The 69,490-nt window shown below is 51.0% G+C and overlaps 3 protein-coding genes across 4 annotated transcripts in view; 1 reads left to right on the top strand and 2 right to left on the bottom strand.

The window, feature by feature from the left end:
• GLUL (glutamate-ammonia ligase) overlaps positions 1-2,936 on the bottom strand; it is an 8,651-nt gene extending 5,715 nt beyond the window's left edge. The window contains exons 1-2 of the mRNA XM_075936796.1: positions 2,823-2,936; positions 985-1,175 (exon numbers count right to left, since the gene is read on the bottom strand). Of these exons, the coding sequence (XP_075792911.1) occupies positions 985-1,175; positions 2,823-2,926 (295 nt within the window). The 5' untranslated portion in view covers positions 2,927-2,936. The remainder of the gene's footprint in view (positions 1-984; positions 1,176-2,822) is intronic.
• A 14,175-nt stretch (positions 2,937-17,111) lies between these two features.
• On the top strand, positions 17,112-53,599 carry RGSL1 (regulator of G protein signaling like 1). 2 transcript variants are annotated; one of them, XM_075936793.1, is made up of 23 exons: positions 17,112-17,158; positions 19,415-19,497; positions 22,021-22,095; positions 23,289-23,418; positions 26,210-26,314; positions 27,281-27,442; positions 28,785-29,782; positions 31,669-31,731; positions 32,925-33,156; positions 35,059-35,166; positions 35,651-35,759; positions 36,762-36,955; positions 39,649-39,766; positions 39,966-40,062; positions 40,600-40,729; positions 41,421-41,601; positions 43,171-43,309; positions 43,834-43,958; positions 44,108-44,220; positions 50,525-50,620; positions 51,215-51,278; positions 52,317-52,434; positions 53,475-53,599. In XM_075936793.1, the coding sequence occupies exons 1-22, from the start codon at positions 17,143-17,145 to the stop codon at positions 52,351-52,353; spliced, it is 3,375 nt and encodes a 1,124-aa protein (XP_075792908.1). In that variant the 5' UTR covers positions 17,112-17,142; the 3' UTR covers positions 52,354-52,434; positions 53,475-53,599. The 2 variants fall into 2 exon arrangements, with proteins under 2 accessions (XP_075792908.1, XP_075792909.1); XM_075936794.1 differs by having other exon boundaries at positions 52,317-52,417; positions 53,475-53,595.
• Positions 40,583-67,185, bottom strand: LOC102452402 (2-5A-dependent ribonuclease-like). Its single transcript, XM_075936795.1, has 8 exons — positions 67,046-67,185; positions 62,644-64,272; positions 61,460-61,551; positions 59,038-59,249; positions 58,779-58,911; positions 55,490-55,611; positions 55,009-55,106; positions 40,583-48,437 (listed from the first exon to the last, which is right to left on the bottom strand). The coding sequence occupies exons 2-8, from the start codon at positions 64,121-64,123 to the stop codon at positions 48,385-48,387; spliced, it is 2,190 nt and encodes a 729-aa protein (XP_075792910.1). The 5' UTR covers positions 64,124-64,272; positions 67,046-67,185; the 3' UTR covers positions 40,583-48,384.
• Between the last annotated feature and the right edge of the window lie 2,305 nt (positions 67,186-69,490).

Below are 69,490 nucleotides of genomic sequence, written 5' to 3'. Positions count from 1 at the left end.
AAGGGAACCAGGGAGATGCTGTAAGTCAAAAAGAATAAGAGAAAGGGACTCTGGTGTCCTAAGCTATCTCCTGAGGGGCAGATGGCCCTGACACAGGCACCTCCATTTTGATGCAGCTGCCCAGAGCTGGTCAAGGGAACCTTGGGAGCATGCACAAGGCTCAGGGAACAGCCAATGGCCAGTCCAGTGTTTGTGGAGGAAGAGAACATCCCCTTCACCCTGCCTGTGCCCCTGCAGCTCAGCCTGGCTCACTTTTCCCTGGTGTGAGCATATTTGAAGCCACTTGAAGGAATTAATTCTGTCTCCATTGTTATTCCCTTCCAAGCGCTATGCGTCCCAAACAAGCTGGGCCAGCCTCTTCCTCAGTGAAAGGGGGAGGGGGGCAGGAGAGAAGAGAAATACTGTGCATGAGCAATGAGAACTGTTTTATAGCAGTCTCTAGACAGTGCCATGGCAACCAGTGAAGAAATCCAAATGCTGTTGTTGTCAGTCAGGGTCGTGTGTTCAGAGACATGCAAGCTCTTAATTACACTGGCTAGGTCTCATTTCCCCCATCACTTTCTTCCTGCCATCTCCCCAAGGCCAGAAGAGCCAGCAGGTAAAGAGCCAGCAGGCTGGGAACACAATCACCCACTCCCAGCTCTTTTTGCGCCTCTTCCTCCCACAGAGGTGGGGGTCTCCTGATCTTTCAGCATTCGGAGACTATGAATTGCCTCTGGCCCAGCCTGTCCCCTTTCAAGCACACAAATGCACCTGGAAGCGAGGCAGGAGCTATCCCGCATCATGTTCTCAAGACAAAGAACTTGAAAGACAGAGCACACCAACTGTCTCTGGTCTAGACTTCCCAGTGTAGGAAAGTCACCACCACTCCGCCCTCAACAGCGCAGCAACCTGCTACAGCTCAACCCAAGCCCTGCAACGAGCCATTCTGCTTTTAGTGCCAGTATTCACCCTGCACGTGCTGGGATGAAGTCTGACTCTTACCTTCGATGCTTTTGGGCTCCTGGTCCAGCGTGCGGGTCTTACAACGCAGCTGCTCCCCAGTCCCGTCGATCCAGATGTACATGGCTTGCACCTTCTCACCCTGAGGCAGCTTCATGTACATCTGCTTTATAGCTTTGCTCAGATGGGAACTCGCCGAGGTGGCCATGGCTGCAGGATGTGAGACACGGGTCCTGCCAGGAGGAGGAAAAAGCCAATGGTGAATACACCTGTACTCTGAACAGGCTCCCGCCCCAGTGCAAGAGAACGGCCACACGCAAGATCTTCACAGATCAGCAACAGGAGAAAAACGTGTGCATTAAGTGTCCCCTACACAGTTATGCTGGAAAATCCCAGACAGAGAGAATCTGGTCTTCTAGCTACATATAGTTATACTATAGGAAACGGTGTCTGTCACAGTAGTGCAATGGCATGGCTTGTGACCAGCTACAACAATCACTTGCTTCAAAGATTGACGGTGCTCTCAGGTTATACGAGATCTCATCTGAGTAGTTGGGTCCTGCCCTGGCAGCTGATGGACTTGGTTGGAATTGCTTGGAGAGGGAGAAGACCATCAACCAGCCAAAGAGCAGCACCTCCTCTCTGAGCTCATTTCACAACATACAGTAGAGCATTTCCCATCCCAGTATCTTCACCCTATTTGGCTGAGGCAGGGCTTTCTACGGTCCTTCCCACCCCAGAAAGGACCACTTGCCAGAGGCAGCGCCATCTCCAGACCATGTGATCTGAAGATACACAATCCTGTCATCTAAGGAAGATGAGGGGCCCCTAGCTACAGCCCAAGCAGAGTCAGTAACATTTGAACAGCTGAGATTTTGCCATAGCTCCTCAGCCAGGGAGCAACCTAAGGAGGAAGAGATGGGACTCAAGTCTCTTTACACCAGACAGGGGAGTCTGCCCAGGTACAGGCCACGCTGTAGCAGATTCAGAGGATGAAAGTGGAGGACCCCCTGGCTCTGCATACTTGGGCCAGGGCCCCACCTCTGTTGAGTTGCTAGTTTGGCTGCAGACCCCATGCTCCCTTGTCCCCCATGTGAGGAATGCAGCTGTGCCAGGGCTCATGGAGCCCTGCTAACCCCGGCCCAGCCATGACAGCAGGCCGAGCTGAGCCCCCTCTGGCGCAGAGCAGCCTCCTGCCCACAGGCACAGACAAGATTTCGTTCAGCTTCTCGCCTGCCTTGATGTTCTGCTTGGCAGTGAAAGCGGCGCTGCTGGGAATCCAGCCTGGCCACGGCTAAGGCTTCCGAGCCAGGATCCCCCCAGCCTGCCTCTCTCCTACCCCTGGCCTGCCCAAGCCCCCCGCTGGCACTGCAGCCGATGCCCACTGGGCTGCGTGCCGGCCCCTCTGATGCCCCACACGGCTTCCCTTGGGCGGCCGACCGCGGTCCCCTCCTGCCCGGGGCCTGCACGCCCGGACTCCCAAGGCAATTGCTAGCGAGCCTGGTGCGAGGCCACGTGCCCCCGAGGAGACCCAGGCTCGCCGGCGTCCCCAGCCGCTCCCCAGCGAGGGGAGGCGAAGCGCCCCAGGAGCGAGCGCGCCCGGGCGGAGCAGCCAGCCCCAGCTGGAGGCTGTGCCCAGGCTCCCCCGGGAAAGGTCCCCCGCCCTTGGGGGGCAAAGCCGGGCCCCCCCGCCGAGGAAGGGGAGAGGGGCTGGACGCCCCGCGAGCCATTTGCAGAGAACGAGCCGCAGAGTCGCCGGTTCGCGGGGCGGCCCCGAGCCGGGCGGGAGGGGCCGGTGCAGCCAGCCCAGGGAAAGCCCCCCCGCTCTGCACCCGTGCAGCCAGCGCCCCCCCCCCGGGCAGCGGGCCCCGAGCGCTCACCTGGCGGTCGAGCAGGGAGCGGCAGGGGCAGGCGAAGGCGTGTTCAGTGGGGCCGCGGCGCGACCATGCTGGGCTCTGCGAGCCGGCTCGCGCCGCCCGCCCATTTATAGGCTGCGCGCGGCCGGCCCCCGGCTCGCCCCATTGGCTGCCCGGAGCCGCGAGCGCCCCGCGGAGCTTCGCCATTGGTCCGCCGGCGAGACAGGCAGCGCGGGGCGCGGGGAAGAGCAAAACAAGCGCGAGCGCCCGCCGGGCCCGGCCGCGAGGCGCAAACAAGCTCGGAGCGGCAGGCGGCGGAGGCGGAGGCTGCTGCAGCCGCGCAGCGAGCTCCGGGGCCGAGCCCTGCGTTCAGCCCCGGGAGCGGGTCCCGCTCGGGCTGCGTGGGCCGGTCCCCGGACAAAGGGTGCGCGCCCAGGCAGAGCGGCACCGGCGGCTCTGGCTTGGCTTTGCAATGTCGTTACACTGCAAGGGTGCAGGGTGAAATGGATTCCCAGCGTTGCAAACCTCCGCTTGTCCGCGTCCCCCCACCCTGCGCTGGCATGCACGGACTTTCTCCCATCACACCCTTGCCACCCTGCCCCGGCATGCACGGACTTTCCCCCCTCGCACCCTTGCCACTCTGCGCTGACAGGCACACCCTCTCCCCCATCACTGGAGGAGGGGGGTGGCGCTGGAGAGGAACAGGCCCAGCAGAGCAAGCTGGGTTTAGAAAGCAGAGGGGGTTATTTCCCTCCTCCCCCCCCGTCCCGCCCAGCCCAAAGGTTCTTGGAAAGTGGGGACAGGATCAACTCTCCCTGCTTTCCAAAGTGTTTGCTTTAACAGCTGCCTTTTCTTTATATAACTCCATGCAGGCACGAAAACAAGCCACCCTCCTGAGCAGGCCAGAGGGGGACTGCTGCCTAACTAGGCCACCCTCCGGGGGCCAGGCTGGTTGGGGTGAGGGGTGCCAGCAGAGTGCCCAGCTTTCCCCCTGTGTGTCTACGAAAACAGCTGAGATTTGAGCACATTCAATTCAATTTCATAATCTGGCACCATGGGAAGGGAGGCAGCAGTGACCAGGAATTCAGGGAGGCTGACATCCAGGGGATGGCCAGTATTTTTCCATCCTGCGACCGGTCTGGTCCCTCAGCTCTGCTCTGGCCTCCTCACTTTCCAGCAGATGCATAAGAATCGGGATTCAGAGGCCACAGCAACTATCACACCGAGGCACCACTTGCAATCGATTTGCCTACCCTCCCCCATCACAAGAGGCACTGGGGCTGCTCCCTGAGTTGCCTTAAGGGTGGGGGGGCGGGAATGTCTTCGCCCCTTAGAAATCCAAACCCTGCAAAGTAGAAAGGCTGAGCCCTGAACTTTGCCACGATTCCCCCCGGCCCCCAAAAAATGAGCAAATACTCTCTCACTTCTTTCAACTTCTACCTCTGTCAAAAAGAGGAAATGGGGTTGCTGCTGCTCCCACCTCTCTGGGCATCCAGGGGGCACCGTCAGCACGGGGGGCAGGCAGGGTAGCACTGCACATCCCTAGTGCTGGCCCCAGTCCGAGGGGAGCAGATCCTCCGTGGGTATAAAGTGGGGCAGTGTCACCACAGCCGCTGGAGCTGTCTATTCATGGGTAGCGTGTGTCCTTTCACAGCCTGATTCCTTCTGGGAAAAGGAATTTACACGAGGAGCCAATTGGTTTGCCCATCAGCTCATACCGAGGGCAATAAGGAGATATTACTTCCCCAGCGGGAGTCCTAGGGCTGGCGTCTACATACCCTCCACATCAGCTGTGCGAGCAATAGATCCAGCATGTGTTTTAGGATTCCAAACCCCGGCAAGAGTCAAGGAACATGCTCGTTGTCAGGGCCATAACGATTATTTGCAGGGCCTAGGTGGGGCTGGGTGGTCCAAGCCTCAGCAGGGGCACCACCCAGTGCCCCGGCAGGTGGGAGTGCAGTTCAGTCCAGCTGTAGCCCAAAAGTGGCCAGGGCTTGGCCTTCCCTGGGGCTACTTGGGCACCCCAGCTCATTTCCAGTGTGTGATGGCCGGGCGATCTGGGCCTGCTCCCCCTTGAAAACCCGCTCAGGATGCCGGGTGCTGTGCGTTAGGGGACAGGGAGCCCCACAGATTGGGAAGCTCACCATGCCCTGCCTATTCCACTGGTCCTGATGGGCTTAGCTTGGCATGGGCTGGATTCATAGAGGGGGCTCCGTGGAGCACAGGTGGGGGGACAGCCTCGTGGGCATGTCGGCCGGGAGGGCGGGGGTCACTAGAGCCAGGCTCCTCAAACCTGGAACAGGACCAATAATAAAGCATGGGAACCCATTGCACATGCCTCACACCGACCCTACCAGCAAACCTGACCTCCCCTCCTGTTCACCAAGATACAATTTCCTGCAGCCTAGAAAGCCCAGGTGTAAATGTGGATGCCAAAGAGGGATGCATTAAATCCAGCATACTTGTAACCGATCGGCTTGATGAAAGGATTTGACCCTAACGATTTCACCACCAACAGCACAAGCCTGTGCCACATAAGCTGGAGCACCACAATAGCCAGCTGCCATCAAAAAAAAATCCAGCTGCCATAAAAAAAACCCTGCTGCCAATCAAAGCTCTCCTGCAGTGCAGTCAGGAGAGAAGATCCCCACCCTTCTGTTATGGGTTAAACTGGTACAAATACTTGCTACCAGACATGGTGGCGGGGAGGGATAGCCTGGCTATAACTACATTGCCTAATTCCCCCTTGATGCTTGTTTGCTCCTCCTTTCTAACAACTCCATGTCGCTTCTCAGCCTGCACATGCACTTTTGCCCTTCACAGCCACTTTTCAGACATTGATGCCGAGTGGCCTGTTTTACTCCAGCCCCAAACCAGGCTTGGATAAACTGGCACGTTATACTGGAACAGAGGCCAGCTTCAGATTCGGTCATCTGAAAAAAATAGACTCAGTATCTGTTGTTGGGAAGAGATCAGGTCAGTTCACGCCCAAGCCAGCATTCCTGTTGCACAACTGGACTCAGGAGACTGCACCAGAAAGATCAACCCAGGAAATTGGGATGGGGGGGGAGGTGTTTGTAATTTAAGGTGCATTGGGCCAGGGTTATAGTCAAGTCTGTTTTTTGAGGGCTGCAGTGGCAGCGCATCAGGAAAATGCTAGCTTGGATGGCTAAAGTGTGTCTGAAATAGACCAAGTAGTAAGTTACGAATGAGCTCGGTTTATTGATGCCAATAACCCCACCCGCACACTTCAGTCTATTTTAAATCTCATTGTTTTCTAGATTTCAGTTCCAAAGTGCTAGTGCAGAGGTGCGGAGCCTAAGGCCTGGGGGCCGGATGTGGCCCCTGGGTGGCCTGGATCTGGCCTCTGAGGCTTAGGGCCTCCCCCAGCATTGGGGAGTCCGTGCTGGCACTCCAGCTCCCCTCCACCACCACTTCCCTGCAGCCCCTGACTGATTTTTCTGTGGGTCAGTGGCCCCCACCCCAAAAAGGTTCCCCAGCCCTGTCCTAGTGTTTGATTAGAATGATCAGAAGATTCCAGGGTTAAAAATCGCTTCACGCATCACCTGGTGTTTGTAGTTGATTTCCCCGCCTCCCCCGGATGAGGGGAAAATTCCAGAAGAGATTCTCCCTCACCCCTTCTTCTAAGACTCTCACTGTTCTTCAATGCCTGTTTCGTGTTGGAACAGAGACATTTTCAGTGAGACTAGCCTTGTGCTGTGCTGTATTGCGCACCCTGTTCAGTATTCATTCCACCTCCCAGCCCCTCTTTATTCAGGAGTTGTTTACAAAGACTGGAGAGAAAGTCCCAGCCTGGCCAGCGTAAGGACAGTGCCCTCTAGTGAGACCTCAGAGGGAATTACATTTCCTTCGCCAGCTCCATTTCGCCTGTTTACCTGCTTGCCTTCTCCTCCTGTTACAGTTTATTTCAGTGGGTGTGCAAATCAGTCATTCCTCATTCCCCCTTGCGTGCCTCACTGACCCTCATTCTTGCCAGCGTTTAATTTTAGAGAGAAAGCCGGTCCAAGAACTGACAGAAGACAAGGACAACCAGCATGTCCCACTTTGCCGGGATATATGTCGTCATAGCTACCCACGCTATGTTTAGGTAAAGCTTGCGAAAGATAATATAGCACTTAGGTGGTGGATAACTGGCAAATATTTATTCTGTCTTCCTACCCATTTATAATCTTTGGAGGGAACGTTTGTCTGTCTCCTGCCTTTAACCCCTCGCCTTTCCCCCAGGTGTTACTTTGAGCATTTGAAAAGCATTTTAGGAACAGAGGCACAGCCATGGCAGAGATGAGATCGGATAGTAGGAATGTAAAAAAGGTATATAAATATTAACCATCTAACTGATGAAAATTCTATTGGTTACATGGTTAGCCACCCAGCTGCCAGCTCCTGGCTCCCCATCCAGGCAGAGTTGAACCATTAACAGTAACCAAATGAGCATCCACTTATTGACTAACCGGTTAAACTCTTGCATCCCTATTGGATAGCTGAAAGGGCTGGCAAAAGCTGGAGCCTTTAATTTCCAGGACAGAAGTTCCAGTACTGCCGATCCCACATGTTCCAAAAATTGCAAGTCAGGCCCCAAAGCAACATGAGATTGGCAAAAAAAAACAAAAAAAACCATGAGAGTTTGAAAATAACAAGTGACAGCTTGTTTGTGTGTGTCTTCAGGAGTTGGCGACTTCAGCATTCCCGTTTCCAGGCTCATCTTTGCAGCCCTGAAAGCTAGAAACGTACACATTTTTTCAATGAAACCGGAGTTTTGTTGGCAATAACATGACTCTGGAAGTTGGGGGCTTTATTCAAATCCAGCCCTGAGTAGGAGAGTACAAAGCTAGGCCTTGATCCTAACGCCGGTTCCATCTGTGCCTGTAGCAGGACCTAGGCAGGATTAAGCGTCTGCAAGTAGGATGGGGGCTTTTGTTACCATCTCAGGCTGGTTTGTTTCCCTATGAAATGGGGGCTTTTTCAACACACAAATGGCCGTATCTAGGACCTCTTCACTAGTGGTAAATTAAGGCTCATAGAGAGGGCAGCTTACACTGCTGCTGCCCATGCTGTAACTATTCACTGGCAAAACAGAGAACTTCACCTCCCCCGCCTCCGCCCCCAAACTCTATCTAGACTATAAACTCTGCATGGCTGGGGTGGGCTTATCCATTTTGTACAGCACCTAGCACCACGCAGACCCAATCCTGGCTGGAGCCTCTAGGCATTAATACAATACAAAGCAATAAGGACCACCTCTGGTATCTTTCACAAGCACTAACTGCAGATGCTGCACTGCGGGGAGGAAGGGGGAATAGTCCACCTAGCTCAGTATCATGTTTCAAGTCAGGGACCAATCCCAGATGCTTCAGAAGAAGGCAGGCCACACTCTTAATGCCGTCCTCAATGTAACTGCAGAGGCAATTCTTACCACACAAAACTCTTAGCCAGGAAGCGTCGAGGGCTGCTATAGATAACACACAAGCCCACAAACACCAGAAAATGAAGAGTGCAGCCACATAACGTAGCATACCCTCTACCTACCGGCACACACCCCTCCCCAGTTCCACAGCTGCCATGCATCTGAGACTATACTCCAATTGCACCCTAATCTCTGCCCCCTTTCACGCTGCTCCATACACCCCTTTTGCCATGTTATCCCACCACCATTGTGCCGTCTGGAATGAGAAGAGGGTCGTTTAGTGCAGTGTTGTGACAGAGGAGAGCTTTTCAAGGGGGCGATGGAAGGTGGGCATCCCTAGATGGGCACAGCTTAGGGGGCAGGAACAGGGAACCTGAAAATCAAGCCTAATATAATGGTAGCAAGTGGACTTTGGAAAATTAAACTAATTAGCCTTTAGACTGTTCAGCTAGGTAAGACAGAGATTCCCTGCCCGCCGGGATGCTGCAGCTGCGGGGGAGCTGCCTGATGCATTTGATTACCTCACCCAGAAAGGTGGAAGGTCACTCGTTGCTCTCGGTGACTTAAACAGGTGCAGCAGGCACTGACCTTGCAGATCTCGCAGCAGATTTTTATCCCTTTGATTTCCGTATCAGGCTGATGACATTCCCCGAAGCTGGTTTTTGATTCCGATGCACCCAATTTACTTTATAGTGAATAAATATTGACAGAGGTGCCGGCCTTGCTTTGAAAAAGCTGCCAGGTCAAGGACAGGCGATCGCTGGTTTTGAAGTGGTTTTCCAAAGCAGCAAAGGTCAGCAATTATCTCTTGACTGCCCCACGAGGCAGGTCTGGGGCACTTGTTTTGTTTTGTTTTTTTAAATCTGACACCAAAAGGCTTAATCAGCCGTTTTTCAAGTTTCACTGCTCTCCCCCGTCCCCCGCTAGGGTTGCCAGGTGTCCGGTTTTGAACCAGACAGTCCAGTATTTGAGCTTTCTGTTTGGGACACAAATTGGGAAAATATAAATGTCTGGTATTTTCTAAATAAGATATAATGTAGATTGTGATGTAATGTCAAGAGTGTCCAGTTTTTTGTAGAAACCATCTGGCAACCTTACCCCTCGCCCCTTCTGACTCTGGGGTGGGGCAGGGGTCAGAGCTAGGGGCCCTCAGGTTTTGGCTGTGGCCCCCAGCAACCCAATGGGGTTGTGATAGTTTGAGAACCACTAGCTTAGCTGCTCTGAATGTCAATGGTGCATTTAGGATAATGGGGAACTGGTGATCTCTGAAAGCAAAGAGGGGGTGGGGTAGGGTTGCCAGGTGTCCGGTATTGTACCGGACAGTCTGGTATTTGCATGCTCTGTCCGGTAAAAAAATCAGAAAATACCGGACATGTGCAGTGTCCGGTATTTTCTGAATTTCCGGCTTCGCACCGGATGGAAGCTTGGCGGGGGTGGAGGGAGTGGCTGGGAGTCCCAGCTGGGAGGCGGGGCCACAATTGCCGCTGGTAGCCCTCTGTTGGTTGAGTGTGAAGAGGAGGGGAAGCCTCCTCCTCACTCGTGCGTTGTGGGGAGACTGCGGGCAGCAAGTGGCCAGGTCTGTCCCACTCCCCGTCGGCCAATGAGCTCACCCTCCCCTTCCCGGCCAGCCGGTTCTCCCTCACTTCCCCGGCCAGCCCCCTGCACTGCCCCCCTCCAGCTCTGCTTCCCGCCAGCCCGTTCCTCTTCCTGATCTCCCCCGGTCAGCGCCACTACACCTCTCCCCGCCCACGCCAGCTCTGCTTCCCGCCCACCCTTCCTCCCGGCCACCCTCGCGGCCCCCCAGCTGTGCTTCCCGAAACCCCTTTACTCCTGGCCAGCCCCGCCCCCTCCTGGCTGGTCTCCCCCTCCCCCGATATCCCACAGCCAGCCCCGTTCCGCCCGACCCTCCCTCCCCATGACCAGCCCTGATTCCCATTGGCCCTCCCCCCTCTCCCCCGGCCAGTCCTGTTGCCCCCTCCCTCCGTTAGCTGTTTCCAGGCTCCCCCGGCCACAGCACTGCTCCCTTCCTGGCCAGTCCTCCCCGCCCCCCATAAAGCGTGTCAGTTTTTTTTTTTTATCAACAAGTTTGGTTCCCTCCCCCCCCCCCTTTTTCCCCTTTAACAAAATTTTTTCCTGGTGTTTTTTTTGGGGGGTGGGGTGGGGGGGCGGGGTGTTTGGTATTTTTGTTTCAGACATCTGGCAACCCTGGGGGGGGGCAGATGGGCCAAGAACAACGTCCTTTTCTGCACATCCTCTCTCTCTGAATGCCTCAGCTTCCAACGGGTGGCAATCCCAGCTATCCTACCTCCCCCTGTTCAGTTGGCCAACCAACCCTAAGCACAAAGTCTTCCCAGTTGGCACCTCATCCCAGGCTTCAGAGTTTGAAACTCCCCCCTGCGTAAGAAAGAAAATTATAAGAAACTTTCCTTACCCCTGTGGCACTCCTGCTCCTGGGAGAGCCAGGTTTTAAGGCTCATGCGGGCCTGCCTGCAGGCCTTTTAAAGAGGCAGAATGCCAGCAGCCTCCCCCCCCCCCCCCCCCAACCCTACTCTGTTCTAAAATCTGATTTGTCTATTTTATGTGTGTTCACTTTTTTTTATTGTATCCCTTTGGTATATATGATCATGCCAATTTTCTTCCACTATTTGATCTGAGGAAGTGGGTCTGGCCCACAATAGCTTATCACCTAATAAACCATCTTGTTAGTCTTTAAAGTGCTGCATAGTCCTGTCTTTTGTTTCAGCAAGACCAGACTAACACGGCTACATTTCTATCACTATTCAGCAGTGGGCTAGTCACTAACAACAGGGAGCACATGGCTTCTTGGGAAGCTGGGGGATGAGGACTGGTAGGGAGATAAAGAGCTTGAGGGTGTGTTTGCCAGTGCAAAACAAATGTGAGTGTAGCAGAAAGGCTGAGAAGTTGAACGGACAACAGTTTGTAAATGCTGGTGTTAAAGGTTTGTCTTGCAGCACTAACTTGGCCACACTGGGCCAGGGTTGACAGCTTTCTAGATGCACAAAACCAAACACTCAGGCCTCGTATCCTGCCCCTTCCCTTCTCTAAGGCCTTGTTCTTGCTCACTCAATCCCCTCTCCCTTCATCGCTCACTCCCTGCCCCCCCACCTCACACACACTTACACTGGGCTGGGGCACAGGAGAGATGAGGACAATGGATGAGGGTGCAGGCCACAGGAGAGGGCTGGGGTAGGGGTTGAGGTGCAGGCTCTGTGAGGGAATTAGGATGTGGGAGGGGTTCTAACCTGGGTCAGGGGGTTGGGACACAAGAGGGGTTTCAGGGTGCAGCTGTCATTGGCCACAGATGAGCCCGATGGACGGATGGTAAGTGTGCAATTGTATTTCCCATTCCAGCGATGTACTGGTGGCCCCCAAGCTTAATGGGACCCAGCCAGCAGTAACTTCAGCAGGCACCAGTGCTGTGCATATTAGCCGTATATTGGCCTGGGAGGCTTCAGGACGCAGGTAGCAGCTGTGCTCACTGTCTTTCGCTGAGCTGGCAGCTAAATTACCGCTTCCTGTGGAAAATGGTGCCAGTATTCCGTGCCGACGCCTCACGCTCAGAATTTCAGGCAACCGAGCCATTCCCTCTTCATTTCCCTTCCCCCGTGGGCCACACTCACCCCGGCAGGTGCTGCGTACACAAGCCCCCCGATGCAGAAATGTCCAGGCACACACCTTGTTGAAAACCTTAGGGAGCAAGAGAAGGGAGTTCCTAATCTTAACGTTCCCTCTCCGGCATGACTGTTGTGACAACGGTACCTCTGGGTGTTTTAGTGGCAGCTGCCACTGTGACCTTGAGGGGTTTCCCTTTCCACCCCAGTGGAATGCCTGAGCCAGGGAAAGAGGAGAAAGAAGATGACTCAGATGCCATGTTCAATGAGGTCCTGCAAGCCAGCTCTGCGTCAGACCTCGAGCAAAGGGCCTGAAGGGGGCACGCTGAAGACAGCCTGGAGAAGGAAGGAGCTGACGGGAGAAAGGCCCAGGCTTCCCAGCAGGAAAAGGAGAGGGCACCTGGGCGTAGTGGGACTTCTCTGGCAGCAAACACGGATGCTGCAGACTTTTGTGGAGCCATAAGCTCAAAGTCCCAGGCTTCCCTCCCCTTGTAGTGCAAAGAGAATTCCATAAGACACCTCTTTACATCCCATCCCCCCAAATTCCACGTGGCATCAGCCGCCACATCCCTATCCCTACAACTCCATCCCTGGGACATTAAGGACAACCACAGGCTCACATACATTGACCTGTGCAAGCTAGGGCTGCTGGCTATACAGGGGAAATATACATGAAATTTCTTGCCAGTTGAGCTCTGTTCCACTAATGGAGTTGGTTTTTAACTGCACAGATTTCTCTTTGCAGGGTTTTCTTACTTAATACAATTTGCGTTTGGAAAACAAGTCATCTCAATTTGTTCCCAGCATATGCTGCAGTTTGCCTGGCAGTTCTGAAAGCACCCACTCATCACTGTACAATACGACACAGCATAGGATCAATCAAAAACACAATGGAATCGTGATAAAAGGACAGCGCGCACCACAAAATGAATGAGTGTATTGGCCACGCTGCAGTCACAGATGAACGTCGAGCACCGCAAGACTGCTGCTGGGCCCTAGAACAGCAGGGCGAGGCAGGGAGCACAATGCATTATCGGGGCTCAGCATTAACGGGCTCTTTCCACACCTCTCGGAGCTGGGTAGCTCCACCCTGAGCTCTTCTAATAGCTCTGAGGTCAGGCTGGTCAAACTCAGCAGGTAGCTCTTTCACCTCCCTCCCAGCAGCGACTTCCCCACTTTGCCTTATAGATGATATGTAGGGCACAGCCGGCAGCTATAAGCACCGGGATGTTGGTTTTTTTTACTGAGCTCCAGTCTTGTGAGTAACACCACCAATGTCCCTCCAGTCTATCAAGAAGCACCTTCAGCTGCCATTCTACACCTGCTGTGCCAATAGTTTAGTCTTTCATGCAGCCGTACAGTGGCCACCCTCCACCAAGGAGCCAGGGACTGGCTAAGTCACCCAGGATCACTGCTGCCATTTCAACAGGGCGAAGGGTAATCCGCCAGTCAGGAAAGAACACCCTAGCTTGTGGCTTTCTGAGCAGTCCTGTGTTCTGAAAGATGCTCACGTCATGAACCTTCCCTGACCAGCATTCACCAATGCTTGCATAACCACAGGAAAATAGCCCTTTCTGGCAAGGTTGTCTGGGGCTAAAATAAGGCTACGGGCGGCAGGTATAATTGGCCAGGGAAGGCTAATTCTTGCCTGGCGCATTGACCTGCCGCTGGACACCTGGGCCATGGTGGCCCCACCCTCCCTGAACCACCTGCCTGCATTCCCCCTTCCTCTGCCCCAGGTACCCGCAGCTCACCACGTTGCTCCTCCTCAGTGAGAGAGGTGGCTCAGCTGAGCAGTGGAGTCGGCAGCTCAGCTCAGGGTGGATATAAAAGGCAGGGAGCCAGGGGCTCTGTCCCACGCTGGGGCTGGCTGGGTGCTCTGGGGGAGGAGGTGCGATTTGGGAGGGCAGTTGGCGTGACCCAGTGTGGCTTGAGCTGGCCTGCTGCTTGGGGGGGCGGTATTTGGGTGGCTAGGGTGGGCAAGCCAGGGCTCCTCCAGTTATGGGGAGTGGAACATCAGGAGGGGGGGGGCCTCAGGCAGAAGGGGCAGGGCCCGCAGGCTAGCCTCCCTCAAGTGGGGGTTCATGCCACCCATGCACATGCCTGCTACCTACTGCCGCAGTTTGAGAATCCCAATGCAACTGAGCCATCCCGTGTCCGGCATAGTGCCGAGAGCCACAGGCCTGTGTTGCGAGAGCCCATTAGAGTGGCTTTGCCCACCTGCACGGTGATAGCTCCTGCAGCAGATTCTCCAGCTCCCACTGACCGGTACTGCAGGTTTCTGCTGTGCCATTGGCACTCGCTTTGCCTGTGTCAGTGCAGCGCTCCTCTGGGTGTCCCCACACTGGAGGGGTGGGGGAGCTCAGAGCCCGGATCCAAGACTGTGCCTTTGCACATCTGAAAGTTCTGCAGCCACTGCCTATCATCTACTGCCTGCAGTGCAAGGCCATCCCACGGTCAGTGATCAATTCTCGGGCCTAGAAGCACTGTTCCACCATCGGCAGCCGCCCCAACAGCGCTACCCACAACCTGGAGCTGGTTCTCATTAAGTCCCCCAGCAGTCTGTCCCCCAGAGAACAGTCACTTTCCCTGCGGATTCCGTTTTCCTTGCCGCTCTGCAAACATCAGAGGATTGTGCATCCTGGGCTTGCAGCGTGGACAGCGAGGAGGACCAGAGAGGGTTGTAGGGACTTTTAAAAAAGGCACAAAAATGATGGACTATATGTGACACTGTGGGATGGAGACAGATGCACCCCTTGCTCCTAGTCATCTTGCGTTGACTCATTTTAGCCCCATCGTGCATTGCCAAACTATCCCAAAGACAGTGTGCTGGAAAGTGGCGGGTTGCACACTGGGAAACGTACACATGGCGCACTGCACTGCACATCAACACAAGCCTTCCTGGTGAGTATGCACAACACCAGTGCAAGAAGTCAAGTGTGCACAGGCACAAACTGCTGTGACTTAATGACAACCGAACTTGCATTGATCAACATTTAGAAGATACAAAGAGATAAAAATCACTCGCCAGAGGCCACAGAACAAGTCAGTATCATTGGGCTCAGGCATAAGACTCCGGTGTTCCTGACTCCCAGCCCCTTGCTCAATCCACAAGGTGCTGTCTCCAGAGGCACTGACCTTCTGTGTGTGTAAACCTGGAGGCTACGTCTAGACTGGCATGATTTTCCGCAAATGCTTTTAACGGAAAAGTTTTCCGTTAAAAGCATTTGCAGAAAAGAGCGTCTAGATTGGCACGGATGCTTTTCCGCAAAAGCACTTTTTGCGGAAAAGCGTTCATGCCAATCTAGATGAGCTTTTCCGCAAAAAAGGCCCGGTCGCCATTTTCGCGATCGGGACTTTTTTGCGCAAAACAAATCTGAGCTGTCTACACTGGCTGTCTACACAAAGCTTTGCGCAAAAGGGACTTTTGCCCGAACGGGAGCAGCATAGTATTTCTGCAAGAAGAACTGATTTCTTACACGAGATCGTCAGTGCTCTTGCGGAAATTCAAGCAGCCAGTGTAGATAGCTGGCAAGTTTTTCCGTAAAAGCAGCTGCTTTTGCGGAAAAACTTGCCAGTCTAGACACAGCCAGAGGCTTTTGCTACATCTAACTCCGAGAGGGAAGAATAGGAAGCCAGACTCAAATGGAGTAACCTTACATTAATGATTCCCATCTTTCTGCTGGTGGATCCAATGTAATGGGATACCAAGAATCAAAACACAATTCCAAAAAGTGCTGAGTTTAGTATTTCTAATCTAACAGTGCCACCTGCTGTCATGAAACACAAATTGCTCTTAGCCATTTCACAGGAACATTCAAAAGCTTCAAAGGGGTACCCACGGAAGCTCATGATACCATCTCCATGTTTTGTTAGTCTTTAAGGGTGTGTCTAGACTACATGCCTCCTTCGACGGAGGCATGTAGATTAGCCAGATCGGAAGAGGGAAATGAAGCCGCGATTAAAATAATCGCGGCTTCATTTAAATTTAAATGGCTGCCCCGATCTGCCGATCAGCTGTTTGTCGGCAGATCGGGGGAGTCTGGACGCGATGCCCCGACAAAGAAGCCTTTCTTCATCGACACAGGTAAGCCTCGTGAAACCAGGTTTACCTGTGTCGATGAAGAAAGGCTTCTTTGTCGGGGCATCGCGTCCAGACTCCCCCGATCTGCCGACAAACAGCTGATCGGCAGATCGGGGCAGCCATTTAAATTTAAATGAAGCCGCGATTATTTTAATCGCGGCTTCATTTCCCTCTTCCGATCTGGCTAATCTACATGCCTCCGTCGAAGGAGGCATGTAGTCTAGACACACCCTAAGGTGCTACTAGACTATTTGTTGTTTTTCAAGTTTTTCACACGAACATTCTCAGGGTATCCTGGCCTGCATTTTAACATGATGTATAGATTGTCAGCCGGTAAGCATTCTGTTTCACAGCATAGTCCAATTCATTTACCCAAATCCTTGCTGTGCTTCAAAGCTCAGACAAGACACTCTGTAAGTTATAAATAAATTGTATAGGTTTGGTATGCAGGGGAGAGAGAGCCTGCTGCTTTTATGTATGTACTGTATTCACGAGAGGAGAACCTCAGAAAGTTTGGAGGTCCAGGTTGATAAGAAACTACGTTTGGTGGCTTATCTGAGCTTTTGCCAAACTACCAGAAAGGGCCCATAAAACTGGGGCATTTCTGGTAGTTCTTGTTTCCAGCCAAGGGCAGAAATAGCAATAGACCAGATTCATCCTCACTCTAATGCCATAATAGGGTTATGCTCAAGATGAGTGTAGCCCGATGTATTTCTGCACAGGAGTCAGCATTTCTGCAGTGGAATTCACCGTTCTGCAGCTGCCTGGCATTTCCTTTTTCATCTCCCTGTCCTTCTGGGACTTGCCTTCAGCTGCCTCTCCAGATTGACAGTGCATACTCCTTGCATTGTTCTGTTGGCAGCAAGGCATCTTGGAGCACGAGCAGAGGGCCTATGTTGGGTCTACTGACTCTTTCTTACAGGGACTGATGCTTCAGACGGAACATCCCCAGCTTGACTCTGGGGTTAACAAGGCATATTCATAGGGCTTGCAGTTGAAGAAATGACTAGCAGATTTGATCTGGAATCCACGAGGGGATAATGCACATGGATCTCCACGGCGTAGCATGGCACCTCCACCAGTCGGTGCCAGGTGGGTGCAGAACCTTGCAGAGCAGCAATCCCAACGCATCACAAAGGGGCGACTCCCTCTAGAATGGTCTGGATTGGCAGTGACAGCAAAGAGCTCCAGGACAGAGGAAACATGAGCAAAAAGGCTGGTGAGTTAGGCTTGGTTCTGTTCCTGCCTCTGGCACAGATTTGCTGTGTGATCTCGGCTTTTCAGGAGTATCCATTCATTTGGAATGCACAGTTTCTAGGTGCCCTTCTTGCCTTTGTCCCTCACTTCCCAGTCTGTGAAAGAGGGATAATAATACCTCTCTGGGCATGGCTACACTGGGAAACTATTTTGAAATAACTCCAATTAATTTAATAACTCCCAAAGCAACAAAATTGAAATAGCGTGTCCTCACTATGGGGACGAGTCAAAATCAGGCTCTGTTAATGTGGACGCACTACTCGACTTAGAGCTCCAGAATTACTTCAAATTACCCAGGGGAGTCGTTATTTCGAAATAGCAGAACCAGAGTGGACACACTACCGCTATTTTGAAAAAACAATTTCAAAATTAGCGTTATTCCCCGAGGAAAGCAGGAGTGCTGATTTCGAAACAAGCGGTCCGTTATTTCGAAAGAATCGACTTGGTTGTGTGGACGCTCCGCTTATTAATTCGACCTAAGGGGGGTTATTTCGAAATAAAGCCCTAGTGTAGACTAGGGCTCAGAGGCCTGGTCTATATTAGACTGGGCAGGTCGGTGTAAGGTACACAATTCCTGCTATGCAATATGCTCACTTCATGTGCCCTTGCTCTATGTGTGTGTCATTTAGCAATACCAATAGAAAAACCAGAGGCACCTGGCAACCTTGTGTGTGGGCAACAGTAAACAAAATGTCTCACAGGCCACACATAGAACCCCAATGGGCCTCATGAGGCCTCCAGGCTGCCCACCTTGGATATAAACTCAGGTAAATCCTCATTTCTTTGTCTAGCATGGACACGCTTATCACCTTTCCCTTGGCTGTCTTCTTACACATCTTCTAGTAAGATTATGCAGAGGGAACTCAGAACTTCACAAATTAGGGTACAACATGCATTTACAATGATATTAATGACCAGTGTAAGAATGTAAGAACACGAGACTGCCCATACTGGGTCAGACCAATGGTCCATCCAGCCTAATAGCCTATCCTCCAACAGTAGGTGGCGCCAGATGTTTCAGAGGGAATGAACAGAACAGGGCAGTTTATTGAGTGATCCATCCCCAGTTGGCCAGTTACAGCTACGGGAGTCAGAGGGTTGGTTGACACCCAAAACATGGGGCTTCATCCCTGACCATTTTGACTAATAACCATTGATGGATCTATCCTCCATGGTTGTATCTAATTAATTCTTGAACCCAGATATGCTTTTGGCTTTCACATCATCCCCAGGCACCAAGTTTCATGGGCTGACTATGCATTGTGCAAAGAAGTATTTCTTCATATGTTTTAAGCACTGTGTCTATTAATTTCATTGCATGACCCCTGGTTCTGGAAAATAACACTTCCTTATTTATTCCACATTATTCTATGGATGGTTATAGACCTACTATACATTTTCAAATGACACTTTATGAGGCATAGTTTGTACAGACATTTTTTTTTAGTTTATGGAGATTGCCTATCACCTAGAGCTGGAAGGGCCCTTGAAAGGTCATTGAGTCAAGTCCCCTGCCTTCACAGTGGGACCAAGTACCATCCCTGACAAATTTTTGCCCCAAATGGCCTCCACAAGGATTGAACTCATAACCTTGGTTTAGCAGGCTAATGCTGAAACCACTGAGTTATCCGTCCCCCCTACATACTTTACAGTAGTGTGTGAACACATGGGGTGTTTAGAGTCACAGCTGTGTCCACATTGGCGTGGCAGTAACCCAGGTCAGGCACTATCCTATTTTGGGACGTATCCCAGAGTTCGTAACACCTGACTAATTTGACCTGTGGTAGGTATTGCTTCACAGCATACCGTGAGGGAATCTGCCCCCCTTTCCCAAGCCTCTGTGTGAAAGTATTCACAGTTTTCAGTGTCATGGTTATCCAGTCTATTAAACAATCTCCTCCTTTTGTGTTTCTTAAAAACTGGAGTTAGAAGGAATTTGTTAAGAATTGCTTTAAACAATTGCCTTTCCTTGTATGATGATCACCAGGGATTGAACTGGGGACTTCCAGAACTAGAGGTATAAGTTGCAGCTTGAGTGTAAGCTCTCAAATTGTGGTAGTAACACATGTATATACTTCCTGTAGATTAGCACAGAAGGAGGGGTCATATACAATGCTCCCCAGGGGGCTATCATAGCTTTCTTACATTCTTTTTTTTGGCTCAGTTTCTCTGCCTCTCTAACAAAAGCAAGGTAACCATTTCTCTTCTCCTACCCTAGCAACCATAGCCTCCACAGAGCTGTTGATTCTGCTGGAAGATGAAGTCTTTGTAGATTTTTTCAACACATTCCTCAATCTCCCCGTAAGTTTCCATCTTGCAATTTAGCTCATTTGCTTTCTGGATCTCAGCATATTCTCCCCTCCCTCCTGTGAGTTTGCAGATCGTAGGGAACCCTGTGATTTGAGACCGGCACAGCTCTGGGAGCTACCCTTACACCTGCTCCATGGGCATGCATCTTTAGATGTAGTTTTTCCAGCTGTTTCAAGCTAAATATGGGGTAAGAAGGATTGTTTAGATAGGAAGAATGTAATTACCCAAGCAGGACTTTGGGCAGCACACATCTTAATTTTGCATGTAGCGTCTGTGTCAGGCTTTCTGGAGTGGCTCACAACCGTGAGTGGAAAACATTTTAATCTGCCTGGTCACTCAGTCATGGATGTAGAAGTAGCCATTCTTCTACAAAGGAATTTTATCACCCAGTTACAGAGGGAGACTGCTGAACTGGAGTTCATTTACAAGTTCGACGCTATCAACTTGGGCTTGAATAAAGATATTAACTGGTTAACCCACTACAAAAGCAATTTCCCCTGCCTTTGATATTCACATTTACACATCAAAAGCTATGAATGGGACACATCCAGCCTGACTCAATTAGCTTAATTAACACTGGTCCTACAATTGACAGGTAATTGCTTTTGCTAAAATTTATTCTCTGGTTTCTGTTATCTCCACTCCAGCTCAACTGATGAAGTGGGTTATACGCACAAAAGCTCATGATATAATAGGTTTGTTAGTCACTAAGATGCCACAGGACTGTGCATAGTCACAGACAGTACCCTTAGATCCTCCACTCAGGCAAGCTGGACTTAGTGATAAATGGTCACTTGCTCCAAAAAAAATCACAAAATATTCAGGTTGCTCCAAGTCCTAAGAGACCAGCTACTTATCCCAGATCAATGTGGGTTTTAGATCTCACACCAAAGACAACACCTGTAGCCAATCCTGTAATGCAGTCATTTAAAGATTGCTTAAGTAGGAAAAAGAAAATAAGAAGGTTAAAGCAAGCAAATATATACAAACAAATAAATTGCAATCTGAATCCCAAAGATGAGGTAATTTGACAATTCAAGATGTCTTCCAGGCTCAGCTGGCTTAGGCTGAGGGGGCACAGGGCTATGGGATAGCACTGTAGACATATGGACTCAGGCCGATTGCTGAATTGCCAGTGGTGTTGTCTTATGAGATGCAAAACAGAGTGTGACTGCTTGTGGGAATTAGGGATTCCTTTCCGAACTTCCCAGCCACTCCGGAGCTCGTTTGGGCCTAGCAGGATAGAGCCAGGCTGGCCAATGGAGGAGGGGAGAGGTGGAAGGGGACAGTTGCCCCAGGGCCCACTGATTCAAAGCGACCTCGGGCTCCCGGTCCCTGCCACTGCTACTGCAGCAGCAGCAGCGATGGCCAGAGACCTGAGCCCTTTAAATCACCACTGGAGCATGGTGCCGTGTACACTCTGAGTAGATCTAAGGGCTGGAGGCGGCATCATGTTCCGGGTGGTACTGAGGGCCCTCAGGCCCGCCCTTTCTGGCCCCACCTCTCCTGGGAGCATAGAGCCGGCCTCCCACACATAGGGTTGCCAGGTGTCCAGTTCTGAACCGGACAGTCCAGTATTTGAGCTTTCTGGTCGGGAAACAAATTGAGAAAATATAAATGAGAAGATAGAAATGTCCGGTATTTTCTAAATAAGATGTAATGTAGTTTGTGATGTAATGTCAAGTGTTTCCTGTATTTTTGTTGAAACCATCTGGCAACCCTACCCACATCCCTTGCCCAGGGGCCCATGGTGGCAGTTGGCTCCCCTAGACAGCATTCTCGGAAGAGAAGAAATGAACTTGTGGGTTTAAGCCTCAGGAAGGCTGAGTTCAAGTCCCAGCTTTCCTTCACTCCATGTAAGTACAACACTTGGTATGCTAGGGGAACCTAGGCCCCGCTGCAATACAAACACGTAACAGCCCACAGGCTGAGCCCCAGAACCACGGGGAAGGAAGCATCTCTTCTCCTTTAAACAGCTGGCTCATTATTAACAATTTTGTATGAAGAGAGCATGTGCTTCCCAAGAAAGGCGGGAAGGACTCTGCAGGACTTGGAAGAATAAGTGGGGATGATGGTCTATGGGAAAGGCAGCTTTCTTGGTATGAGTTCTGGCAGAGGTGGGCAATAAGCCGGAGGCAGTTCGCCAGGGTTAGCCCCTGATAGGTTGCCACTTTATTTAACTGTGTGTCTGCAGGTATGGGGGCTTGCAGCTCCCATTGGCCGTGGATCACCATTCCCAGCCAATAGGAGCTGCAGGAAGTGGCACAAACCAGGATACCGCTTCTTGCAGCTCCCATTGACCAGGAACAGCGATCTGTGGCAAATGGGAGCTGCAAGCTCCTGTACCTGGAGAGGCACAAGTAAATACAGCAGTGGCAGCCTAGCAGAGGATAACACTGGCAAACTGTGTCCAGCCCTTGGGCCGTTTATTACCCTCTGATTTATTGACTCTACAAGTCAGCCCCTTTCCCCCACCCCAATGTCACTCACTTCTCCCCTGTTCTTTCTTTATAGGTCTTTGGTCAGACACCCATTTACATGGCCCACATTTGCCAGTGGTTCCTGTGGCCAGAGCTACCATGCTATCTGGTAAGGCAATAACAGTAGCACTCTGAGACTTTCTCTCCTGAAAGGGAGGGGTGTGGGAGGGAGGGACAATATCAGGGATGGGAAGAATATATAGGCTGCATCTAGACTGGCATGATTTTGCGGAAATACTTTTAACGGAAATGTTTTTCCGTTAAAAGTATTTCCGCAAAAGCGTGTCTAGATTAGCACAGATGCCTTTGCACAAAAAGTGCTTTTGCGCAAAAGCATCCGTGGTCAGTCTAGACACGATTTTGCTCAAGAAAGCCCCGATCACCATTTTAGCCATTGGGGCTTTTTTGCGCAAAACAGTTCTTCCCTGTCTACACTGGCCCTCTTGCGCAAGTATTCTTGCACAAGAGGGCTTTTCCCCGAGCGGGAGCATGAAAGTATTTGTGCAAGAAGCACTGATTTTGTACATTACAAAGTTAGTGCTCTTGCACAAATTCAAGCGGCCAGGGTAGACAGCTGGCAAGTTTTTGAACAAAAGCAGCCGCTTTTGCGCAAAATCTTGCTAGTCTAGATGCACCCATAGGGTTTAAGATTCCCAGGGGTGGTGCTCCTTCCTTTTTGCCCCTCCTCATGTTTATTCAGTTAAGGGCTATATTTTAAGAGGCGGAGTCATGTTCTTTGTGAACTCTGGCTACAATCAGGAGCACAAGTGACCAAGGCCCTGATCCTGGAAACGGTCCCTGGGGTTGAAAGACTCCCATTGACTTTACGGGGCAGAAGTTTCATTGAATTCAGTAGAACAGTGGGGAGCCAAACATTCTATCCTCAGACACGACAGGCCTGTCTTTGCACAGCCAGGGGGATTCACCTCAACCACTCCCTGCAGCATCTCTCCTCTCCATGGCCACCAGCAGGATCTGCTCGCGCTTTGGCACTCCTCCTGTTCTCACTTCTTCCCCAGTGATCCAGCTGCATCACCACCACCTCTTCCTCCCCTCCGCTTCACTGACAGGGAACAAATCCCTCTCCCTCAGGTGTAACCCCAATGGGATCCATGGGGTTTCTGTCCCCCCCACATGTTCAGTATCCTGAAAAGGTCACGAAAAACAAATTCTACAAAGCTTTGAGCCCTGAGAGTCTGACAGACCCCTCACCCTAACAGGTTCTCCTTTAATGAAGTCAACGGAGTTACACCAGGGTTAACTCATTCCTCACTGTCTGATCAATCGTTGGGGGGAATACAGGTACCAAAGTACAAAGGCTTGATGACTTGGATGGAAAAGTACCGGCTGACGCACTTCTGTAAAACCAACCTGTGTCTTCACTACATTCTCTGTCAGGAGCTTCTCAGCTTCATTAGATCCAAGGAGGCAGGTGAGCAAAGGTGACCTTGAACACAAACATTCTAATTTGGCACATCACCAGTGCCGTGTCCTGGCTCCGGTAAGGTCAAGCGCTCACTTCTGGTGGTGGTAACTGAGGTGTGAGGAGCTGGTGGCGCATGCTGGACCAGGTCATTATGCTTATAAAATGGTGGCATTTTGTTACATGGTTTCGTTCATGTAAGGGAAAAAAGTATTTGGTAAATTGTGGGGAAGGGCTGAAAAGAGGCTTTGCTTATTGTAGCAACTCACAGTCTGGGAGTCTTTAAATCAAGAGTGGACGTTTTTCTAAAAGAGAGGCACTGGCTAGTGATGGACAATGCAGGAATCACTAGGGATGTGTTTACACTACAATGTAGCTCGAAATAAGACAATTTGAGCTACACAAATTGTGTAGCTTATTTCAATCTTATTTCAAAATAGCTTATTTTGTCCTTTGGCACTGTCGACACAGCCCCAAATTTAGAAATAACCCGCTATTCCAAAACGTCCGTTTCTCCTCGTGAAATGAGGTTTACAGGGATGTCAAAACAGGGAGCCCATTATATTTTGAAATAACAGGTTTGCTGTGAAGATGCAGGATAGCTATTTCGGGTGCTCTGGTATCCCGAAATAGCATTGCAGTGTAGAGGTAATCTGGTCTGTGTTGTGCAGAAAGTCCAACTAGCTCCAAATGGTCCCTTTGGGCCTTAACACCTGAGGAATCTATTGTGTCTCAGTGATTCCAGGTCAGTTAACACATAAAAAGATCATATTATTTCTACTTTTCATGCTCCTCTCTACAGGCAAATATTGGAGGGAACGGGTTTGCGGGTAGTGCATCTGGGAATCACTCAGCTGCTCTGAACATGAACAATGGGGTGACCCTGATTTTTTATCAGCAGTTATTCCACCTTCACAACCAGCCCCATAACTACGACACATGTGAGATCATTCTGTGCTAAGGATGCTAGTTTGGTCTATCAACAGAGGTTACACAAAGGGGACTCTGACAGCATGAGTATGCAGGGTGGGTGCAAACAGAGGGTAGAAAAAGCAAATACCAGAAGAGCACAGCACAAAATGAAAGGACTTGTTATAGTTAGTTTTTCAGCTATAGTCCAGCTCTCTCCCCTCTCAATAAGTTATGTGCCTTTTGCACGCCCATGGCTAAGTGTTAAATTGCTGCGAGTTGCCCTTCTTTACCACTTACACCGTTCCCGGCATTTGTCTAACATGCACACTGCTATTCAAGTCACCAGCCAGTCAATTTATCCCTGAAATCATGATGCAAGTTGCAGGCAGAGGTGGACTTGCCCATGATGCTGAAAGAATCCTCTTATAAACGTCCGGAGATGACCCAGTTTTTTTCCTCCTCTGAAGGAGCAGCGGCCATTTAAAAATGTATCTGGTGGCCAATCCAAGATAGAAACCAATGGTATATGCCAGTAGGAGTCCCACTGACGTATGGCGGGTTTGGTGGGTCATGAGAGAGCTCACCAAAAAGCTTATCGCTTGCTTGTCTGCCATGTCCTGCACTTACACAATAGCGCCCTAGCTTGTGTCCCTGCCAGTCTGTGTCATAGGTACAGCAGGTCTGAGTCTGGGCCCTAGTGTTTAACCCAAAGCACGAGGGCTGCAGCCCACTTACCAGGGAAATGGAAAGTTGTTGGAGGCAGGGAGGGACCCCAGGGCCTCCCTCTCCTCTGGGTTCCAGCCCAGGGACCCCATACTAAGCAGGTGAGATCTGCTTCCCTCAGCCCCTTCCTGCCTCCATCGACCTGCAGGCCTCTCTCCTGGGCGGTGGGTGTAAGCGGGGAGGGAAGGCAATGTCTTCCCAAACTCAGGTATGGCCCCAGAACGCCCCCTGCTTCAGCATGGATCTCAGGCTTCAGACATGCTGAGGCTGGGGACACTAGGGCAGTGCGCCCACCCCATACTCCAGAGCTGGGGAGGCTCCTGAGAGGGGCTGGAGGTTTGGCTCCTGTAGGGGGGCATGGCCTCAGGCAGAAGGGGCGGGGCTTGGGGGCTTGCCTCCTTCAGCCCTCCATTGACCCACCACTCATGCCCCTCTGAAAGAGCAATTATTTCCAGCATTTTGTCCTTAGAAGCTCTAGCCCTTTGCACTGTCGCCTCCCAGTTCCCAGCAGGTCCAGTCCTCCCCAGACCACAGCCCCGCTCTGAGCTCCAGCCTTTTAGCCCAGGTCAAACAATTCCCTGCAGGTGGGGAAGCCGCTGCTCTGCCTATTAACCCCCGACTGGCTATAGCAGCACAAGATCTAGGCATCCTGGCCTAACCTGGATAAACTTGGTCCATGCGGTTCAACACAAGCTTTAGCGCGAGACTGTCAGAAGAGCTGTGAAGGCAGGGGAGCCATGTTCATCTTGCATTACAAAGTCACCAGGAGCAAAGGTCACTCCAGTTCGACCTTTCCTCTGCCTCCCCGGCTTTTTCTTGCCACCTACATTAATATTAGACAACAGGAAGGTTTGAAGGGGATTCCCAGTTGAAATAATCAATGGAAATGGAAAAGGAGGATGTGAGACGAGGGGAAGGGGATAGCTGGGTCTGGAGGGCGCGTGTGTGGCTTTCCAGGTCCATATACCGGGTATTCCCAGTGGGAATGCCAGCGGAGCATTGGCAACCGGCTCTTATTTGTTCCCACTGGCAACTAGGTTCTGGAACAGAAAGTCACAGAGACCTGTAGAAGGATTCCAGTGGGAGCTACTGGAATTTCCACCGGGGATGGGCTTGCATATGCTCAAGTACTGTCTGATGGGATGCCTTTCACTTTCTCGTGCAGCTGAGATGCTGAAATGGACGAGGGCAGATCAGTGGCTGCTCGAAAAGTGCATTAGCGGCAGCAGGGGAATGTGGCGCTTTCGTTCCTTCATCCAAGGAATGGCAGGTGACTGCAGAGAGTTTCCTTCCTACTGCCCCCTATGTATCCGTCTGTGCCGAGTGGCCAGCTCTGCAGCTGGATATTGGGATAGGGAACGGTAAGCCGCACATAGAACTAGATGGACCCTGGCTAAGTTTACACTTGGAGCGAGGGACGTGGTTCCCAGCTTGTTGAGACGTAACACATACTCACTCACATCCAAAAAGAGAAGTGTAGACACGTCAGCACAACCTTGTCCACATGGTTTGTATGCAAGCTGGATGAGAGCTACCGGGTGTGTGTGTGCCTACACCAGCTGGGACTCACACCCCTAATTCCCCATGCAGATAGCCCCTCTGTTTCACACAGGGTGTATGTCTAGACTGGCATGATTTTCCGCAGATGCTTTTAACAGAAAAGTTTTCCGTTAAAAGCATTTGCGGAAAAGAGCATCTAGATTGGCACAGACGCTTTTCCGGAAAAAAAAAAAAAAGCTTTGTGCAAAAGGACTTTTGCCCAAACAGGAGCAGCATAATATTTCCGCAAGAAGCACTGATTTCTTACATGAAATCGTCAGTGTTCGTGCAGAAATTCAAGCAGCCAGTGTAGACAGCTGGCAAGTTTTTCCGCAAAAGCAGCTGCTTTTGTGGAAAATCTTGGCAGTCTAGACACAGCCAGGGAGAATAAGCGAGTGGGTAACAGAATGCTCTTCTGAAGACAATCCGGGATAAGAACCAGGTATCTCCAAATACCCCCAAGCTGCCGGGGGGGGGGGGGGGGGGGGGGGTTGGAGCTGAAATACACCATTCTGGCCCATCTCTATGCTTTACCCTCTTACAGCTTGCTCAAAGGCCTCTCCTTTAGAATAGCACCTCCTGTCTCATCAGCAATGATTCCAGGGAACGCCTCCTACCCTGACTCTCCTGTGCACTCTGCTCACTTGCTCTTTCTCTCCCCACCCTTCACCATTGTTGCGGTGTCTCTGACCCACAGGGGAAGAGCTGACAAAGTTCTGGATTGCTGCAGAAAGGCTCTTGGAGATTGACGAGTCAGATGTGACCCAGCGAGATCTCTACCTGTCTCTGCTCCACGTGTTGAAGGCCACCCATTTGCAGGAGGGCTCCACAGTGGTCACCCTGTGCAGCATGACCATTGGTAAGGAGAACATGAGGCTGGAAATCCAAACATCCAGGCACAGCCACACATCAGTGCAGGTGTGCACTTTCTGGGCATGTCCAGCACCCCAAGCCTAGCTGGAAGGCGGGGGATAGAAACATGGGGCTGTCTTTGCCGCTAGGAGGTTGAGGAGCATGGAGTCAGTTTGTCCAGCTGCCCCTTGCAGAATGGTCACTAGTATCACCTGGTTAAAGATCTCACAGGCCCAGAAAGACTAGCTCCCCCCAAATCCCTCCTTCACCCCAAAGAGGGACATCCTTCCAGCTGTGCAGGCTTGAGGAGCAATGGCGGAGAGCAGAGCTGCCAGGAGGTGGGAACAATCCGTTCCCTAGCCCCAGGGACGGGAGTTCTCCAGAGCAGAGCTGAAGTAAAGTGATGGAGCAGAGAGAATAACTACAAAAGTGAGAAGAGCTGGAGACTGGCAGCTCCTGGCAGCTTTTTGAGAGAGTTATCTGTCTCGGCCGGGACGAGAGCAGGTGCAGCCCATTGCCACACCCATGGAGTAGTCAGGCTCACCTCAGATGTTAACGCAGCCAAAGCCCTGGTCTGTGTCCCAGCCTCTGGTGCAGGTCTTCTGCTGGTTCAGCACCATGTCCCTTCCTGCCCACAGCAATCTAACACTATTTTATTTTATTTTCCAATTCCCCTCCACCCACCAGTCTTCATGCCGGGTCAAACTGCAGCCTGAAATGGCCACTCATCATTGGCAAGGGGTGTGGTCCTGCTGCCTTTGCCTATCACGGCTGTCTCCCTGCACACTCAGGCCCTGCTGCCTGGGAGTGAGGTTAGGCCAGAGCTCCCCAGCCCCGCTAGGTCTCAGGAAGCCCCCAGCTTCCCTAGCAGCCAAGTCCTTCCTGCTCTCCAGCTAGAGCAAGAGTGAGTGAGTCTTTGCCTCACTGGAGCCCTTATTTATACAGCCCCAGCTGGGCTCTAATTGGCTGTATCTGACTCAGCTGCAGGCTCCACCCTCTCAGCCCTCTCCCAGGGCTGGGTTTTAACCCTGATGGGGCCAGTGACCTAGGCCACAAGGTATCTTCTACAATTCAAATTTCAGCACCGTATCCCCATTGGTTCTTCTGGCCCCCTGCCAACACCCTTGCTAGCGACCTGAATTTAACCCCTTAGTCACCGGGTGCTGGCCAGCACTCCTCCTATCCATCACAGTGTGAATCAGGCCTGGGGCAGTCTCTGGGATTCCTCTCCCCTCCATTTACTGTGCAGGGTGCATGCTAAAGGCCAGGGAGTCCGCAGAGAGGCTGCCCTGGACTCCGGCAGGCTCTCACTCACACCCGTACTCCACCATTCTCCATGCCCTTTCCAGAGTCGCTGCTGAAGCTCTCCGGCTGGCACCCTCAGCACAACAGCACCAGGCGGGAGATCCTGAGCGAGATGCAGAAAGTGGCCCTGTTTAAGATCCAAAGTTACTGGCTCCCCAACTTCTACATTCATTGCAAGCTGAACCTGGAGAAGGTGGAGGTGTGCCAGCCGCTGCTGCAGGAGTACCACGAGCGTGCATTGCAGGAGGGCTCGCAGGAGAAGATAGCATCCCCAGCACCCACCATGAGTATCAGGCACAGCCGGGCTACGACAGAGCCGTACTCCAGCAGGAGAGCCAAGGAGCGGGTCTGGGATCTCGTAACATGCAGCAGACAAGCTAAAGAAACAGAGAAACCCGGGAGACACGGGCCAGCGCCAGAGGGCCAGCCAGGCTCAGACTGGAGTGCAGATAATCTGGCAGCCACGAAGCAACCCCCTCCTACCGAGGAGTCCCTAGGAAAGACGTCAGGGCCTCCAGACAGGGGTGGTAGAGGCATGGGGAAAGAAGAGGCTACTGCTTTCAAACCCCCCAGCCCTCACGCCCAGTTGCCTCTTCAACTGGAGGAGATTGGCAAAAAGAAAAGCCTCTCGGATCTACACCCTCCGACCCCCATTGCCCAGATGCCTTCATTGCTAGCCCTGAAGAAGATCATCCAGTCCGCTTCTTCTTTAGATTTCCTCCCCTGGGCGCTTACTGCCGACAGCTACGCCGGCCGCCCCTTCAGGGAGTTCTTGAGGAGCAAGAACTATGCTGTGGAGACCCATCTGCTGGACCTGTGGCACGACCTGGAGGATTTCCTGTGCATGGTGCTGAGCTCCAGCAAGGGAGACAGTTTCCTCCTGCGCCATTTGATGGGTGAAAGGATTTGTGAGATCTACCTCGCAGAGAGCCACCGCCAGCACCTTCCCCTGAGGCCGAGCACTCTCAGGAACCTGCAAGACCTTCTGCCTTCTGGAGAGGTCATTCCTTGGATATTAAAAGCACAGGAAGAGATTTGCAAGGTAGGAAAGGCTGCCCGTGAGGCTAATGCCAGGCAGTATCATGGACAGCCTCTGCATCGGGCTGCCACCGCGCCCGGGGGGAAGACATTTGTAGCATTGCAAAACTGAGCACGTCACCGCGGGACGTGGGCAAACACAGTGACTTGAGCTTCTGGCATCTAAGGTCCCACTGCAGAAGATCAAACTCACAACCTGGCCCTGCAAGCTAGTGCAGGGGGCATGATTCCCAGACAGGAAAGGCCAAATTTTCAAAAGTGAGCAGCACCTCCGCGGGGCTCCCGGAACCTGCATACCCAGCTGTGGTGCACACAGAGCCTGGGCCGTGCATAACGAGGTGCAGCTCCCCGTTCACAGGCCCAAATGGGGATTTCATAAAAGCAGCTTCGGGCCTTCTTAATGAGAATGGGGCTTCAGTTCGGAGGCGGGCAGAGACGTGAGGCAGGGCTGCAGGAGCAGGCCATGCTGCATGCTGACTGGTCAGGAATCAGAATTCCCCTGGATATAGCAGGTGTTACTCTCTGTGCTTTAAAGAGGCCCAAAAGCCCCTGCCTGCCTCCTCCTCCCGGGCCGTTGAGAGGAACTAAGGCAGACTTCTGCCCGCCCTCACCTGTGCTGTTCCTGGAAGCAGCCAGCATGTCTCTGTGGCACTGGGGATGTGGTCTCCACATGCTGCGCCTGCTCTGAGCACCAACTCTGCAGCCCCCATTGGCTAGGAAATGTGGCCAATGGGAGCTGCAGGAGTGGTGCCTGCAGGCAGCAGCACATGGAGACCCCCTGGTCTCCCTGCCTAGGAGTCACTGGTAGAGGGGTGTATTGGTCAGTTTCGGGAACCGGCTGAGAGAAGAGTGGGCCCCTTGACTCCTTTCCCCACCCCAACCCTCTGCCTCAGCCCAGAGCCCACACCTAAACTCCTAGCCCAGAACTTGCACCCAGCCCCCTTTCCTGCACCCCAATCCTCTCTCCGTGTCCAGAATCAGCACCCAAACTCCTTCCCACAGCTCATACCCCCCTCCTGCATCCCAACCCCCTGCCCCAGCCCAAAGCCTGCACCCAACCCCCCCCCCCCCCAAGCCTGCATACTGCACCCTCTGCCCCAGCCCAGTGAAAGGGAGCAAGGTTGGGGAAGAGGAGACGATGGGTGGAGTGAGCAGGGGTGTGGCCTCAGAGAAGGGGCATGACAGGGCATGGCCTCAGGGCCCAGTCAGACAGTTGGTGATCTGACCGGGCAGCCATGCCTGAAAAGGGCATCCAGCAGCTCCCCAACCTCCCAACCTTCAGGGCCCCCCTTATTCTGCCTGTGTCCTAGGGGGTGCTAGCTCCATCCCTCGAGAGGCTTGTGGTGGGGAGGACTTGAACCCAGAACCTCAGACTCCCTACCTTCAGGGCCCCCATTATCCTTCCTGTGTCCCAGGGGGTGCCAGCCCAAATGTCAGGCAGACCGTGTCCACGTGGGCATGACTTGTGCATACGTGGGAGCCCACTGACTGTTCTGCCCTGGGGCCCAGAATTGCTCTGGTGAGCCTGTTAAAAGCCACTGTAACCGTAGCGACTGGGTAGTTTCTGCAGAAAGTCATGAGGGGCTTAACCCCTCACTATACACACCCTTTCAGCTGGTTTTAGCCAAGGACCGAGATTGAACTCCCTTCTCCCCCTACCTGTGGCCCTTCCAGGTCAGCATAGAGGACAGGGTGATGTGGGGCACTGCCACTCTGGGGAGACTGGGCTGTCCTTTATGGCTCTGGGCTCCATGGAGGGTGTTAATCCGTCCCCATTCCCTGCACTACCCTGGTTTTTCAAAGCTGCCCCTGGCTAACTGAAAGTGGAGAGCCCTGCCAGCAGAAGTAGCGAGCAGCTGCTTACAAAGCCTGTTCTTGTTGCCCCATCAGGTTCTCAGCTTCTCCTACGAGGATTTTCTTGCTCATGATGATGAAACGTTCCTTCGTTTTGTGGTAAGAGGAGGCTGCGATGTGGGGGAGAGCGTGGAAGAAGGGTCCCGGGCTGGTGTGCCTGAGGCTGTTTGTGTCCTCTCACAGGCTCTGTGCATACAAAGGCCATGCACACCTGGGGAAGGGTTTCTGTGAATATTGCCGTCTGTGCATAGAGGGGTGCGTAAAAGGCTCTTTGGAGCAGCGTTCTTGAATTCCTCACCCACTGACCACTGGAATTTAGCAGCCTAATCGTGGTGCCCTGAAAGAGCCATTCGGAGACCTGCCTGACCAAAAACCACCCAAAAGTAGCAAAGGAAAAGAAAGTGAGGGGGAGGGGCCTTGCACCAGAGAAAGATCAAGCAGTTTGTGGGCTCGTCTTCATGTTTTCAGGTAAAGGACATTCTAACCTGCCATCTAGTGATGCATCCCTCCTGCTCACATAATGGTTACGGGCCCAAACCTGCAGCCAGCAGCCGGGCCTGAAGGAGACAGGTTGGCTGCATTGGGGAGGAGAGAGACTCAGCTCTGGAACTGCTGACACCAGCAAGGTCACATGGGTGTCAGGGAGGACCGAACGGGGCCCAGGGCATCATGCAGTGCTTCAGCCAATCACAGGGCTGGAGGCTGATCAGAAGGGCTGTTTCTCCCCCAATAGCACGTCTTGTTCCATGAATATGCCAGTGTCTGGATGACATGAGCATTTCTGAGGGTACCTGCTGGAATTAGACCACATGTCTGACAATTCTCATGCTTCAGAGCACATCATGATAATCAACTGGTGTCAGGAAGGAACAGACTCTACCTTGTCCTGCACATCATTATACAATTAGGTGCATTATGTGGGTTTCCTCTACAAAATGGAGAGGAAGGGGGGTCTTGTGATTAAGGCACTGGACTCCATACACCTGAGTCCAGTTCTGCCACACACTCCAGGCGCAACCAGAGACAAATCATATGGTTTCTCTGTGCCTCAGTTTCCCACATAGGAAATGGAGATCATAGCACGCCCTTCCCCCCACTCTTTGTTTCTTTGGCACCTTTACCTCATGGGCATTTTGGGCCAAGGACGGTCGCTTTGTGCAGTACCTCACACAACAGGTCTCTGTAGATTACTACAGGATAAGCATCCAGCACCAGCAACTGTCTGTTCTAGTGCAGCAATGTTAGCACATCATCTGGGCTCCAGGTAATACTTCTCCCCTTTTTGGCCTTAGTCTCAGAAAAGCAAGGTCCAGAAGCCTGTGGAAGAGAAGGAGACTTATGAAAAAGACGAACACCTGCTGCTGGCCAAGAGGATCAATGAATCCCTGATTCTGAGCCAAGCCTTATATGGAGTGAGGGACTTGGAGGCACTCTCTGAAGAGCACTGGAGATTCATAGCCACTCAGGATCTTACGAAAGGGGGGTCGATCCAGATTGAACTGGAGCCTGTTGTGCGCAGGATAGGTAAAAAGAGTCTCTTCTGGGACCTCAGACACAGTCCCTTAAGAGGGAAGCACCCATGTCAAGCTAGACAAAGGCTAAAATGTAGACAGGGTTCCAAAAAAGGGTTTTCCCTCTAGCAGACTTTCTTCAGCTGCTTATTGGTTGGACATTTTTTTAAATAGCTAGCAACATTATTTTGCAAAAATGGTGGCTGTTCTCCATTGTGACAATTTTTTTTAATTGAGAAAAATGTCTTGGATAAGCTCTGTTGCTTACAGCCACGTTGAACTTCGATTCTTGGGGTAGAACTCTTCAATGCATAGTCTCAGCCTCGCAGCAAATTAAGAAAAACCCCCAACAACCTTTGATTAATTGTGGGCATGTCTACACAGCAGGGCTAAACTCGACATAAGCTATGTAATTGGATCTACGCTAATTGCATAGCTTAAGTTGAAATATTTCGACTTTTGGCGCTGTCTATACAGCAGGGAGTCCGAGACAGAGCACTCTTCCTCTGTCTTCTCTTATTCCTCAGAAAATGAGGGTTACAGGTGTGGGAGTAAAACATTCCCCCCCCCCCCCACCACCATTATTTCGACATGATGTTAGTTATTCTGAAATAACGCTGCTGTGTAGACACAGCCTGTGTGAGCAAAAAGGGTTCAATCTTTTTGCACAGTCATTGTGTTCAGCCTTAGGCGGGAGGGAAATACACTCATGCCATGTTATGTGACCCTTTATGTCAGTGTTTCTTAAACTTTTTAAGATGGGGGAACACAAAACAATTTTTTTTTATGAGGAACACCAAGGATTTTTTTGTTGAGCAAAAAAAAAAAAAAGAGAGAGAGAGAGAGAGACTGGGGAAAAGTTATTGAGGGGAAAAGAGAGAGAGAGAGAGAGAGAGAGAGAGAGAGAGAGAAAGGTTACCTGCCCATTTAAGGGCAGCCATTTTGAACTCTGTTGTTCTCCACAGCACACTGGTGTGCCATGAAACACAGTTCAAGAAACACTGCTTTCTGTCAACAGCCCAGAGGGAGATGGCAGATAATAGCAAGTCATGTGGGCTGACAAAACACACTGTACACATCTCCCATTGCATAGGGTATCTAAAGGTCACATATGGAGTGGGAACCCATATATATGCCTAGGAGAGTACAGAGGGACAGGGCTTTGAAGTCAGAGATACTTGGATTGTAATTCCAGCTTTGAGTCAATTGTTCCTTTCCCCACCAGCCTGGGCCATGGCACTGTGTGGAGGCTGCAGTAGGAATGCACTGAAACCCCTGGCCATCAGGTTTGGCCACACCTCACCTTGGACTGCCTTGGTGCCCCCGTACAGGGGAAGTTGTGGTAGTGCTGTACTCTCTCGCCCAGTGGACTTCTGCTGCCAAGAGCCACACTGGCAAAAGCTGTTGTAAACTCCTGCACTGATTTAGTTCAAGGAGTGGCCACTTCTGTGTTTCAGTAACTCGTGCACTGTCTGGGTATGGCGCACTGTCTCATCTAGTGGCACCCAGCCTGCTTATACAGAAAGAATAATGAGTCTGCTCTATTGCTTTAGCTAGCAGCCAACTAGTCCATGTGGTAGAGGCTCATGCCCTTGCTCTAGAGGTCCCAGGTTCGGTTTTGTGTACAGCAGAACTTCATCCCATCTGTACAATGGGAACAGCCCTACAGTTCTTGCAGGGAGGGTGTTTGAAAAGTATTTTTGATCACTGTGATCTAGCTCTCCTGGTTACTGCTCATCACAATAGTGGGGGAGTCAAAGGACCAGAATGGAGAAGAAATGGGTGGGGGTGTGGGCGGGAAGATTAGCACAGCTTAACACCATGAATTATTTCTTTAAGCATTTTTCCAAAGCTGATTGGTACCCACAGGTTGAACGAGTGCTTAGTCCATCCCCTCTTGTCTCTGCCCCATCAGACTACAGGAGAATGACATTTGAGGAGCTGACCCTCAGGAATCCTTCAATGGCTGTACAGATGTTGAGTGAGGACTACGAGTACTTCTGCCGCATGTTTCCTTCCCTGGGTGAGTGCTGATGAGAGACTAGAACCAAGGCAGACTGAAAACAAACTTATGGGCAGTGACTAGCCGACAGGAGCTTGAAGGACTGATCCCGGAGGGCATCCTTAGGCTGGGGAGAGGCCCACCTACTTGCCTCCTAAGGTTCAGGAGATCATTGCCAGAAGGAATAGGGAGAGGCGAGTCCTGGCCTCACAGAGAGGCCTGCACTCCGGCGCCTTGTCCTTGCTTTCAGGGAGAAGGAGGACTTGCCAGCGGCTAACACCGCAGGGACCTGGCCATAGCCAGTTGATGAGTGTCCTCAGCCCAGGTTCTTTCGTTCGCCTGAGGTGGTGCAATCTCCGTGCCTCACGCCGTGAACGTTGTCGTGGCGGGTTTGGAGACTGCCCAGAGTCCGTTAGGTTCCTCCGCCTGGAGGCTGAGTCAGTCTGTGCTCGCTCAGACACGGCTCCTGGTAACCGCGGTCCCAATTCTCTCCTCCCTATCACAGCCTTTGATCTTGAAGGCGAAAAGAGGAAGCCCGTTTGCCTGAGCAAGATAAGTCTGGCCTGGTTGAGGAGGGATACCCTCATGTTAAGGAAGCCCTCAATAAGACCCAGGTACAGCACCCCGCGTCACGGAGCTTTCCTCCTTTTTACCACCTCCCCTCTCTCCAGCCTCACGCTTTCCAAACACCCGCCCTGTGAGTCGTCTTACTGTGGCACCAGCCCACCAGCCTCCGAGGGTGGGGCTCTCTCAGACAGAGACACTGATATGGCTGTGAGCTGGGCAGTGGAATGCACCTTCATGTACGTCACCTTGCAGGGCTGAACTGCTCCTACTCGCCCAGCAGGAGGTGCTGTTGAGCATCATTAATAAGGCTTCCCCCCACCTTGTTCATTTATTTCTGTTGCCTCTGTAATCCGGTTCCCTGCTGAGCTGATATACCTTCAGCACTAGAGCCGGTAAGCGTCCTGGCTGCTGCTGCTGATCCCTGGGGGCTCAGCCAGGGTAGATGCCTTCAAGTGCCCGGCTGAAGTCTAGTGCCATTAATCTGGTCCCCAACTTAGTTCTCTGATTGGGATCGTCTGTGAAAAATGGCAGCGGCAGAGCTGCTGGGTCAGATCCTGCTGTCTGGGCCACCAGAGCAAATCCAGAATGACTCCATTGGCCTCCCAGTTCCCTCTGGCGTGAGCCAGGTCCGGGAAATTCCCCCCATGCTGTTGCCTCCTAGGTGGGTTCCTTGTTTACAAGAACCAAGGGGACAGGTTGGGCAGGAGGCTGGATCCCATGGTTCTTAATGAGCTGAGGAGAAGCTACACATCTGCTTTCCCATGTCACAGAGAAGACGTGCTCTGTCTGTGCCTTCATCAGGCCCCCACGCTTTCAACCCTCCCAGCATCACTGGGAGTCGAACAGAAATTCCCGAGGCCAAAGGAGATATACCTATCTCATAGAACAGGAAGGAACCTTGAGAGGTCATCGAGTCCAGTAGCCTGCCCTCACGAGAGGACCAAGTACCATCCCTGACAGATTTGCCCCAGATCCCTAAATGCCAGGGCTCCATCTCTTGACCCAGGCAGAGTGTCCTGCCTCCTCACCCAGAACCTCCTCCCCGCCAGGTATCTCATAGAAGTGCTGCACAATCCTGTCCACCTGGCGTTCTTCAGGCAGTTCCTCAAGGAACATAATGCCGAAGCCCCTCTGCTCTTCTGGATGGCGGTGGAAAAGCTCAATGCTGAGTCCAATTTCAAGAACCAAAGATCTTTGATCAACAGCATCACCAAGAATTTCTTCCATAATGAAGTGCCCGCCGGTAGGCAGACTCCCTACTGCCCAGAGCTGAGCTGATCCAGACCACCTACTAGGCTACAAGGGAAAGGGACAGCCCATCATAGAGTGATTTTTCTGGGCAAAGGGCCAGGCCTAAGCACCCAGAGTGGCTAGATTGTTGGGCTCAACGGACAGTGATCAACGGCTCGATGGCTGCTTGGCAGTCGGTATGGGTATGTCTACATTGCATTCCTCCTTTGAGAGAGGAATGCAAATGCAGACAAACGAAATTGCAAATGAAGCGCGGCTTTGAATTTCCCACGCTTCATTTGCATAATCGTGGCCGGCCGCTTTTCCAAAATACCGTATTTCGAGGGAAAAAAACGAGGTTATTTCGAAAAGAAACCCTTCCTTCAAAATAACCCTTAAACCTCATTTTTTTAAGGAGTAAGGGTTATTTCAAAGGAAGGGTTTCTTTTTGAAATAACCCTGTGTGGACTGCATTTTTTTCTCAAAATATGGTATTTCAGCAAAGCGGCCGACCAGGATTATCCAAATGAAGCGTGGGAAATTCAAATCCGCGCTTCATTTGCAATTTTGTTTATCTGCATTTGCATCCTCTTTCGAAGGAGGAATGCAAAGTAGACATACCTTATCAAGTGGAGTGCCCCAGAGGTCGGTTCTGGGGTTCATTTTGTCCTGTGGTACTTTATAGACTAACAGATTTATTGGAGCATAAGCTTTCGTGGGCAAAGACCCACTTCATCAGATGCATATCTGACATGCATCTGATTAAGTGGGTCTTGGCCCATGGAATTTTATGAGCCAATACATTTGTTAGTCTATAAGGTGCCACAGGACTTCTCATTATCTTTATTAATGACCTGGATGAGGGGATGGATTGCATCCTTAGCAAGTTTGCAGATGACACTAAGCAAGGGGGGAGGTAGATACATTGGAGGGTAGGGATAGAATCATAGTGACCTAGACAAGTTGGAGGATTGGGTCAAAAGAAATCTGATGAGGTTCAACAAGGACAAGTGTAGAGTCCTGCCCTTGGGACGGACGAATCCCAAGCATAGTTACAGGCTGGGGACCGACTGGCTAAGCAGCAGTTTGGCAGAAAAAGACCTGGGGATTACAGCGGATGACAAACTGGATATAAGTCAGCAGGGTGCCCTTGTAGCCAAGAATGCTAATGGTATATTACACTGCATTAGGAGGAGCATTGCCAGCAGATCTAGGGAAGTGCCCCTTTATTCGGCACTGGTGAGGCCACATCTGGAGTATTGCGTCCAATCCTGGGGCCCCCCATTACAGAAAGGCTGTAGATGTATTTGAGAAAGTCCAGCGGAGGGCAATGAAAATGATTAGGGGGCTGGAGCACATGACTTACTAGGAGAGGCTGAGGGATTTGGGCTTATTTAGTCTACAGAAGAGTGAGGGGGGATTTGACAGCAGCATTCACTACTTGAAGGGAGGTTCCAAAGAGGACGGAGAGAGGCTGTTCTCAGTAGTGACGGATGGCAGAACAAGGAACAATGGTTTTAAGTTACAGTGGGGGAGGTCTAGGTTGGCTATTAGGAAAAAACGACTTCCCTAGGAGGGCGGTGAAGCACTGGGATGGATTCCCTAGGGAGGGGGTGGAATCTCCAGCCCTGTGGTTTTTGTGTTCCAGCTTGACAAAGCCCTGGCTGGGATGATTGAGTTGGGGTTGGTCCTGCTTTGGGCAGGGGGCTGGACTCGATGACTCCTGAGGTCTCTTCCTGCCGCAGGGTTCTATGATTCTATGACAAGTCCCCAACCAGGCTCCCCAGCTGGAGCACTGCAAGGGAGGAATGGGACAAGTCCTGCATCCAACCCCGCTCCCTGGCAAGTGTGCCAGAGTGGCTGGACAGGGCTGGGGACACGAGAGCAGGGGACAAGCTGAGACGGGGTGAATGGGTCTTGATCATAAGTGGGTGGGCCACAGCCCGCTCAGCCCTGGGGGGTGGAAGGGGAGTCCCTTGCTCCAGTGGGCGCCCAGCCTGTGCTGTGTTCCCGTTGTTGCCGTGAGCCATAATGGCGGGGCAGCACCAGAGCCATGGCACCGGTACACAAGTTGGTGAGGATGCTTGACCACAGGGAGCATCCTCTAGGGTTGTACTTTTTGCAGAAAAGCGTCCGTGCCAATCTAGACGCGGTTTTGTGCAAAAAAGCCCCGATCGCCATTTTCGCCAGCAGGGCTTTTTTGCGCAAAACAAATCTGAGCTGTCTACACTGGCCCTTTTGCGCAAAAGGGACTTTTGCCTGAACGGGAGCAGCATAGTATTTCCGCAAGAAGCACTGATTTCAGACAGTAGGAAGTCAGTGTTCTTGTGGAAATTCAAGCGGCCAGTGTAGACAGCTGGCAAGTTTTTCCACAAAAGCAGCTGCTTTTCCGGAAAAACTTGCCAGTCTAGACACAGCCCAGAAGTTTTGAGCTCAGTAGGGTCACTTGACCAGTGCAGGAGATGCCGCGGTACCCACGTGACCTGCAGCCTGCTTCCTGGGTTAAAAAATGTTGTTACCAAAGGGGACAATGTGAAGGGAGGAGGAAAGATGCATTGGGCCAAAGTGACAGTGGGGCAGTGATGCTGATGAAGGCCCTGGACCTTGTGAACCTGAGGGCTGGCAATTCATGGACGACTCTGATGGTCCTTGCAGTGACAGGTTACCTGGTGCAGCCAAGAGGTGGTGACCATGTGTCTTTTCTAGAGGAACTGCTACACTGCCGAGCTCCCATCATCAGAGATATAGCCCGGGTCGGCCTGGTCTCCAGCTCCATGCTCTTCGCAGCGCAGAGCTTTATCCTGAAGGTCATGGAAGAGAAATGGTGAGTAGCCCTGGCTCATTTCACTACAACGGGGCACACATGCCTGAGGTATCCCACATTCTGGGACTGGCCTTGTCATCCCCCAGCACCACTTCTCTCCTCCCCATCTCGGTCTTCGCTCCACTCTCCCCTCATGCCCATTGCCTTACTGACTGGCTGGCTGCCCACCGCTCGCGCTAACCCTCGCCCATCCCGGCAGGTTTAAGATGTACCAAAGCTTGTATCCTGGGAGTGAGGTTTTCGACCCTCACGCGGTCCCGAGACAGGGGAGGGGATCCTTCATAAAGGACAAGCTGGTAAGTAAGGATGGCCTGCATGCCGCCGACTGATACCCCAGCTAGACTCCAGAGCACAGGCTGGCAGGGGCGCTGCTTTTTTCTGTGAGTATCTTGATGCCAGTGTGCTGCGGGTCTGGGGTCTTGTGGGGCTGCAGAGCAACTCTGTTCAGAAGGAGAGGGTTAATGTCTGCAGCCCCCCCCCCGCCCCCCGGCTGCAAGTTCCTCAGCCCGGACAGACCTCCGGGCCCAGGCAGAGCCCCACTGACTTTCTTCAGGAAGTTTGTTTAACAGCAACATCCCTCCAGGCTGCGATTGGCTCAGCGGGGTCAGTAATTCCACTGAATGGGGACGCATTTTGGTGCTTTACTGCCTAGTGGCAGGTTTGCCTGAGCAAGAAGTCCTGGCTGCACAGACTCCCAGGGAATAATCAGGGTAATTCCCATCAGGCCCATAATTAATTACAGCCTTGGTTCCCTGCCCAGCTGCCTCTCCCTTAGCCCACTGCCCCCAAGCTGTGCATAGGCGCATGAAACACTCAATGCTCTTGGCCCACAGAAGAGAGTGTGGTTGGTGCTCCAGGCCTTCATCAGGAGCATCTGCAAGTTCCAGAGGGAGATGCGCCACTGGAAAGCCCGCAAGGACTTCGAGGACTTTCTCCGGAGGGAGCTCTTCAATCGAAAGGAAAGTACGTCCAGATCCTGCTCCGTCTCCTGCCTGCCACCAGTACCTCCCGGGTAGTAATAGCAGGGGCCTGCCAGCTTGTCCCCTGTATTTTGGTCCTGGAGAGTTCTCTGCTGGAGGCCAGGATGCCAGCCGGCTCGGAGAGAGGGAAGCGGCCGTGCTCGTCTCTGCTCCCACCCAGCAAGAATTCAGTCACGGGAGCCGGAGAAATCCCATTTGCTAACCTGGGGGCACAGCGCTGCTGTGGCTGGCCACTCATGAGCCCCCATGCGAGGAGGCCCCAGTCGGGCACTGTCATGAAAAATCAGGCCCAATTTAAAGCTGAGTGTGCTGCCCAGCCCCCCGGGACCTGCCTGCGCCTTACACTTCAGCTCATCTGAAGAGAGCACCCACCAGTTGCTTCTGGTATGCTCAGGCAGTCTGTGCAGCGACTTAGGAGTCAGCTTCAGCTGTCAGTATTTCCACCACGTGATGGTCTGGGGTGTAGCGCTAATGTAAGTTCCTTCCTGGTGATGGAGGGCAGTGCTGGGGCATGCAGGGCCTGGAGAGCAGCCTGTGAGGTATAAGGGCTCGGGATGAGCCCTGTGTGTACTGGGGGAAGTGTAGGGACTGGGGATGCCAGGGCGAGACACCCGCCACAAACTGTGGAGCCTGAGGGAGGTGAATTGCTCCAGTGTGTCCTTCTCCTCCCTCAGACTTGCCCAGTAGCTCCTTGCGCAGTAACATCGCCATGGGCAGCCCCCGCCAGGCCGTGCCGGCTGTCAGCCTGGTAGAGGACGTGGAGGTGATACTGGTGAAGCGCCGGTTGCATAACCAGCGGCTAATTACTGTCAACTTCCTGGTCAACGACCTCTGTTTCTTCCTGGAGATTGATAAGTAAGCCTCCCCGCCCCGTCCGTTTGTTTGAATATTGTTCGCTTCTGCCTGGCCTGGTGGGCTGGCTCAGACTGAGCGGCACGCCCGTCCCAGGGACAGCTGACACTCTTCTGTTGCTTACACTGCAGCGACGTGGTGCTGGGAGGGCAGAGACGGGACACAAAGACCTGTTCGTGTCCATGGAGACAATTCCTGTGCACAGCCAGAAGGGGGTGCCAGTGTGAGCTAGTACTTGGCGCCCCATGCACCACAGTGACACCCGCTGGCTGATCAGGGAGTGGCGGTAACAGAACTCTGGAGAGCCCTCGCCTTCACTCTCCCAGCCAATGGCAGCGACATAAGTTGTGTGTCTCCATGGCAGGAGGTTGTCATGCCAGGTTGCCCACGTCCCACATTGCGTTAGCCCAACTGTGATCCAGGCACCGCGAGCAGCCTGCGGAGCACTGGCGGGTGCTCTGCTGAGCGCAAGCTAGGTACACAGTACGGGCTGTTGCGCCTGTATCTGGGAACCCTGGCCTATGCCATCCCCCACCACCCCCAGAATAGAATGACTCACCACCGGCCCACCCCCTCGTGGCTAGATGCGGTGTAGCAGGGGTTGGTCTCATACCCACGTGAGTCAGCTGCTCCAGCCTAGGGGGTCTGCATCTTCAGGTGAGTCAGCCCTCTGGCCAGGCCATGTGCAGTCCCACCCTTTCTGGGGTGGCAGAAAGTCCTGCAAACACCAGTGCAATGTCCTTAGTTCAGGTCTCCAGCCCTGACTCTGGGCCCCTTGGCACCCCTTGCCTCAAGGCTTCCCATAGTGCTTACCCCTTGTATGGGAGTTTCATGTCACCTTCCCGAGTAGCCAGGAGGGGGCCCTAGGCCCTCTCTCTTCTCTGGGACCCCGTGGAAGCAGACAAGGTCAACTCCCCTGCGCACCTCATCAGAGGGCTTCCTACCTTGGCCTTCCTCCTGCCCCTTACCGGGCTCTGCAAAGTTCTTTTCATTTCTTGTGAGCGATACCTCCCAGATCTCCCCCTCCCCCAACCCAGAGACCCTGTTCCTGTTAGTGTTCCCCATCGAGGGACTGCTCCACCCCTCTGAATTCCCAGTGTCTCTCTTGGCCTGTTCCAGGGTTCCCATGTCAGGAGAGCATCACCAAGGCCTACTGCCTCCAGGATTCATCGTTCCTCTCCGGCCTTGAAATCCTCCCTTGACCCATAGGCCTCCCCATTGACCAGAGAGGATTGAAAAGTTCTTACCTTCAACCTGTCTCCCCTCAGTCCCTCCCGAGTTGGGTTTCATCTTCAGTTGGACCTGGCCTGTCCGCCAGGTGCGACTGGGTGCCTACATTGTCCTCTGACTCCAGATTACTCTTTATTTACCAGTGTGGAGTATACACCCTGTCCCTCCCTCTTTGGAGGAAGACATGTACCACAGGGCAGGGGGTGAACCTTAGGGGGAAGGGGGCTTCCAAATCCCTTACATGGCTTACAGAATCTCTGTAAAAAGCCACGTGTTGTCTGAGTAGACAGCTGCTCCCATCGCTCCTCTGTGAGATGGCCCCTTTTGTTGTGTTCCCGGCAGGTTTTGTCGCCTGGCTGATTCGGCCGCAGTGCTCGCGGCCTGCGGGATGTACACTGAGAGGGACATTGCCTTTCTGAAGACCAAAGTGGCCACCATCACCAAACTCTTCCTGAATTCTGAAGTCCCTCCTAAACTGCGGGTAGGACGCTGTCACACGCCCTGCATGCTCACTGCCACGGAGGCCTGGGGCCTGCAAACCTTCGCCCGAGAGCCTTGTGCACGGGGGTGGTCTGGCGTGGGGGAATTAATAATGGGACCCAGGTTTCAGTCTGCACCGGCGGGGTACAGGGCAGTTGTGTGGCATTGTGCGAAGTACGTTATTATCCTCAATCCGGGTCCGAATGTGCAGTGTCCATTGTCACCAAACCCACTCTCACGTCGGATGGCAGTTGGGAGTCCACAGGGAGTGAGGAGGGAGTGGGCATGGCAACCGCATGGCCACCTAGGCATGGGCCCCTCTGGTCAGGGCTGGGCTATTTAGCCAGAAAATAAACAGGGACCCCGCTTGGAGACCTTTGCACTGTGACTGGAGATCTCTAAGCGAAATGCTGAACCCTGGAACAGGGGACGGGGGAAAGTGCGGAGTTACTAGGAGTGTTCCTTTTTGGGATGCCACCCATGCCTCATGCCCCCTTTCTGAAGTGGTTTCTGTTCTGTGGCCAGGTGAACATTTCTGAGGGACAGAAAGATTCCATCCGGAATTTAGTTTCCAAAGGAGTCCTGGATCGCAGCCTGTATCACGTGGCTTTGCTCAACGTCTTCCCCGTTCTGATGCACTTCTGGAAAAGGTGAAAATCCTTCTCCGTTGGGCTGGGCAAGGTGGGGTGCAGTGATGGGCGTCAGGCGCTCTCTCACCTCCTTTCTGAATGGGACATGATTGCTGGCTGTACTCCTGAGGTGAGTTAGTCTTGATTTGTTGTCTGTCCTTCCCCTCCAGATACTGTAACTGGAAGGCGACGGCGTTCCTCCGCAGACACCCAAAGATCACAAAATCTCTCCCTAAACTCCCTTCTAAGGAATTGCCAAAGGCACCCGGTATCTTCAGTGGGGGTAAGCTGAGATGGCCTCTTCCTCAGTGTCTTTCTTTCTCTGGTGCCTGGGCTGTCACATCTGCTGTGCATCAGCCCTCTCAGGCGTGCCCATCCTCTAGTGCTTCCGGCAGTGGCTCACGAGCAGGCTCCATATGAGCAGAGGCAATGTCTGGTATTTGGTGGGTCTCTGCACAGATTAGGCAGCTGTCATGCTTCACGGTAGAAAATGGAACAGGAAGGAATCTTCTTCCAGGTAAAATGCGGCACAATTGACTTGGGGACTTTTTTGTGAACCATCCTGTTTGGCTACAGATACTGTAACTGAAGCACAAGATTGGAACTGATAGATTAATATTGATCAGTCGGGGCAATTCCTGTCTTCCTATGTTGGCGGTCATTTGCAATCTGCATGGTGGTCCCAGAACTGCTAGAGCCTCTCTCTTCATTCCCTCCTCGGTAGCACATGAAAAACATACAAACCCTAACCCAGTGGTAAGTCCCACAAGTATACATCTGCTACTGAATATGGAAAGTCACAGTAGGGTCATATCCATCAAAGGCACTTTCTCCACAATAAACGCAGTAGCTTCCCTATACCACGTTCCCCCCAAAATTCAACCCTTCCAAACAGACATTAAACCAAAAAAAATTCTGGGTTGCAAATTTGGCTCCGAGCCAGGCTCTGAGGTGAAAGCAGATTGAGGAATGATTCATGTCTCGTGTAACTTCGCTGGTCTCAGTGACATTACACCAGGGCTGCGTCGAGCACTTAGAATGCAGAGACGCTGCAGTCAGGATCTGGGGATGACTCAGATGTGGGGTTACTGTTTTAAGGTACATTCTCTAGGGATCTGGAAGAATTTTCACTCCTCAGCCTGGCACTTAGTGCCAACACATTTAAGAACCAAACTGTGAAATGATGAAGAGACATTAGCACAGAAGTGACTGTCACTCCCTTTGACACCTTGGCTTCCTAACTGAAGATTCATTTGGCAATTTTTAATTGACTTTTTTAATCAGAATAGTCAATTTTTGATTAAAGGAGGTAGTGTTGTCAAGTAGGTACTATATATAATGGGAAACTAGGAGTCACATGTTTAGGGTTCTGTTCATTGAATGACCTTGGTCAAGTCATGCAACTGCCGTGCCTCGGTTTCCCTGCATCTAAAATGAAGATAAGCAGCCTTGATTCTATTGTGTTACAGGAGTTTTATGTAGCTCTAATGGTCTGAATGTCCATTGAGATGTATATCAATATACTGACCAGGTTAAACAGAGCTCAATAATTATCCCAAGGAACAATACATTTTATTTTCACACAAAGAATAAATAGACACCAATCAGACATCAGAAATGGTAACATACATAAATCTGTTGGGGAACATTCATAGAATCATAGAACTGGAAGGAACCTCGAGAGGTCATCGAGTCCAGTCTCCTGCCCTCATGCCAGGACCAAATACTGCCTAGATCATCCCTGATAGATGTCTGTCTAACCTGCTCTTAAATAGCTCCAGTGATGGAGACTTCACATCCTCCCTAGGCAATTTATTTGAGTGTTTAATCACCCTGACAGGTAGGAATTTTTTCCTAACGTTTAAACTAAACCTCCCTTGTGGCAATTTAAGCCCATTGCTTTTTTCCCTATCATTAGAGGCCAAGGAGAACAATTTTCCCCCCTGCTCTTTGTAACACCTTTTTAGATACTTGAAAACTGCTATCATGTCCCCTCTCAGTCTTCTCTTTTCTAAACTTAAAAAGCCCAATTCTTTCAGTCTTCCCTCATAGCTCATGTTCTCTAGACCTTTAATAATTTTTGTTGCTCTTCTCTGAACCGTCTCCAATTTCTCCACATCTTTCTTGAAATGTGGTGCCCAGAACTGGATGCAATACTCCAAGGCTGTGTCTATACTGGCAAGTTATTCCAGAAAATCAGCCGCTTTTCCGGAAAAACTTGCCAGCTGTCTACACTGACCGCTTGAATTTCCGGAAAAGCACTGACGATCTAATGTAAATTCATCAGTGCTTTTCCAGAAAAACTCCCGTTCGGGCACAAGTCTTTTTCCGGAAAACTGTTCCGGAAAAGGGCCAGTGTAGACAGCACAGTAGTATTTTAGGCAAAAAAGCCCCGATTGCGAAAATGACGATCGGGGCTTTTTTGCGGAAAAGCACATCTAGATTGGCCATGGACGCTTTTCCGGGAAAAGTGCTTTTCCGGAAAAGCGTCCTGCCAATCTAGACGTGCTTTTCCAGAAATATTTTAATGGAAAACCTTTTCCGTTAAAAGCATTTCCGGAAAATCATGCCTGTGTAGATGTAGCCCAACTGAGGCCTAATCAGCGCAGAGTAGAGCAAAAGAATGATTTCTTGTGTCTTGCTCACAACATTCCTGTTAATGCCTCCCATTATCATGTTTGCTTGATTTTAACCTGCCTGGTCACTTAATCATGAATTTAAAAGTAGCCATTCTTCAACAAAGGAATTTCACTAACCAATTACAGAGAAAGTCTGCAGAACTGGAATTTATCTACAGATTTGACACTGTTATCCTGGGCCTAAACAAAGACATTAATTGGTTGGCACATTACAAAGCCAATTTCTCCTGCCATTAATATCCGCATTTCCACATTAAAAGCTATGTAGGGCACACATCCAGCACACTTTATTAGCCTCATTAACACGGGTCCCACAATTGACTGGAACTTCTTCTGCTGTTATCTCTCTCTCTTGGCTTGTTATTTCCACTCCAATTCATCTGATGAAGTGAGTTTTGTCCATGAAAGCTCATGATTCTATATATTTTAGTTAGTCTCTTAAGATGCCATAGGACCACTCGTCGTTTCTAGAAGTTACTGTATGTAACCACGCCAACCTCTCTTCCTTCTGTGTTTGTGGAATGTTTAACAAAGGGCTTCTGAAACCCTCCTGGCCTCCTGAGGAAGCAGACAAAATTTGATTCCTCACATGGTTATTCTCGGCCATATATAAATCAAAATTTCAAATGCATGTAAAAAGACAGGGTGTCTGCCTGACAGGGCTGTTTGGGAACGCATACAAATCTTCGTACAGAGCTTTATGAAGAGAGCTATATGCAGTACAAGCAAATCATTACAGCCATTAACTACTTCAGTTCCATGCTGTCCACTGCCAGAGTTCCTGTTAAAAAACCACAGTGCTTTGAGAGGTGACCAGTCGTCATCCCAGACTTGATGTGTTGCTCTGGATGGGACGGCAAGTGGACTCTGTTGAAGTGGCGTCTTGTTCCATCCCGTTGTGGCCATAATCTAGCAAGGCGTGCCAAACGGGCACACCCTTGTGCCCTCACAGAGCTCCATGCCGCACCAGGGCCCCTCGCAGAATCCAGAACTCTGTAGCTAAAGCCTTTAGCAGACCAACATCCACACTAGATCTGGCTCAGAAGAAGAGGCATAAAACACTCTAACCTGCGTGTTATAGCTCTTCCCTGGGTTTGTGTCAGTTTCTAGAGCTGCCCGTTACATGAGAACCACCATCTGCAATTGTTACCACTGTGTTCACACTGCAACGCTGAGATACTGATGGGAAAGCAGAGCAGAGTCTCTCCTGCTTTGTGTCGTCCACACACTTGCCAGTCACTCTCTGATTGCAGAATCTGTATCGTTGGTCTCCTTGTAGGAGAAGGGGAAGCACCCACCTGAATTTCCAAACCCAGGATGAAACTGTATTTTAGGCGGTCCAAAAAGTCTTGTTTCAACTTGCAAATACCATTGAGAATACACTGTTCCTGTTGACTTTTGCTAAGATACTTTCCCGATCATGATCACATCCTAAAGCAAAAGCTTTAGCTAATCAGGTTATCCACAGGACAGGTTAAATAGTTTTAAAAAAATCCTCTAAAATTATTAGGCAAAAAAATCCCTAAATGTATGTATTGTTCATGCGAAAGCACCTTTATTTACTTTCGTTTATTTCTGCGATTACGTTCGTGACAAAGCAGCAGCTGCAAAGGGCAATGCTCGTCAGAAGAATAAGCAAAACACAGACGTATTTTAAATTAATCGCTCTGCCCAGCCCCTCTGCCCCAGTTGCCTCTCTTTCTGGGAAATTCCCACTGAATTTTTAAACTTGCATTTTAATTCCACCTGGCCACAGGGTGTCAGCTTGTGCCTTCTCTTGGGCAGCTTCAGGCACGCAAAGCGATGTCTCAGCTGGGACTGTAGCCTTTGAGAATACGATGAAGGATCTTCTTTAGGGCAGCTTGGAAAAAAAAAAAGAAATCAGAACTTTAAACCTCTAATTCAGGGAAGGAGCAATTCAGATGACATCTGCTATGTGAGGATGAAGCAGAGCTTCTTCTGTAGATACTCTTCGGCTACGTCTACACTGGCATGATTTTCCGGAAATGCTTTTAACGGAAAAGTTTTCTGTTAAAAGCATTTTTGGAAAAGCGCGTCTAGATTGGCAGGACGCTTTTCTGGAAAAGCACTTTTTCCGGAAAAGCGTCTGTGGCCAATCTTGACGCGCTTTTCCGCAAAAAAGCCCCCATCGTCATTTTCGCGATCGGGGCTTTTTTGCGGAAAACACTACTATGCTGTCTACACTGGCCCTTTTCCGGAACAGTTTTCTGGAAAAAGACTTTTGCCCGAACGGGAGCAGCATAGTTTTTCCGGAAAAGCACTGATGATTTTACATTGGATCATCAGTGCTTTTCCGGAAATTCAAGTGGCCAGTGTAGACAGCTGGCAAGTTTTTCCGGAAAAGCGGCTGATTTTCCAGAATAACTTGCCAGTGTAGACACAGCCTTCTTGTGCACACCCCGGCGGGCTGGCTGCATGCATGTGTCGGACTATGGATGTGTGGCTGTGCGTGGCTGGCAAAGGATTAAACCGTGCAGCTGTGTGTAAAGCTGTATGCGCCTTCACGGCTTTGTGTACCACCTCCCTCCATTCACATACCCAAACAAACCACCTTGAACAACACTGGACTAAACACAAGGCCCTGGCTCCTGTCCTTCAAGACCTGTATCATGGGATGATCAGTGGCTCCTACCCTCGTGGATTGCCATTGAAGCAGCAGATCCTAGGGCATGTGGCAGTTTGTCCTCATCTTGTGTTATTGACCTTGCCTAACGCGCCAGGAAAACAGACTACAACAACGACGGGCAACTGAGGCTAGTGCAGGGGTGGGCAATCATTTTTTGCCGAAGGCCACTTTCAGAAATTTTTGAAGTGGCCCCAGGCTGCACCGGAAGGGGCGGAGCCTCAAGCGGAAGGGGAGGGGCCAGGATATTTCCCTGCTTCCCCACCCACAGACCATGATTGGGGGAGCGCGTGAAGTCTTCTCCCCCTCCCAAGAGGTTCCCTCGAGGCGGAGAGAGGAGACTTGGCGCGCTCCCCGTTCTGCGCCCAGACCAATCAGGGCTTGGGGGTGAAGGAGCGCATATGGTGTTCCTAAGCGCTGCATGCTCCTTGCATGGCGGGGGCAGGATGGAGGAAACTCTGCGTGCCCCCCGCCTCCAGGTCAATCAGGGCTTGGGGGTGGAGAAGCACGCGAAGTCTCCTCTCTCCGTGCCAGGAGTGCATGGTGCTTCTAAGAGCCGCGCACTCCTGGGAGGGCGGAGGAAACTTCATGCACTTTCCTTTGCCCCCAGGCCCTAATTGACCTGGGCGTGGGGAGCAGCAGGACCTCCGTGGGCTGGATCAACCCAGTTGGTGGGCCAGATCTGGCCCGCGGAGTCCCTTTTACCCACCCTTGGGCTAGTGAGTGGCCCTCCATCTCCATGGGCTGCAAGATTGTCACAACTAAGACAGTCTCCCAGAATAGGGTAGCTGTGCCGAATGGCGCTTGCGGACCTAAAACTTGCAGGGGGTCCCCGACTGAACCGTAGCAACACTTTGATCGGCTGCAGAGGGAGTGCACAGCTCCCACTGTGTGCACTCAACACGCACTTCCCTTCCCGTGCCCGTGTTTTATGTGTATGTCCCTTTAGGAACATCAGTAGGAAAAAAACCCCTATGCAGACAAAAACCAGCGGAATCTGGTAACCCTGCACATGGGCTCACAGGCCACACACAAAGCCCCGAAGGGCCGCAGGTTGCCCATTATTGGGCCACAATATCAACGAATGAGACGCTTGCTGGATTACTCTGAGCCGCTGCCTTCTTCCTTGTGCCGAGGGTCATTGACTATGGGAAGGGGAGAGGGATACATCCCCAGCTGCGCATCCAGGAGCTGCGGAGACCTGCGAATCGGTGTGGGAACAGCTGGGTGGCAGAGCATTGGAAGAAGTTCCCATTGCCGGAGCAGTCACTGGCAGTGTATTGTTTTGTCTCCTCTTTCAATAGAGGACCACCCGATCATTAGGTTCACGCTGCTCAAGGGGATCCAGCTGCTGCTACCTCAGCCTCGGGAGGAAGGGGAGTCTTCCGCAGAGCAAAAGTGTAAGTCCCTTTGCCCCTGAGGCGCTCTGACCTGGGAACCAAGCTCTCCTGTCTCTAGAGTTTCTCCTGTCCCCCACACCTGTGTAGGTGCTGTCAGGACACTTTGGGAGCCTCACGCCCACCCCTGCCCCCGCTCCCCCTCAGCTGATCTATTTACCAGGAGGAGAAGTGAGCAGTGCTATGTCTCTTGAGTTCACCTTCCTTTCAGTGCAGGAGACAAGATGCTTAGATGCATTGGTGCAGACTCCATACATGCTCCGGGGCTGGAACACTCACCGGCCACCCCCCTATTAGCTTCCCCCTTCCCAGTGCCTCCTGACGGACCCACCAACCAGCACCTTCCCCTGCCTCTCGCCCGTCAGTCAGCTGTTGTGTGGCATTTGGGAGGCTGCAGGGGGAGGGGCGAGGAGCAAGGACTTGGCACTCTGGGGGAGGGGACAGATGGAGTGGAGGCAGGGTCTGGGGCACCCCTGGGAACTTTTCAAAGTTGGCGCATCTGCTTAGATGATCAAATGTCACTGGTTGGTTGGGGGGAGGGGACCTGCCAGGTGATTTGCAGTACATGACGGAGCCTTCTCTTGGGTTTCCTCTCAGCTTCATCTGGAAGCCTCATCTGGAAAAAGCCCCTGTCAGGCATCTGCGTGACCCAACAGATCGGGTAGGTAGCGACCCAGACACCTCCTCTCCTTCAGCCCAGACCCAGTGCGAGCGCCCAGCACGAGAAGGCAAATCACTCGCTTCCCAGGCTGAGCACACATTATGGGGAGAGCGCCAGCTCCCTGTCCCCCGCCGGCCCACCTCCGCCACAGAGGAGGAAAGTATCTCTGGCTGACGATGACTAAGCAATAAGGGGGCAACCGAGTGTATGCCCCTCTCTCCCCTTGCACAGATGGTGCAGTGAATTAGATTCCGATGTGTGCGGTTTGGGGCCTAACGCTTGGCACCCGCGTCAGCCGCAGCATCCATCTAATTCATCCCTGTGGGGATCGTTCCCCACAGAGAAAGGATCATCTGGGGAGTAAAGCACTGGGCTGGGAACCAGGCATCCTGCTTCCGTTCCTGGCTCTGCCGCAGGCTTTCTGTGAATTAACCACTCTCTCTGGGCCTCGTTTTGCCTCCTGTAAAGAGTGGGCCTCACAACACGTCCCCCCCGCAGGCATCGGGAGGTTAAATCCTCGCAAGACCCTCCCCCTGCAGCGATGGATAGACTGTCTGCTCTCCAGCGCTTTGTCCGGCTCAGTCCCAAACGGCCCACAGAAGAGGGCTTGTTATGCCCCGCCCGAGAGACCTCGCCCTGGGGATAGCTTCCCTGCTAGTCTGGCTTTCCCTTTCGCTGCTTCCAGCCGAGAGCCCTGGGACCTCTCTGAAATCCAACTCCAAAGGCGAACGTAGGACTAAGCCTAGGTCATCGCTAGACAGCCACGGCAGAGTCGGGAGGGGCTGATAAATTGCCTGTCGGGACACATGCCCACGAACCCAGGCCCAGCAGGAGTTGGTGGGACGGAAACTTGTTCTGCTTTGAGGAAACGACTGTCTCCATCACAGCATTTGCATCAGTCGCCTGCGGGGGGGACGGGATTGTGGGTCTCCCCGCTTGGTTGACACTCCAGTGCATTTGTCTAGCACAGGGTGAGCACCCACCTGCTCCCCCGCCTGCTCCGGCATTCCCTGACATTCTTATTTCTTTTCCCTGCAGGCAACAGCTTCTGGAGGTTCCTAAAAAGTCACCCTAATCCACCCCCGTGTTTGTGTGAGAGCAGCGGACACTCCCTCTCCCCCGGCAGGCTGGCTCTGAAGGTGCGGCAGGGATGCAGGTCAGGCCAGTGCTGCAGAGGCTGGGGTGCAGTGGGAAGTCTGTACTAAAATATCACGGGTTGCGGCCGTTCAAGCAGTAGGTGCTTTGGCAGACCTGTGCGGCTGCACAACACCTGTGCTTGTAGTCCCTGGCTGTGGGCAACAATGGCATTTCTGCCTTCGATCATGATCTTTAATCGCTGGCCAGCGCTGACTTTCCCTGCTCTGCCCTGACCAGATGTTTGCTCCAATCTACCCTCCCCAGAACCTTCACCGCACCTTCCCCTCTTCTACATGCCTTCCCTGCCTGGTCCCCCACAACCCCTCTTCATCTCCCTGTGCATTTGGCTGATGCCCTCCGAAGAAATCCACGAACAAACAGGACATCCACTGACAGCCCACTGATTGCTCTGTTTGGGTGTTGCACCCCTTCCCCCAGCCAGCGACAGTATAATCTACTCAGACAATTGTTCCCATATGCTCCCTTGTCTGTCTGTCTCCGCCTGTTGCCTCATCTGGAGATTCTAAACTCTTTGGGGCTGGGCTGTCCTTTGGTTCTGTTTGTCCAACGCCTAGTGCCATGCTCCATGACTGGGGCTGCTAAGCGCTTCCCTAACACAGCTACATCATAATTAACAGGTTGGCTGCTGGGGCGTATTGATTCCCCAGGTGTAATGCTCTTGTCCCGGTTCCCAGAGCGAGCTGTTCCAACAACTTTACACAAAGTAAAAAGGACCCCTCTGTGCCTTTGAAGCAACCATGCAAGAGAATCTGGTCTCTCTCTAAGGCCTTGTCTACCCTGGGGAGTATGCCCCAGTGGGACAGGCAATAGCTGCCATTGGTGTTGGGGGAGCTTATGACTGCTGGAGGCCTGGGCATGTCACATCTCTGCTAACCTTTCAGTTTAAAGCCTCTTTGCCTGCCTAGACAAATGCAGGGACAGCAAACCTAGTGTAGCCGAAGCCGAGGGGAGCTGTATCCAACCCCACTGTCCTTTGTGCTCGCTAACGGCCCAGAGGTCATTGCAGCATGTGAGGTCAAGTGTCTTTCCCCTCCACAGAGACAGCAGGAAGCCCCGTGCTTGGACGTTGCAACGGGTGAAAAGTTCTCGAGCTTCAAGCAAATCGGAGAGCACGCACAAAGTAACTTTCTGCTCCGCAGAGAATAAAAAGTTCTGTTCACTAGACGTATCCTAGTGCCCTTCTGTCTGCCTCTCTCCACCAATAGCAGGGCAGCCTCCTGTGCCTTCAGGCCAACCACACCACATGGGGCTGTGAATCCCAGCTCCTGTTCTCACTCTTCCCCTTTGGAGATGCTAGAGACCTTCTGGGCCTAAAACATTTACACCAGAGGGGTGGGAGGAAGTTACAGCCTGGGGGCCAAACTGGCCAGTTGGACCTTTTAATCCAGCCCTTGAGATCCATCCAGAGCACGGGGGCAGGTGCTTGCCTTGCTGCACATGCAGCGTCTGTGCAGCTCCCAGAAGCAGAGGCAGCCAGGGGACTCCACACAATTCCCATTCCTGAAATGCCAGCCCTACAGCTCCCATTGGCCTGGAATGGCAGCCAATGGGAGCTGTGGGGGTGGTGCCTGCAAGTGGGGCAACACAGAGCCACATAGCCCTGCTTCCAGGTGGGAGATGGGGGGTGGGGGAGGGCTGCTAGAACCTCTTCAGGTAAGAGCCACCTGACTCCTGCACACTGGAACTCCCCCACCCCAAGCTCCAGCTCCTTGCCCCAGCTCTGATCCCCCTCCCACCCTTCAAACCCTTTGATCCTAGCCTGGCGCATCCTCCTGCACCCCAAATCTCCCATCCCCAGCCTGATTCTAGTGCCTGCACCCCTAGCCAGAGCCCTCACCCACCTGTGCATGCCAATCCCCAGCTGAGAGCCCCTCCTGCTCCTCAATCCCTTCTGTCTGTTTGGCGTGCCCTCAACCCCTCATTTCTGGCCTCATCCCACAATTTGCACCCATAGTCAGAGCCCTCACCCCCTCCAGCACCTCACCCACCAATTCTGTCAGCATTCATGACCCTCCACACAGTTTCCATCCCGAGAATGTGGTCGTCAGACCAAAAAGTTTGCCCACCCCGATTTACATCCTGTTAGCTTAGACCTTTGTGGTAAACAGGCTCCACCCAAGAAGTTCCCAATGCCCCTTGGATCAGCTACATGAGAGTTAGTCTATGGGGAGCCCAGGTGCTTGGGTGCCCCTGAACTCTGTGGGGCAGGTGTAATCTGATGGGTGGTGCAGGTCCCCTCCTCTGCCTGATCCGCAGAGGGTAAGAGTCTGTTACAGCCTCAGGTAGGGCGCTTTAGCTCAAGCTGTAGCAACCCCTTCATGTAGCTCTGGATATCCCCAGTTCAGGCGCCACATGGCTTGAGGGGAGTGCATCTGGAACAGCAAAGGAACGATGCAGGGAATTGAGGGTTTTCATACAGATACACCCGCCTTGGGGCCGATGGAGGTCTCCCCTCCATTCTGAATCCGACTGGCAGAGCTTGCATGTGTGATTCAGTTGTGAAAAGCATCGGATTAAATCTGAGTTCCCAAGATGGAGCTATTTAGCTAACAGGTCATTAAATCCCACCAACCTCCGTCCGCATGGCGCAAACACTCATAGACGTAAAGTGTCAGACGTGGAAACTGGTCAACAAAATACCTTGATGGGTTCTGGATTATTTCCTTGAACCTAGAACAGAACAATAGAGGAGGTTAGGTGGAGCACCCCGGCTCACTGCGAAGTATCAAAGAAGTAGATTCCCACTTTTTGCTGATGCCAGTTTCACAAGAATTTCAGGGAAACAAACTAAGCTGCAGTGCTCTCCTTGTTCTGTGGTTTCTTCCTTTGTCACCCTTGTTCTCCTGCCCCGGGAGAAAAACCCACCACTTTGCTGGGGAAGGAAGATGGATTTGGCCACTAGCTTTCAAAATCTGGTTGCAAAATACACTTGTTGTGTTGTAGGTTTTTTATAATGTTGGGGGTGGAAAAGGGACCCCTCTTCTACTCAGCACCCCTCGCAGTCTCCCCAAACTATCTTCATCTGCGACATCAATCTTAGGGCGACCACTTACCATTGTGGTTTTGCATCATAGTGTGCCCTTATGTTTCTGATGAACCTCAAAAGGTCAGTGACACTGTCTTGATAGGTGTATTTCCTTTTCTGGTTCATGTTTTTTAGGACACTTTGATCAATCTGAAAAATGGCCCCGAGATTAGTCACTCCATGAGGATCCCATACCACAGAAAATCTTCTCTATCGCACCCCTGGCTGCTGTAATCTCCCATACAGGAAACACAGGCACTATCCCGCTATTGCTTAGATTTTTCAACATAACTGGCCACACCTGTTTTATAGAGAGCAATCATTACGGCTGTATAATAGTTTCCATTGTAACCCCTCACTGCCAGTCCCTCAGGGTACGACTACACTGCATCCCTAGTTCGAACTAGGGATGCAGTGTAGACATACCCCCCGAGCTCTCCAAATATTTTCATCTGAAATTTTCCAGGTTCAGCATGTGTCTGCAGAGAAATTGGGCTGGTTGTGCTTTTTCTCAGAGTACGAGCAAAAACAGCCCAACTGTTAAGAACACCTAAAAAAAAAAATTTTAACTTCCCCATTTAAAAAAAAACCCTCAAACTGCAACCCCCTAGCACCAAAAGGGCTAGATGAAGGAAAGTTGGAAATTATCTAAATGAAAACAGATCTATGCAAAGAGAAATATTTCTTTGACTTGTGGGTTTTGTTCCAGCAGAGTTTGCAGGGTCTGGAAATCACAAGTACAGGGGGTTTTAGCCACGCTTCACAGAGTTCTAAACGCAGGCATGTGGCCCTGTATGGGGGCATGGCTAGCCCAGTTGCTTGGGAAGCATACACATCTATGTTATGCACCGAGGCCCCAATGCTGCAAGCTTCATTATGCAGGCAAACCGTTATGTCTGTACAGAGACTATTTGAAGTGTTACAGAGGGCAGCTCACACGAAGCAACTTACACCAAGGCCTCAGAGAGTGCATGGTTATTGCACACCTAGGCTGTGTCCAGACTCCATGCCTCCGTCGACGGAGGCATGTAGATTAGCCAGCTCGGAAGAGGGAAATGAAGCCGCGATTAAAATAATCGCGGCTTCATTTAAATTTAAATGGCTGCCCCGATCTGCCGATCAGCTGTTTGTCGGCAGATCGGGAGAGTCTGGACGCGATGCCCCGACAAAGAAGCCTTTCTTCATCGACACAGGTAAACCTGGTTTCACGAGGCTTACCTGTGTCGATGAAGAAAGGCTTCTTTGTCGGGGCATCGCGTCCAGACTCTCCCGATCTGCCGACAAACAGCTGATCGGCAGATCGGGGCAGCCATTTAAATTTAAATGAAGCCGCGATTATTTTAATCGCGGCTTCATTTCCCTCTTCCGAGCTGGCTAATCTACATGCCTCCGTCGACGGAGGCATGGAGTCTGGACACAGCCCTACTGTGGTTCGTCCAAAAGGCAGGCCTTCACACCACTGACTACGTCACACAGGCACTGTGCCTCTTGTACAGTACACAGAGCTCTGATGAGTCCAGACACTTCCATTGTTTTTCCCTTTCAAGCCATAGGCCGGCCGGTTCTCCCCCACTTCCCCTCCTGATCTTCCCTGGCCAGCCCCCCCAACACTGCCCCCACCTCTTCTTCCTGCCGGCCCATTCCTCTTCCTGATCTCCCCTGGCCAGCACCGCTGCACCCCCCCCCCCTCCTGCCAGCTCTGCTTCCTGCCCCCCCTTCCTCCCGGCCAGCCCCGCGGCCCCTAACCTCCCCTAGCTGTGTTTCCCCCCCTTCCTCCTGGCCAGCCTCATGCCCACCCCCAGCTCTGCTTCCTGCCCCCCCCTTCCTCCTGGCCAGCTCTGCCCGCCCCCCTGCCCACGATCAAGTGTGTCTGGTTTTTGGGGGGGGGTCTACCTGGTAACCCTACATGTAACTCCCCTTATACACAGTGCATAATACTCAGGACTAAATTCATGTAGCAGAGTCCAGAATTGGACTCCGATTCTAATTACGTGACATACTATTTCTCAACTTACACCACAGTGTTTCCCCTTGAAAGGTGCATCTTGTGTACGGTGTGCTGGGAGGGCTTGATCCAACCAGCCCCTACTCCTATGGAAAGACTCCCTTTGACATCAACAGGCATTGGACCTGGCCCTGTGGAGCCTACTCAGTACAGACCTTGAAGTATATAGAAGGAGGTGGAGTGAGAGGAAGGATGGTTTTATGTTCAAGCGCTGGATTGGGACTTGGGAGATCTGGTTCTGGATTCAAGTTTCCAGCAAACTCCCTGTGTGGCAGGCTCCCTCTGAATCTCTCTTCCATCAATTTACTTTACATTCATGCAACACCTAACATGACAGAGCCTTAGGCATTACTTTAATACAGACGTAAATAATAATTAGCAATACATGTGTAACCTCAATTGTGTCATTTCCTGATTGCTTAAGTGTGCAACCTGCATGATAACGCAAATGTGGGGGAAGAGAAGCAGGTTGGGACTGAAAAACCATCATAAAATATACTTGAAAAGGTACAACACTGATGACTCTTTCAGATATTCAAAATACGAAATGGCGATATCCGAGAAAGCACAATGTATTTTCTTAGGCAGAAAATATCTAAAGAATAGTTTAAATATCAAAAATATATTAGCACTTTGGCAACTCAATTCAGATTCCATTTGTATAGGAAACCATGGATACCAAAATTATTTAGCATCAGTGCACTGGAAAAGTATGTATATTAGACGATGCTTTGAGGACACGCCAATTTCATTCTGCCCAGTCCCTTGGTTGACTGTTAGCTTCTTTTGATCACTAAATCAAATAGGTTTTGACAAGAGGGCCTCCATTTCACTTTGCAATGGACTGGCTAAGTAATAAAAAGCATTTGTGGATTCCTTCAACCATGCCACCAGCAACAGGTATCCTGTTTTTGACAAAACAGTGAACACAGAACATGAGCAAACTGAGAAAAGACTGAATATAAGTAATATTCCAATCACCAAGCAGAAAGGACCATGAAGCTACCAAGAAGAGAGAAAAGGACATTAATCTTGATCCAGAGTAAGAAATCTGGGCTGAGACATCTGCGGCCCATGTACAGAAAACCTCAGGGCCCAGCCTATAAGTCTTAAGGGAAACCTTTCCTAGTACACATTGCGTATTGTTACTTATTTTATTATTTAAATGCCAGCAGTTTGCTGGGTGCTGGATAAGCACAAACTGGCAATGATCCTAGCCCTGAAATCTTTACTTGACACAGCAAAGATAGAGACAACAGGACACAGTGGGAAATCTATTTGGAGGATTATTCTCACTACAGAATTAGCGTACCTTCTTAGTCCACTGGGCAACACCTGAGAGGTGCTTTGACTCATTGCAATTCAAAGCTTTCACAATCCGGCTCTCCGTTATGTTTTTTTCGATGTCTGGATTATTCCCAACCTCCGCAAGGAACTCAAACCTGCTTTGGAATTGAAAGAGGAAGGGAAGAGCTTCAAGCTTGCTGTAGCACATTTATTAGCCCAGAGCTACAGCAGGAGCATTGCAGCTAATTGTCTGAGATCTTGGAATTATTGTTAGTGATACCTACCTCTCCCGGCTCCAGAAAAAGGGATGGTGGATCAAGTCTCCTAACTGAGCTGAGTTTCCTCCATTGGGGGAGGTCAAACTTCTTATGAGATCTTTAATCTCCAGGTGACCTGGCACATCCATCGGACATCTTGCTGCCACATCCTCTCCATCAGGTCCATCAAAAGGGACTTCACCCTTTGATACAACATACGGGACCAGCCTTCCAAGTGCCTGAGCAGCAGAGCAAGCATCAGAATATTTCACTTCCAGCAGAGAGAAACCAATGTCTAAAATTAGCGCGGCGGCAAGAGAGAATACAGGGTCTGATCCTGCTCCCCTGGAGTTCAGAAGGAGGAGGACTGAGCTCATAATGTTCATAGATGAAGTTCTATATTCATTCCATGGGCCAAATGCTCTTTGTTCTGCTATTCTCAAGAGCTAGCAGGTACAGGATCTTTACCAAAAATAGATCTATGAATTGATAACATCCTCCACTTGACAGTATCCCTTCAAAGACGCTGCTTTAGATACTAAGCTTAAGGTTGTTGGGCTTTTAAAAAAAATGCTACCTGTAAAAGAATGGACTCCATGGATCAAGGTTAAGAGTGTTGGGTTGTAGTTAAGAGTGTTGGGTTGTAATGAAACACACATTTCTTTGGACTAAGGAAGAAGAATGTGCTTATGTTTGAGTGGCTGTAAAAATTATAATGTTTTAACTATTCATTTCCTAGCTGTTAAAGGCTTAGATTTTGCTGTAGTAATTGATGTCGTCATTAAATAAATACTTCATTCTTAGCAACCTTCACTGGGGTTTTTTTTTAATGAAATGTTATTTTCTCTTTGGCTTGGTCTACACTGCAGGAGAAGGTCCAAATAAGATACACAACTCCAGCTACGTAAGTTATCATCCACATAGCAGGAAGCGGAGGGAAGCAAACGCTCTCATTGGCTTCCTGTGCGCTTTGTGAGGAGCAGGAGTACCAGCACCGACGGGGGTGCCCTTTGAGTTCAAGCTAGGGGGTCTATACTAGACCTGCTAAATCGAACTCGGGAAGACCACGGCAGCGTCGATCTTCCGTGCAGTGTAGGCGTGCCCTTTAGGAGTTGGATAAACTGCTTTGCCTCTGCTCTACATGAAGAAAGATGTTTTGAGGGGTATTGTTTGTTGAAGATGGACTTGTGAGGAGTGGGGGCAAACCCCACAGACACGGACAGAGAAGACAACCAAGGCACAGCATAGAGCTAGGGATGTTCAATTTAGTTGAATCAACTAATCAATGGATTTTCCATCGACTAGTTGATTAGTCGATAAACGGGGGAGACACAGAGGGGTTAGCTCCCAGCCTGGGAGCTAACCCCACTGGGGCTCTGCCTTTTAAATGTATTAATGGCTCTTAATACATTTTAAAGGCTAAAGCGCAGCAGGAGAGACCCAGCGCGAGCCAGGACAGCTGATTTCCGGCTCGCACAGGGTCCCCCCTCTCCCCTGCTGCTCACCAGCCTTTTAAATCTATTAATAGCGGACAGGCTCTTAATACGTTTAAAAGGCAGAGCCGCAGCTAGGTTAGCTCCCGGGCCAGGAGCTAACCCTGCTGCGGCTCCCCTGCTTATCGACTAGTCAATGGAAAATCCATTGATTAGTTGATTAAACTGAATTTACATCCCCAGCTCTAAGCTGTGCTGTGGTTGCCGACAGGCTCTTAATACATTTAAAAGGCTGGTGAGCAGTGGGGGGGGACCCTGCATGAACTGGGAATCACCTGTCCCGGTTCACGCTGGGTCCCTCCTGCTGCGCGTTAGCCCTTTACATGTATTAAGAGCCTGTTGGCACCTATCAGCCCGGTCCCAACTAACCTCTTACCCCCTACGGAGATGGTGCTGAAGGGGAACTGGTTTTTAAGCCAACTCTCCCCAGCACCAGCTCCTGGTACCAGGGCGGGGGGAAGCGACTAGTCGAGGGACTAGTCGACTATCCAATAAGCTTTTGTTTGTCGGATTGTCGACTAGTCGCTAACAACCCTACTTAGAGCCTGCCACCAATGAAAGATAAGAGAGCACTTTTGGGTAGAGCGCTGGTCTGGAAATAGGCTTGGGACTGTGGCAAAAGACACTGTCACTTGATTTCTTTGGTGTTCAGGGAAACTAGACTTCATGTGCATTCTTTGTAAATAAACAGGACTGCATCAAAGAAATACCTGGCTCCCTAATTTATTTCTTCTCTTAACAGTACCAACCCACAGGACCCCAAATGTTAGCTAATCCCTTGGTTTAAAAGACATAATCCCATGCTTTTCTTGTATGAGCAGAGAAGGCCAAGATCTCCCCACCCACAAAGTTTAAAAACAAAAATAAAAAAAAAGAACAAGACTAGTTCAAAACAGAAGAGAAAGGGCAGAAAGTTGAAAAACTGTAAACACAATATTGGTATTAAGGAAAAGTACCTCCAAGTCTTCTTTGATTATAAGTTCCCTTTGACCTTCAGCAAAACTGCTACTCTGATCAAAATCTGCAAGGAGAACTTTATCATCCGCATCTAGCAAAGCAACAGGATATGTTAATAGTAAATGAACAGCTCTTGTGCTGTGTTCCATCCCTCTAGGCTACATCTACACTGGCATGAATTTCCGAAAATGCTTTTAACGGAAAAGTTTTCTGTTAAAAGCATTTTCGGAAAAGCGCGTCTAGATTGGCAGGTTGCTTTTCCGCAAAAGCACTTTTTGCGGAAAAGCGTCCGTGGACAATCTAGACGCAGTTTTCCGCAAAAAAGCCCCGATCGTCTTTTTCACAATTGGGGCTTTTTTTGCAGAAAATAGTACTGTGCTGTCTACACTGGCCCTTTTGCGCAAAAGTCTTTCGGAAAAAGACTTTTGCCCAAACGGGAGCAGCATAGTTTTTCCAGAAAAGCACTGATGATTTTACATGAGATTTTACAGTGCTTTTCCGGAAATTCAAGTGGCCAGTGTAGACAGCTGGCAAGTTTTTCCAGAAAGTGGCTGATTTTCCGGAAAAACTTGCCAGTCTAGACACAGCCCTCCTGTATGGCTGAATTAACGCTTTGTGTCCCGGTCCCTCCATATGATGATAAAGCTGCTAGATTGCAGGCTTTGTTTCCTCCCTCCTTTTGTCTGTCTGACACACACAGTATCTTTGTTTCACACACATATACATTCCATAGCATCCTTGTACACAAAGGCTACGTCTACACTGGCCCCTTTTTTGGAAGGGGCATGCTAATTTTGAAAGTGGGAATAGGGAAATCCGCAGGGGAAGTCCTACTTTGAAGTAGGAATAAGAGATCCTCCGGAATAGGGCTTTATTCCGGAGGATCGGACCAGTCTAGACGCTTTTTTCCGGCTTTTCCCCAAGCCGGAAAAAAAGCGGCGGACGTTTTTATTTAAATCCCGCGGGGGATATTTAAATCCCCCGCGGATTTCCCTATTCCCACTTTCAAAATTAGCATGCCCCTTCCGAAAAAGGGGCCAGTGTAGACGTAGCCATACACAATAGCATCCTTGTTGTGAAACATACACACCAGGTTTGAATCTCCTATACTACTCTGCTTTCTAGCACTTCTCACGCTGTGGGGCTGCAGGATTAAATGGAACGGAATGGGAGACACACGAACCTATCAAAATGTTTCGTGGGTGCAGGTCTCCGTGGCCTAATTCCAAGGAGTGCAGATCTCTCACTGCTTCCAAGAGCATCTGGAGGATGTGGTGACAATTCACTGCCCGTGTGGCATTGCTCAGATGATCCTCAAGGTTCCTCTCACAGAGGGAGAGGCAGAAGAGCTGGCAGTTGTCATGAGTTTCAGTCCCATGAAGTTTCACCATATGCCTGTTGCTAAGGCTGTGACGGAGACACGTGGCTTCTCGCTTAGCCTTCTCGCTGCCCAGAAGGAACCTCTTCACGGCCACCTCTGCCCCTGCATGGAACCCTAGGTAGATGCCTCCTTCCGAGGTGCTCTCAATGCGGTAATACTCGTCAAACTGGACGTTGAGTTTTCCGATCTGAGGGGAATTGATACTGTGGAGACGCCGTAGCTGCTCTCCCCAGCGTTTGCTGATGGGTTCCCATTCTTTAGGAGGCCGACTATTAATAGCCATGTCACCGAATTTGAGCAGCAGGGCTGCCATTTCATTGTTGTAGTTCAGTTTGGCCACCTCGACATTGCTGCCATCTACCCTGGCTCCGTTCTCACATAACAGCCTTGCGATTTCCTCATGGTCGTATTCCACAGCTACCTTCAGCGCGGTTTTGCCATCGTGGCCCATGGCATTAATGTCAACTTGGCCTGTCCTCAGGAGCAAGTCCACCAACTCCAGGCTTTGCCTCTCTGCTGCCAAGATGAGTGAAGTCTTTCCATTTTCATCTCTTCCGGTAACATCAGCGCCACAGTCCAGCAGATAGGAAACAATCGGTCCTGTCTTGTTTTGTTTAAGAATGGTGTTCCTCTTCTGAGGCAGCCGTAAGGCATGGATCAAAGCATTCCTGCCGAGGTTATCACAGGTACGCACACTGGCCCCCATGTGCTCCACGAGGGTTTGCACAGCTGAGATGTGACCTTTCCTGGCAGCATCCATCAGGGCCGTTTCCCCACCTTTGTGCACTTGTCTTTGCTGTGTACTGACCACCCGGCCCAAATTCACATATCTCTCTTTCTCACCTGAGAAAGTCTCATACAAGAACTTCAAGGCCTCCTGCTTCCCGTAATAAGCCGCCTCCATAAAGGCGGTGAAGCCGTTGTTATCAGTCTCATCAATTTCCGACCCCTTGGAAAGGAAGAGCTGCAAAAGGTTCACATTCCCCACTATGCCTGCGATAATAAAGGGAGTGGCACCGTTGTCCTTTCTAGCACATGGCTCAGCACTATGCTCAAGAAGAAGGTGAACCATCTCCTCCCGATTAGCCTGTACCGCAGTGTGCAAGGGTGTCCAACCACCTTCTACCCTGCCATTGACATCTGCACCTTCCTCCAACAGCTGCCGGGCTCTCTCGACTGAGCCTTCTTTGACAGCCTTCTGCAACTGAGACACTTTGGCGGCCGTTGGTTCATTTCTGCAGCTGTTTGGTGATCCTGGCTGGGTGTTGCTGGGGGCCGCCATGAAAGCGAAGTCAGCAGCAATGCCTTTCGCGCCTCTTTGTCCCTTTCATGAGCAGTTTGTAGGAGAAAGTGTATTTCCCAGACGCTCGGGCTGCCTCTGAGAGCAGCTCACTGTGCAGGCCGGAAGGCTCCCTTGAGAGCTTGTTTCAGCTTTTTCACGTGGTTAAAAGAAAAAAAAAAGAGCATCTCCCGTTAACTTAATCCAAGAAATCACAAATGCAACTGTTCTTTGGAGCCATTTCCCTCTACTCCCCTGCCCTGTGCTCAAGACTTACAAGGAATTCATGGGAAAAGGAGTGGACGATTGTGTTTTCTGAGGGACTAAGATGAATACTATTAAACTCATTTTCTGTATCCTGGATTAGTACCCAAATCCCAAAAAGCAAAAATCTACAGTGCGCTGGTACTCTGCAGCCCCCTAATTGGATAGATCAATACATCAGTCAAGGGGGTGTTTCAGACACACGAGTATACTCAGTGGCAATAAGACCCTAAATCCTAACCCTAGATCCAAGTGCCCTAGGAACTAGGACCCTGGGGTGGAGAAAGCTACCCTAGAAATCCTAACACTATGGAAGGGGCTCTACCCATAGGGACCCAAACACTTGGGCAGGAAGCCCTACCCATAGGAATCCTAATCCTAGCACATAGAGCCCTACCCATATGAACCAAAACTCAAGCCTTACTCACAGAAACCCTAACTCTTAATAGCCTGCCCATAACACCCCAAACATAAATTCAAGTTTCCTACCTATAGGACATTAGGGGGAAAACTTCCTAACTGATTCAACACTGGAATAAATTGCCTAGGGAGGTTATGGACTCTCCATCACTGGAGAGATTTAAGAGCAGGTTAGATAGACATCTGTCAGGGATGGTCTACAATGCTTGGTCCTGCCGTGAGGACAGGGAACTGGACCTGATGATCTCTCGAGGTCCCTTCCACTTCTAGTGTTCTATGATTCTATAGGAGCCCTTATCCTAGATTATGTGGCCCTACACATCGGAACACTACACCAAAGGCAGAGAGCCCTACCCATAAGAATCCTAACCCTAATGCTGTGCAGCCTGCTCATAGGACCCCAAACCTCTGGGCAGGGAGCCCTACCAACAAAAGCCCTAACTCAAAGGCAGACACGCTAGCCATAGGAACACTAACCCTCACGCCAACTGGCCTGCACATGGGAAACCTAACCCGAGGGCGGGGAGCCCTCCCCATAGGAATGTAAACACTAAACTCCAAGCAGCCTCCTAGTTGCAATTCTGGAGGGAGGGAGCCCTAGCCATTGGAGTCCTGACCATAACTCCACGTAGTCCAAGCACAGGAACCTAATCGAGGAGCCCTGCCCAGACCACAGAGATCAACATTTGTCCTTTCACCAGCCGATCTTGGGCTCGTGCCGTACCTCTGCTTTAGAGATGCCCACTAGTGACCACAGGTAGCCCTCACACTATCCAGCACCTCTACCCACCAAAGCGCTTCACACCGACTAGCCAGAGTTGCCAACAGTTGAAACTTGTTTCAACGGACATATCCTACCTAAGCTGAGGTCTCAGAGCAACAAGACCCCGGTCTTTGGAGGATTGTGTCTCTGTTCTGCTGAGTCTGAGGTAATTTTTCTCTTTTGAGAAAGAGAAAAGTGCCTAAAATTCAGCAAAATGGGCCTCGAATTCTCTAGTGTCTGGGCCCAGCACCTGCATGACTGGAAAAAAAAAATCACTTCACTATGTCAAATCGCCAACCTGACAGTTCACCTCTCCCTAAGGCTACCGCTATACTGCCTTTTTTTGCGGACGAGGATATGCAAATCACACTCATTTGCATATCTTCTTCCAATTATTTTTGCGGAAGAGGTTTTGCTGCTAAAAAGCCCCGTGTAGACGGGGTCATTTGTTGGGAAAAAAAACCCTTTCACAAGATCCCTTATTCCTCAAAAATTGAGGTTTACAGGACTTTGCGAAAAAGGGTTTTTTCACCCCTAAAGTACAAACCAGGACACAAAAATTAACCAGTACCAGGTTAATAAAAAGAAAAGAGAAAACTTTTATCATCACCACAATATTCCTGTTGCAAGCCTAATAACTAGATGGAAAAGTTACAAAATAATATACTCCTGGAGAAACTCTGCCATGGGACGAGAACTTAGTTACAAAAGAAAGCCAAAACATCAGATCCCATTTCCCAAGCCATAAAATAACAAAATCTAACAGATTTATCTAAACTTTACCCTACTTACAAAAAGTGAAGAATTGTTTCTTGGAGAGAGACATATCTGTCTCCCTCAGTAGCTGGAGAGAACTCTCAGAACAAAGGGAAACCCAAAAATTCTTTTGTCCTAGTTTAAGATTCCTACCTACATTCCTACTGGCCAACTCTAGCTGAGTTAGGTGTAGTTAACCCTTTAGTCCCCAGTCTGCTGGCTAACCCACATGATGACAGCAGTAATGACAAATGGATATAGGGGATCAGGCCCCAAACACAACATGAAGCCCTGTCCCAGGTAGCTGGCTACCAGCTCTGAGGTGCTAGCTCCTTTTAATGCTTTGCATGCTGACAAAGCTTTAGTGAGTAGGATGGTATAAGCCTTGCCTCTCCACTTTCGGATGTCCCTGCAGGAGGATGAGGGAGCACAACAATTGCTGACCTAGTCAGTGTGCATCTCCTGGACATACCGTCACAGTGGGCCAACTAGTTGTTTTGGGGAAAAGACATAACAATCTTCCTGAATTTAATCAGTCCTCTGTGTATGTCTCATCCAGCCCTCCTTGTCTTTGGAACACAGACAGACTCACCCAAAGCCATGCTTTCAACCACCCTGTAACTCCTCTCTCCTTCAGTAAGGCACCACAGACATATTAGAAGACACAAAACTCATCCCACACCGTAAATATTTTCTCATAGAAAAGGACTGGAATTACTCACCCAACAGCCGTCCCACCGAGGGCCCCCCCGAACAGCCTCCTTGTCTTCTGCCTTGAGCACACTGCGTATACACCAGTCACTCACTTCCCTGCCTCCTCCCACGTAGGAGTGTGTGTCTTGTTGGGTCAGTGTTCCAGCTGCACAGCTAAGCCAGGAGAAGGGAGAACAGAGGGTTGAACTGCAAGGGATGGAGAAGGAAAAAGCAGAGAGAGAAGGAAAAGCATTGCAAGCAGAGTAAGGGAGGGGAGCAGCGGGGCAGAGGGCTGAGCGGAGTGTTTTAGTTTTGTTTCTGCTCTGGTATCGTAGAAAGGAAGTCAAATATTTCCTTATGGTCTTTTCCTTTATGCAGGGGAACAGACAGCCGCCACACGCCCAAGGTTCATGCGGGCAGTTCCGTGCTTCTGGAAGGGGTGGGGCTTCGCCTTGGGCAAAAGGGGTAGTAACTCTGTGAGCCACCAGCCCTGCGTGCTGCCCGGGGCACAGCAACCCCGCCCCCCCCTCCAGTCCTCAGAGCCACACGGTTGGGGAGGACCCCGTCCAGTGCGGGGTGAGGGCACCCTGCTCCATTAGGACTAGAGGAACGTGCGCGCCTCCGTATGAAATGGGCTTACGGAGACGAATAGACATAACTCAAAAATGCTTTGGACAAATTGCTTCACGTAACCTCTCAATCTTCCTGTCATAATCCACTGGATTTGTTTCTCTTATTTTGGTGTGTGTATCATTCTTGTGTGTAAAATTAAACATATGATGGCTGCGTCTAGACTGGCAAGTTTTTCCACAAAGGAAAAACTTGCCAGCAGTCTACACTGGCCGCTTGAATTTCTGCAAGAACACTGATGATCTAATGTAAGATTGTCAGTGTTCTTGCGTAAATACTATGCTGCTCCCGTTCGGGGAAAAGCCAATGTAGACAGCTGAAAACTTTTGCGCAAAAAAGCCCGATGGCGAAAATAGCGATCAGGGCTTTTTTGCGCAAAATCGCATCTAGATTGGCATGGATGCTTTTCCACAAAAAGTGCTTTTGCGGAAAAGCATCCGTGCCAATCTAGACGCTCTTTTCTGCAAATGCTTTTAACGGAAAAACTTTTCCGTTAAAAGCATTTGCCGAAAATCATGCCAGTCTAGACGTAGCCAAGGAGTGTGAAGTTCTTTGTGGCTTTTAAATGTGTGAATGAATACCATCAGCGGTGTTACCCTCAATGCCTTGATGACTAACTGTTCAACAATCGCTTTTATCCTTTTAGTCTTAGTAGTGGTTGGTCTGGGGAAATCCCATTCCACCCCCACCGGTCTGGTGACGTCACAAGCAAAAAGGGAATCTTAAAAAATAAGTAGGAATGTGGGTCTTTTGGCTGGCGGGTGTGGCACACCCCAGGGAGGGAACCAGAGACCCCAGGGAAAAGGAGACTTCTCTGGTTTGGAAGGTTTGATTGGGAAAGAAAGAGTTTTAGGGTGAGTTTGTAGGAAATTTGTAATAAGTTTCTACTGAAGTTTTTGTGTAGAAGTACCTAAGGATTTTCTGTTATTTTGAGTCTGTAATCTACTTTGCTCTGCCTGTTCTCACCAATTACCACTTAAATCCTACTTCTTGTACTTAATAAAAATCACTTTTATTTTCTACCAAACCCAGTGTAAATAATTATTGCCTGGGAGAGCAATCTGTGTGCATTCCTCCTTTCATTGCTAAAGGGGGCTTACCTAACTAATTCATTGGGGCTGTGTCTAGACGACGTGCCTCTGTCGTCAGAGGCATGTAGATTAGACACATAGGCAAAGGCAAATGAAGCTGCGATTTAAATGATCGCGACTTCATTTAAATTTATATGGCTGCCGCGCTGAGCCGACAAACAGCTGATCAGCTGTTTGTCGGCTCAGCATGGCAGCCATATAATTTAAATGAAGCCGCGATCATTTAAATCGCGGCTTCATTTGCCTTTGCCAAAACAGCAAATCTACATGGCTCCGTCAACGGAGCCATGTAGTTTAGACGTACCCTGGGGGAGTTGATCCCATTTGGGGAGTGGTATCCCAGGAAGCTGGGCCCAAAATTTCTTTTTCCTTGGACCTGAAGAGATTCTGTATCTGCATTTTTTCCAGGGGGAGGTGGAGGCATGATTCTCAGCTCTCTGCTTTGGTTGGGGGAGACCAGGGAGCTGGCCTAGCAGGACAGGGTGGTGAGAAGCCCAGAGAGCAAAAAGGAGGGTGGCAGTGGCCTTGTCAGCCCTCTGGGATGCCCCCCCCCCCCAGGGTCTTCTGTGACTTCACCCTGTCACATCCGTGTCTGCATGTTTGCCTTTAGCTGCGTGGCAGTACAGCCCAGTGGCCAGAGTCATGGAATGGGGAGGGAGGTTAAACCCTACAGCAGGGGGTCCAGGCCCTCCCTCTCCACTGGACCCCTCTTAGCAACTGTAGTTCAAGCCACTGAGTCAGCAGGGAAAGGTC

Source organism: Pelodiscus sinensis, chromosome 9 (genome assembly GCF_049634645.1).
Source record: "Pelodiscus sinensis isolate JC-2024 chromosome 9, ASM4963464v1, whole genome shotgun sequence".
Lineage (NCBI taxonomy): Eukaryota > Metazoa > Chordata > Testudines > Trionychidae > Pelodiscus > Pelodiscus sinensis.
This window is presented reverse-complemented; position numbering and strand designations above follow the sequence as displayed.

What these genes read in the sequence shown, in the direction of transcription:
- LOC102452402 (XM_075936795.1), bottom strand. Translation starts at nt 64,123, where the DNA reads ATGGCGGCCCCCAGCAACACCCAGCCAGGATCACCAAACAGCTGCAGA. An exon ending in CCCACGAAACATTTTGATAG is followed by an intron (nt 61,552 to 62,643) that starts GTTCGTGTGTCT and finishes TTGCTTTGCTAG; the next exon opens with ATGCGGATGATAAAGTTCTC. An exon ending in TTTGCGCCATGCGGACGGAG is followed by an intron (nt 48,438 to 55,008) that starts GTTGGTGGGATT and finishes TTTTTTTCCAAG; the next exon opens with CTGCCCTAAAGAAGATCCTT.
- RGSL1 (XM_075936793.1), top strand. An exon ending in CCTGTGCAGCATGACCATTG is followed by an intron (nt 27,443 to 28,784) that starts GTAAGGAGAACA and finishes TGCCCTTTCCAG; the next exon opens with AGTCGCTGCTGAAGCTCTCC. An exon ending in CCTTCATAAAGGACAAGCTG is followed by an intron (nt 40,063 to 40,599) that starts GTAAGTAAGGAT and finishes CTTGGCCCACAG; the next exon opens with AAGAGAGTGTGGTTGGTGCT.